The sequence below is a fragment of the Medicago sativa genome, chromosome 4, assembly GCF_051527215.1.
Source record: "Medicago sativa cultivar Bolivia chromosome 4, Bolivia_mono, whole genome shotgun sequence".
NCBI classification, from domain to species: Eukaryota; Viridiplantae; Streptophyta; class Magnoliopsida; order Fabales; family Fabaceae; genus Medicago; species Medicago sativa.
This window is the reverse complement of record NC_140752.1, coordinates 65339103-65400050: the sequence shown is the minus strand read 5'-3', so window position 1 is coordinate 65400050 and position 60948 is coordinate 65339103. Positions and strand designations below refer to the sequence as shown.

The 60948-nt window shown below is 32.6% G+C and overlaps 3 protein-coding genes, 2 long non-coding RNA genes and 1 pseudogene across 5 annotated transcripts; 3 read left to right on the top strand and 3 right to left on the bottom strand.

Annotated features, from left to right (window-relative positions):
* Positions 1–5663: 5663 nt before the first annotated feature.
* On the top strand, positions 5664–6249 carry LOC146930799 (protein AGENET DOMAIN (AGD)-CONTAINING P1-like). The gene has a single exon (XM_085708316.1). The coding sequence runs from the start codon at positions 5664–5666 to the stop codon at positions 6108–6110; it is 447 nt and encodes a 148-aa protein (XP_085564442.1). The 3' UTR covers positions 6111–6249.
* Positions 6250–11338: 5089 nt separating this feature from the next.
* Positions 11339–12577, top strand: LOC146930798 (protein AGENET DOMAIN (AGD)-CONTAINING P1-like; annotated as a pseudogene).
* Positions 12578–15539: 2962 nt separating this feature from the next.
* On the bottom strand, positions 15540–16749 carry LOC146930797 (uncharacterized). The gene is made up of 2 exons (XR_015006481.1): positions 15872–16749; positions 15540–15657 (listed from the first exon to the last, which is right to left on the bottom strand). It is a non-coding gene; the product is annotated as an uncharacterized LOC146930797 (long non-coding RNA).
* A 7717-nt stretch (positions 16750–24466) lies between these two features.
* FBH3 (basic helix-loop-helix (bHLH) DNA-binding superfamily protein) lies at positions 24467–28464 on the bottom strand. The gene is made up of 7 exons (XM_085702258.1): positions 28360–28464; positions 27285–27912; positions 26229–26563; positions 25797–25970; positions 25232–25297; positions 25066–25134; positions 24467–24775 (listed from the first exon to the last, which is right to left on the bottom strand). The coding sequence occupies exons 2-7, from the start codon at positions 27880–27882 to the stop codon at positions 24722–24724; spliced, it is 1296 nt and encodes a 431-aa protein (XP_085558384.1). The 5' UTR covers positions 27883–27912; positions 28360–28464; the 3' UTR covers positions 24467–24721.
* A 19169-nt stretch (positions 28465–47633) lies between these two features.
* On the top strand, positions 47634–48991 carry LOC146930795 (uncharacterized). Its single transcript, XM_085702256.1, has one exon. It carries the CDS (start codon positions 47642–47644, stop codon positions 48791–48793), a length of 1152 nt encoding a protein of 383 aa, XP_085558382.1. The 5' UTR covers positions 47634–47641; the 3' UTR covers positions 48794–48991.
* Positions 48992–57245: 8254 nt separating this feature from the next.
* On the bottom strand, positions 57246–59299 carry LOC146930794 (uncharacterized). Its single transcript, XR_015006480.1, has 3 exons — positions 59173–59299; positions 58978–59082; positions 57246–57430 (listed from the first exon to the last, which is right to left on the bottom strand). It is a non-coding gene; the product is annotated as an uncharacterized LOC146930794 (long non-coding RNA).
* Positions 59300–60948: the final 1649 nt, after the last annotated feature.

Sequence of the window (60948 nt, the reverse complement as noted above, 5' to 3'; positions counted from 1 at the left end):
AAAAAAGATTGGGTTTGGTGGAAAGAAATTTATAGTATTGAGAGAGGTGACGAGGTAGGTGAATATGGAGGGAGTTGGTTTGGGGATAATGTTACTTAGAAAATAAGGAATTGTAGTAAGACGCTATTTCTGCGCGAGTCGTGGTCCGATGGGGATGTGTTAAAGGAATGCTTTAGTAGGTTGTTTAATTTAGCATTGGTGAAAAATATTTAGGTGAGAGATATGGTGTTAGGAAGGGTTATCGAGGGAGGTTGTTGGAGTTGGAGAAGAAAATTATTTGTTTGGGAGATTTAGGGTGTGGAGGAGTGTAGATTGTTATTATTTGACATTATTTTGCAGGATAATACGAAGGACACTTGGATTTTGGATCCCAATCCCAAAGGTTTGTTTTCAATCGAAGAAGCTTATAAGTTATTCTCTAATTTTGAAGAAATAGAATATTCTTCTTTGTTTAATATTACTTGGAACATTTTAGTTCCAACGAAGATGTCATTGTTTGCTTGTAGGTTGTAACTTGATCATCTTCCAACCAAAGATGATTTAATTCGTAGTGAGATGCATAACTTACCATCACCTTTATGTGTAGCTGCTTGTAATTTTAAAGAATTCTGGTTGAAATTTTTCTCTTGGTTAGGTTTTAGTAGTGTAATGACAAGTAATTGTTTTTGTCATGTTGTTATGGAAAGAAAGTGAAGGAGTGCTTTCATGCAATTTGGATGACTTGTATTTGGTCAATTTGAAAGAAATGCAATTTTATGGTGTTTGGCCAACTTGATCGTTTAACAGGAACACCTTTTGACATGGTTAAATTGTTGGTGTGGACATGGATGAATTCCAAAGCTAAAAGATTCTCATATGAGTACTCGATCTCTTACATGTTTAGGAGTGACTCTACTTATAGTATAATTTTCAGTTTTCTTTTTGGGTGTCATTGTTTTATCACCTTTTGTCTTCTTGTTAAGTTGACAATCTGAAAACACAAAGTATGATTAAAACACAAGTATAATAGTTGGCATCATATGATACTTGTGTTTAATAATTTTCAGTTTTCTTTTCTGGTATAATTGTGTTTAATTTTATCTGAATCTTAGAAAGTATACAATCGATAAATAGTAACCATTGATTGAGAAGTTACTGAAGTCTAATCCCAACACAACTCTCTTTATATTTGTCAAACTGATATTTACAATTTTGTCAACAAACAACTTTTTTTTAACTTGATTTAGAATTTCTGCGAATTTAATAACGGTCTAAACTAAACGGAGTCTCTGTGGTTTGATACGATTATTTTTATAAACGGCACAATACTTACCACTGTGTGAGAGGATATTGAAAACCTCTCTTTATTAGTCTTGCAAAGGAGTAATAAACAGAGGATCATCGAGCGATTTGGGCACTTGATCTTGGTTCAAGATCATGGAAAGATGAAGAAAGTTCATCATCATCATCATCATAATCATCAGTATTGAAGTTTCAATCGGGTTTTATTTTTGGTGTATCTTTTCTTCTGAAATTGGGGGCAGGCGTACCTATACCAAGGACGGTTGGAGAACTACCTAAACAAATTCGTGTGTTCATCTTCTTCTCTCTACTTTACATTGTTATAATTTGTGCAGAAAATATTCTAGGTTGTGCTAAGTTTCGCAAACAGTCTTGTAAGTGATTTGAACAAGAAAGACTTAATCTTTAGGTGGTGAAATTTACATTGTACAAACTAAGTTACAAGTTGCTTTCGATAGGGTTCAGGATAGCTGCTGTCGATCCAGAAAGCCTTCGCCAAAAATTATTTTCAAAATCTCTAAATTTTGAACAAACAATTTATTCATCCTTTAGATCGAGCCCATACTTGTAACACTTGAAAGCTTCATTCATCATATCACCATAATCTTTAATCAAGGATCTTGTTCTTTTAGTTGAAAATTTTAAAAAATATGGATCTAAAAGATGGATTATATATTACATTTGTTACAATTTGTAGACATTGGCCCTTTTGTTTTATGTACTTTTTATCGGTAATCGACAATAACTTCCCTAAGTCTTTTTTGTTGTTAATTTTGTGTTTTCTCTTCACATTTCTCTCTCAGTGTGTAGCTCTTTTCTTCTTTTTATTCTCTCTTGTTCCTTAATTTAGTTTAATGTGGGTGGGTTATATATAATACGGTTAATTGATCAATCAATTAGAGTTGATCGCATCATTGTATTGTATGCATGTTATAGTTTCTTTTATCCTCTTGGTGGAGATAAAGAGGTTGATTCGTTACTATCACTACAAGAAAAATGCCATATACTAACCTATAGAGGTTTATAGTGACTGAAAAAAAAAACCGTAGGTATTCATAAGCTTTACCTACGGAAGTAGCCGTAGGTATAAATATCTAAAAAAATATCAAAATAATATAGAGAACACGCTTAATGAAATTCCTGAGCAAGGTAATAGTCATTTTGATCCTTGAATGTGTAACAAGTAGTCATAATGGTCCCTCAATGTATCTAAATTTCAAAATAGTCCCTTATTGTTATTTCATTAGTCAAAATAGTCTCTGACATTAAAATAATTCGTTAATATTGTCATATCAGTCCTTATTCAACAGAATCCTGATTGAATAAAAAAAATCATCGGAACTGTTGGATTTGGTGTCTATAGACCATGATAAGAATTTCTACCCCACTGAAACTTGGCTTTCACCGGAACTATTAAGACGTGCATTATCAAGATCCTCTCGGATGTTCTCGATGTCAACTTTAAGCTTGTTACAATGATCCTTACTTCAAGTGGACATCTCTTATGCGCATGCAGACATCTTAGGAATAAGAGGGGTCTTAGTCTACATCTGCCAGGAATGGGTAACAAAATCTTTGAAGCCAAGTTCAAGTTGCCAAGCATTTTCATACCTAAACTTGTGCATAGCTTGGTGAGGTCTGCGAACAGAACTGCGATTTAATAAAATTTGGTAGTGGTCGGAAGCAGGACCAACAAGGTTTTCTAGCACAACATCCAGAAAGAGATTGAACCATGCATTGTTAGCGAGCGCACGATCAAGCCTTTCCTCCACCACACGTGAGGTACCCAAGCTCTTAAACCATGTAAACGGGTACCCTTCCACCAGAACATAGAGAGACCAGAACCAAGGACAGCTTGCCTAAAGCCGTTAATTAGCCAGTTTGACCGAAACGTGCGACCTCTCTTTTCACTAGTGTCCATAATGTCATTGAAGTCACCAAAAACACACTAAGGTCCGACAAATTGACTAGAAAAATGACGAAGAAAGTCTCACGCGGCTTTCCTACGTCCCCCATTAGGGTACCTGTAGTAGCTGGTAAGTCTCCAAGTACCATGCACAAAATCAACAATTTTAATAGTAATATGGTTATTTGTATACCACCATAAAAATACCACCGCAATAGTCCCTCAAAGGATTGGAAGTGTGGTGATGCAAAGGGACACGCCTCATCGCACCACCGCTTTAAGGATCTATATCTGAAAAAATGAGGGTTGGATTTGAGGGAGGCGTTGTTTTGGGGTAGATATAGGTATCATGCAATGATTTAAAGTTCCCTTTGGGGTAGTTTGTAGGTTCTATTGTTAGAGATCAAGAAAAGTTAAGAGTAGTAACAAAAAAACAAAATCCAAAAACAATAACTTCAACTTATCTGAATAACGACATAGGTGAACTAGATATAGCAGCTCCGTACCCATAAAACGACTACAGGACAGAAAGTAGACCTGGTGCGGATTCAAAGCCTGCAAAATCATTAGAAAAAGACCACCGCAAAAGGTTGACGGAGGGCTGGAGGTGTGGTGATGCGGAGGGACACACCTCAGCTCACCACCGCCTTAAGGATTGACATCTAAAAAATTATAACCTGTAAATAGAAGGTCACTAGGGATAGGAACTATAATTTGTGATATTGAGGTCCAAGTTGTTGGTGCAAGGACTTGCAAAGTTTAAGTATTGGGGATTTGGAAAATAGCTTGAGATCGAAATGCTTCCCTAAAACATATTGGGGATTTGGCAAATAGTATTTTGGATGGTTAAAGTGTCGTCTCCAAGGTCCAGGAGTTAAGGGGTGCCTACTGATTTTTTTCTAGAGTCTGGTGGGCCGATCGCTTTTGATTGGAAATCGGGAGTCAGTTTCTTTACTCGAGTTTTTTTTTGGCATGTATTGGTGTCTTCTCCGACAGACTGAGAATTCATCGGTGGTGAAATCTGAATTAGTTCGGAAATGCATCTAAGTTGTGGTGATGAGGTGAGGTGTTGTTTGTGGTGATGAGAAGGCGAGGTGTTGTTTGTTTGGGATTTTCAACGGGTGTGTTGGTTTACTGGAGTGGCTTTGGTGTGAGTAGCAGACGATATGAGTTTGAATTTTGTTTTTGTGGCTATTCACGATGGAGGGTGAGCTTGACTCAACTTTTGGTTTATGTTAGTTTGTAGGGGTTACGCTTGGTTTTGGTGTTTGTTTTGGTTTTGGAGGTTTGTTTTTTTATTGGTGTTTAAGATGTACGGTGTGTGCATTTCATTTTGGGTGTTTTGCCTATATATGGTGCTCTTTACAGGTAAAAAAAACAAAAGAACCTAAATCCTAGAATTGAAGCAATGTTTGAATTTTGAAATAAAGTAAATGGATTATTCAAACTCATTTGAACAAATTTAGAACATCATTGTTACAAATTATTTGAAAGAAAAATCATTTTAGTAGTTTTAAATTATTTTGCTAGAGTTATATATGTGTGTGTGTGTGAGACAAATAAAATCTTATACTTCTTGAAGAAGAAAAAAATATTAGCGTGGTTGATGGGAGAGAAGATTTAAAACTTGATTTTCACTATTATAGACAAACACAAATCAACTTCTCATTTAAATTCTAGTAAAAAAAAACTTCTAATTTGAAAATATCTCTAAAATCAGTCTGTAAAATATTATATCAACTTCTTATATTTATTTTAGATTGTCCTCGTGAGCTTAACTCAGTTGGCAGGGACAATGCATACAAGGTCCAGATTCAAACCCTGGAGACCACAAAAAAAAAAAAAAAAAAATTAGATTATCATATTTATGGGGCAATTGACGATGGGGAAGTTTGAATTTTGTGGAAGATAGAGCTCAATTTCAATTTGGTTTTCCAAAAATGAAGAAAACAAAATTAAAGTTATAATTATCCTAAATTATTTGAATAAGGTAAATTGATTAATAATAATTATATTAAAATTATTGTAAAGAATATGCCCTTAGAAAAAAAACGAAATAAAGTATGTTTTTAATATTAATTAAGAAAGTAACTTAATTTTTATCCCAAAAGAATTTACAATTCAATGTAATAAAAATGACACATTATAATGATATACTAAAACTTGGCAAACAGGATATATGCTATACTTAAAAAAATAAATACAATTAATTATTTACTAAAATAGTTAACACGCCATTAATTTATATAACAAAAAGGCTGTTATTTAAAAAGTAAAATTAATAATACCTCAAAAAAAAGTAAAATTAATAATGATAAAAAAAATTATGATCTTGGACCGATCGTTTCCAATTGATCACTTCAATTATATATATATAACAGTGTTTTGTGTGTTGATATGTACACAAAACAACTTCCACATATCTCTCTCTCCCTCTCTATCCCCCTCTCTCTCATTTTCTTATTTTTGAGCAAGCATGAACCCATCAGTGATGAGAGTTGATTACAAGGAAGGGGACAAAGTCGAGGTGTCCATCAATGAAAGAGGGTTCAGAGGATCATACTTTCAAGGTACGATTGTTTCATCCCTTCAGAATGGACAATACAAGGTTCGTTATAAGAATCTTCTTGAAGATGATGAGTCAGGACCTCTCATTGAGGAAATTTCTCCAAGGCAGCTCCGACCATTACCTCCACGCGTCCGTAATCCTCCCGAGTTCCAACCCAACCAAAAGGTGGATGTTTTTGATAGGGACGGGTGGTGGTTAGGGGAAATCACCGGTCGGAAGATCCAATACGCCAAAAAAGATTCAAAAGATTATGAGGTGTATTTTAAATCTTACCGAGAAACAATTTACTACCATTGCCAAAGAATTAGGGTTCACCATGAGTGGTCTAATGGAGAGTGGATCTTGCAAGTTTGATTTATATGATCACCATAATCCTTAATTAAGGCTCTTTGTTCTTGTAGTTAAAAATTAAGAATTATATGAGTCTAAAATATGGGTTTTATTGTTATCCCTTCAAAAGTAAAATAAAAAATTACATTTGTTACAATTTGTAGCTATTGGCCCATTTGTTTTATGTAATTTTGATCGGTAATCAACAATATATTACCTACAGTTTTGATTTTTATGGGTGTTTCTTTGTGTGTGTATCATGTATAGCTCTTGATCCTTTTCTTTTTATGTACTCTCTCTTGTTCTTTAATTTATTTTACCGTGGGTGAGTTATATATAATATGGTCAGTAATTGTTCATACGAGGGGCTGACTGGGGTACGTTTCTTAAAATCTTGTAAGAAAAAAGATATACAAATTTATAATTATAGTTGATTGTATCATTGATATTTTTTGAGTACTGACGAGGCATTGTAAACATGGGTTCATTTGATGATATATTGACTCCATCAGTTTTTTTGGGTACAATGTAACTACAGCTTTTTTTCATAATGATAAAATAATGTAATCTTGTCCAAAAGATACAATCTTGTCTGGTTTTGATTAATTAGGTCAAAATAATTTATCACTGTAATTGCTTCAAAGATTTTTTTAAGAGAATGTTTAAAAGATAATAACAGTTAAAATGCATTATCTGATACTAGTGAATCTTATTTTTTATCATTGATCAATGAAGCTATATATGTATTACTTGTGCACTATATATATTCTATATACATTAGGTATATTGATCATCTCACGTATATGTTTCTTCACATCCACGCTTGCATCTAATGTGAAACTTTAAGTTACGATTGACACTTTAACATATCTTCATTAAGTGTGAGACTCTCTTCGTTTGATATCTGGTGACATAGCCAAAAAAATTATACAATGCAAAACATAATAAAACAGGTGGATTGATGGTGGTTTTATGAAGGGAGATTTATGTTTTCATATTTCATGAAAAGAGAGAAAGAAAATTAGAAAAATAAATAGTATGAAATATAAATTTGAACATAGAGAAATGATAAGGTTAAAAAGTTCTGTGTTTTGTCTGTGAATTTTTTTTTTCAGCAAAGAAAAATATATTAAATAAAAGAAGTACTAAAAGTTGGGGGACATCAATCTTACCCAACAACCACTTAATCAATCCATAGAAGGCATTACAACAAACATTAACAAAAGTGGTAAAGTAAAACATACTGGACAAAAGTCTAGTTTAGAGAAGCCAAATGTCTGAGACAAATACACAACCAACAACCCAGCAGACCCAACGCGGGGCACAAAACCGAATTGCAGAAGAAATATATATGTAATTGTTCCCAAACATTTCCAAAGTAACCGATAGACAAACTTGAACTCATCTCATTGAGGAACGACAAATGAAATTGACCGTCAGCACGGTAACAATTTCCCGAACCCACATATCGCATCAAAGAACAAGTAAATGGCATTTCTAGCAAGAATCTGTTATGAACCTCAACCAACAACAACCTTGCTAAAGGACGAGAAGTTGAACCTGCGGTGGCGTCACCCAACACTGTGTGTGACTGTAACAGATCATGGGGGAACAAATTTTTTTTTTTCACGTGAAAGATTCGGGTCAGATCCACATCCAGGACCCAATCCCATATTTGATTCAGCTAACTTGAAACACATATGGATACTACCACAAGTGGTGGCACACTTCCACCATCTTCATTAAGTGTGAGGATCTCAAACGTTTGTTGAAATCCGACAACAGGGACGTTCCTATAGTTATACAGGCCTTGGACATAATATGAGAAAAGGATCCCTTACATAATATATCATAATTTTTTTTTTGCTCATTGTTGTGTTTTTATTAGGTCTTTGTTTTGTTTTTTTTTTTTTTTTCGCTATTCACTACTAGATAATTTTTTTTTTTACGAAACATCTGAAAATAAATCAAATACTTCATAGACAACAAAATAAAATACTGTAGAAATAGAGAACAATAGCACTTGCAAAGTAGACTGAAATCTTAGCACCTAAGAATATTAACACCAGAAGAGTTGACATTACTAAATGCGTCCCATGATCCTAAATATGTCTCACATCGGTTTCATGATCCAAATTTTTTTTAGCGCCTCAGAACAATAGGGCCACATGATCCTAAATGTGTCTCACATCGGTTTCATGATCATGAATGCGTCTTACATGATTTTGCAATTATCAAATTCAATTTTGCAATCATTTTAATCAATTTAAGAAAGTTGACATCACTATAATGATATAATTTAATTTTTTTGAACCATTGAAAGACAAGATTAAAATTAATTTCTCTAGTAGGCCCATTTTTAACTAAAATATAATTTTTTTGTTATAAAATTATCCCAATTTCTCGGATAATAAATATCACTATTATTTTTATATTAGTGAGGCACATTATTAGAAACAAAGGGTCCAAAAAATATCACCAATTTCTTCGATAATTAATTTTTTGGCAAATTTTTTATAGGAGGTGTATATAGAAATCTTTGTGATATATGGGGGTATATATAGCAAATATACACCCCCAAAAATCAAATATTTCTATATGCACCCCCACCATAAGTTTTTTTTACGAACCCCTGCCGGCATGGGCCCTAGGTCGTCGCACCCCCGACCTATGCCTAGGGCCGGCCTTGTCCGACAACCAACATTTTTTACGATGTTGTGTCTTTGACCTTATTTTGCTATCTCGCCATATCACAAACACATAGAGTTCTACACTTAAAGGAAAGATGTTAATGTGTTATATGTGAGTTAAACTTCTATATTGGATGCAATAATCTATATTGAGCAACATATAAGTGAGATGATAATATGGTTAGTGTCTTAAGGTTTTGGATGAAAATATGGCGTCAATCTCACTTTATTGAAAATAGACTTAGTTAGTGATAATTTTATAAGTTAGTTGAAGGAGTTAGAGGTTTATGGGTAATTATTTTACCAAAAAATCAACTAAAAAAAACTCCACATCATTTTGAAATGTATAATAAAATGTACATTATCAGCTCAAAGACCAAAAGTGAAAATATTTGAAATATAGAGGTTGGATAAAAAAAAATTGAATGAAAGCAAACAACATCCCAAAACTTATATTTAATATAAGAAAATTAAGAAAATGACATTAAAAAACAATTCATCATGATGTTCATAGTTATAAGGGAGCTTAGAATGAATTGAATTATCGCATTTGACTAATAAAACCCCACAAGTGAGATTGACGTCGCATTTTCATCTAAAACCTAAAGACATTAGACATATTATCATCTCACTTATATGTTGCTCAATATATATTATTGCATCTAATTCAGAAGATTAACTCACATATAACACATTAACATCTCTCTTTTAAGTGTAAGACTCTCTGTGTATGTAATATGGTGAGATAGCAAAATAAGTTCAAAGACATAACATCGTAAAAAATGTTGGTTGGTGGCGGTTTCATTGAGGGGTGTTTTTGTTTGTTTCATTCACGCAAAGAGGGAAAGTAATTTCAAAAAAAAAAATGAAAAAGGAAGTTGAACATGAGAGAAATAATAAGGGACAAAACTAAGGAGTGTATGTTTTAGCCATAAGAGTATATATAATATAGTGAGTTGTGGGTAGTTTTTTGGATTGGTTGAAGGCGTTGAAGTTTACTAGGTAATTATACTATCGAAATATTAGACTCATTAAAAAATTCCTCAACAATTTAAATTGTCTAATAAGCGTGTATTTTGTGACCTAACACATCTACATTTTTCCATTGTGATCCCATCAAATACTAAAAGTGAAGTAATTGATAATAACAGAGATTGAATAAAAAAAATTACATGAAAGTGAATGACATCTAAAAACTAAAATTTAAGGTCGAAAATTCAACAATTGATAGCCAAAAACTAGCAAAACAAATCTTCATAATATTGGGTATTTTGTGGAAGCCTACAATGAGATGTTATATCACATTAGGCTAAGACCAATCATACAAGTGAAGTTAATATTGCATCTTCACTTGAAGTTTGTAAGACATTAGATATATAGGTCACCTTACTTATACGTTGCTCAACATCTACACTTGCATACACTGTGAAATTTTTACTCAGTTGACAAATTAACATTTCTCCATTAAGTGTCACAATCTCCGTATACGCGATCCACCACAAAGAACCGCTCCCCCAAAATGTTGAACCGGGATATGATATCATCATTGAACCTTCTAGGGGAGGCAACAATGATGTGGATCGATACATTGATGAAAGAACAACTGCACAAGTGAGAATGATACAACATCTTCATCCAAAATTTTAAGGCTTAAGTATGAGTTTTTTTTTCTTTTATTTATTGTTCAACCTCCACCATTTTATCCTATATTTAGCTTTAATTGGCACATGATACATCATAATATTTTATGACGAAATTCTAGCCCGTGCTTAGAACAGATGTCCGTACTCTAAAATCAGTGTGTAAAATATTTTATCAAATAACTACATATACTTTTAGTCTTATACTAAATAAACCTTGTTATATTTATTTTAGATCATCATAGTTATGGGGCAATCTAATGTGTTTAGAAACTTTTGCAAACAATATTATAAATTTATACTCCAGTTTTTTTTTTACAGAATAAATTTATACTCCAGTTCGAAAAGACATTTATTTCTTAAGCCCGATTAAATATTGATGATGGGGAAGTTTGAATTTTGTGGAAGATAGAGCTCAATTTCAATATGGTTTTCCGAAAATGAAGAAAAAAAAATTAAAGTTGTAATTATCCTAAAATAATTTTTTTTTGTTGAAAGAATTATCCAAAAATAATTGAATAAGGTAAATAAATTAATAATAATTATATTAAAAATTATTGTAAAGAATATGCCCTTAGAAAAAAACGAAATAAATTATGTTTTAAATATTAATTAAGAAAGTAACTTAATTTTTGTCCCAAAAGAATTTTCAATTCAATGTAATAAAAATGACACATTATAATGATATGCTATACTAAAAAAAATAAATACAATTAATTATTTACTAAAATAGTTAACACGCCATTAATTTATATAACAAAAAGGTTGTTATTTAAAAGTAAAATTAATAATCATAAAATAAAAAATATGATCTTGGACAAATCTTTGACCCCCGATTTCTTAGACCAATTGATCACTTCAATTATAAATAATAGTGTTATGTGTGTTTATTTGTACACAAAACAACTTTCACATCTCTCTCTCTCTCTCTCTCTCTCTCTCTCTCTCTCTCTCTCTCTCTCTCTCTCTCTCTCTCTCTCTCTCTCTCTCTTTCATTTTCTTATTCTTGAGCAAGCATGAACCCATCCGTGATGAGAGTTGATTACAAGGAAGGGGAAAAAGTCGAAGTGTCCATCAATGAAAAAGGGTTTAGAGGATCATACTTTGAAGGTGTGATTGTTTCATGCCTTCAGAATGGACAATACAAGGTTCGTTATAAGAATCTTCTTGAAGATGATGAATCTGGACCTCTCATTGAGGAAATTTGTTCAAGGGATCTTCGACCGTTACCTCCACGCGTCCGTGAACCTCCCGAGTTCCAACCCAACCAAAAAGTGGATGTTTTTGACAAGGATGGGTGGTGGTTAGGGGAAATCACCGGTAAAAAGATCAGGTATATATGCCAAAAAAGATTCAAAAGACTATTGTTATGAGGTGTATTTTGAATCTTACCAAGAAACAATTTACTACCATTGCAAAAGAATTAGGGTTCACCATGAGTGGTCTAATGGAGAGTGGATTTTGCAAGCTTGATTCATATGATCACATGAGCATTAATTAAGGCTCTTTGTTCTTGTAGTGGAAAATTAAGAATTATATGGGTCTAAAATATGGGTTTTATATATTATTACTTTGTTACCCCTTCAAAAGTAAAATAAAAAATTACATTTGTTATAATTTGTAGTTATTGGCCCTTTTGTTTTATGTAATTTTGATCGGTAATCAACAATATATTACTTTCAGTGTTTTTTTTTTTTTTATGTGTGGGTTTCTTTGTGTGAGTTATCATATGGTTAATTGCTCATACGAGGGGCTGACTGGGGTACGTTTCTTAAAATCTTGTAAGAAAAAAGATATACAATTTTATAATTAGAGTTGATTGTATCATTGATATATTTTGAGCACTGATGAGGCATTGTAAATGAGCCATGCAAACATGGGTTCATTAATGATAAAATAATGTAATCTTGTCCAAAAGATACAATCTCGACTGGTTTTGATTAATTAGGTCAAAATAATTTATCACTGTAATTGCTTCAAAGATTTTTCTTTAAGAGAATGTTTAAAAGATTGTAACAGTTTTTTTTGACAGAAAAAAAGATTTGTAACAGTTAAAATGCATTATCGTTTTTTTTATTTTGCCAAAGTTAAAATGCATTATCTGATGCCAATGAATCTTATTTTTTCCATTGATAAATGTATCTATATGTATTATTTTTTATTTTTTTTGGAGGAAGCTATATGTATTACTTGTGCATTATACATATTCTAAAAAAATTACATATAGAACCGATAATCTAATTTCTCGAATCTAAATTTGTTTCCAAGTACTCAATTTATTTAAACTAGACCATCGACCCGTGCGTTAGGTACAGGGGCGGACCTGAACAGGTCCTGGTGTGGCAAGTGCCACACCAAACCAAGCTGATTTTTTTTTTTAATATATGAAGACAATGAATTGAAACAATAAACTGAAACTAAATCCCTCAATCACAAGCAAAGTACTAGTGGAAAAGAAGAAGAAATCACTTGCAGAAACCATGGAACCTTCAAGTAAGAAAGGAAAAGGATGAAGAAATGTGTTGAAGAAGAAGCAGAAAGCAGCAAAACCACTCTGTTTGAAGAAAGCAGAAAGCAGAAAGAAGCAGAAAGCAGAAAGAAGCAGAAGCAGAAATGTGTTTGTTGTTATGGGCTTGGGCCTCATATTTGCACATGTTATTGAAAATTAATCTTCTCACTTTGAAAATTGCTCATTTACACCCAAAATTTACTCTAATAACTGTGATGCAAGTTATCTGCTGCTCGTTGCAAACGGTAGTTAACCCATGCTCGGTATTTAATTATTTGATAAAAAGTTGTGCCTCACCAATATTGGGAGTCCAGGTCCGCCCCTGGTTAGGTAACAAAATAGTTTAGATGAATGTCATGATTGTCATATAGTATTTCATAATATGAAGAAACATAGACGTTGGTACTGTACAAAAACATAATTTTTCATGACATCGTCCTTGATACAGTAATGTAACATTATAGGTTAAGTACAGGGACGGAGCTAGGTACTAATGAAAAGGGGCAGCCGCCACCCATGAAATATAGAGGACCTTTATAGGACTCATGTGCATATTAACCGTTCGCCGCCCATGCTTTCATATCCACTTGGTTCACTTATACTAAATTTTATTTTTTTAATTAGGGCAACAGTTAGCGTCCGGGTTAACCTTAATAAATAAGAGATAAGAGATCTCTCCGTTTGAAAATAAGATTTTGATTAAATTAACTAAATTAAATAGGTTGAATTAAACAGGGGTAATACAGTAAAAGTAAGCACATAATTTAGGTTAAAATTAGGGCAATAGTTAGCGTCCGGGTTAACTTTAATAAATAAGAGATAAGAGATCTCTCCGTTTGAAAATAAGATTTTGATTAAATTAACTAAATTAAATAGGTTTAATTAAACAGGGGTAATACAGTAAAAGTAAGCATAGAGATTTAGGTTAAAATTAGGGCAACAGTTAGCGTTCGGGTTAACTTTAATAAATAAGAGATAAGAGATCTCTCCGTTTGAAAATAAGATTTGAGTAAATTAACTAAATTAAATAGGTTTAATTAAACAAGGGTAATACAGTAAAAGTAAGCATAGAATGAAGGCTAAAATCAGAAGATATATATAAGAAGATATATAAGGAAGCAGATAAGGTAATCAAAATAAACATTAGGGTTAAAATCGTAAATCTAAGCAATAGGGTTTAGGTTAAAATTAGGATTAAAATAATCACTCGGGTTAACTTTTATATATAAGAAGATAAGAAGATATATAAGGAAGCAGACAAGGTTAAATCAGAAAAATAAGCATTAAGGTTAGATCAGAAAATAAGCATTAGGGTTAAAATAGTAAATCTAAGCAATAGGGTTTAGGTTAAAATTAGGGCTAAAATAATCACTAGGGTTAACTTTTATATATAAGAAGACTAGTCCTTGCACCCGTGCGGCATACAAATTGCATATGTGTAAATCCTTTTTGAACAAGGCATATGTGTAAATCCTAAAAGCAAATTTTAATAGTAAGTATCAAACCTTGAAAGTACATCTTAGTGATCACACCTCTCTCTGTTGTTATGGATAAAATATGAAAATAAAATTGTATTAGTCTAAGAAAATAATGTGTTCTCTATGTATAATCTTATATGCTATATGTGTGGGATATATGAACTTCTTTTTGAGAAAACATATCAACCAATTTACGGACCTTCCTTAAAAAAAAAAAAAACCAATTTATGGACCGAAAATGTATACCCAAACACAAAAAATAAGGAAAGGAAAGTAAAAGGAGAACCACATCACTTTAACAAAGCAGAAAAGCATAAATGATCATGGTAGTAGAGTTGGGCAATCATGCATATATAAGATAAGTTGGGGCAAGATTTTATTGAAAAAATTAAAACGTTCATTTTTAGAGTTTCCAATCTAATGAATGGAACTTTTTTTAGATATCATAATCATTTTAATCTTCTTATCATGTTAGGACTGACTTTTCCTAAATTTTCTGACAATTTGATTAGTGTATACGTCTTTTTATTTATTTTATGTGGACATATGAATTTAATTATTTAATAATTGTAGCATACATATTTTTCTTTGAGGTATATAGTACTAACTGTCAAGTAAGTCTTTGTTTTCTCCTTTCATTTTGTGTGACATGCAGAATGGGAAGTTCCTTTTTTTTTCAATAGTGGAGGAAACTATTCAATTTGATAATTAATTAATTCTTTAATTCTTCAAAGATAATTGGAAAGTCAAGTTGTTAATTAATAGTGTAAATTTTTTTTTAGATGTACAAATTCAAAGATATATAAATATATAGAAGATAGAGAGATAGATGTGTAACTTGGATCATATCCTTTAACCTTCTCTATATATTGTTTTTAGAGGCACTATTCTTTATTCATCTCAATTTTATCTATCTTTATCTTAATTACACATACACAATGTTTATCTCTATCATTATACTTGGAGTAATATGTTTATTATTATTTTTATACGAAAAAATGGTAGACACTTGTCTTCACCTTTATAAAAAAAACAGTATTATTTATAAATATACCCCTTATTTATATTACCAATTTGTATTAATTAATAGCCAAAAAATAAAGAGTAAAAAAGAGAAGAAAAACTATAACACCAAATTGAAGAGGAATCATCCAATAGTTTCATGGAGAAAGTGACGATAAACAACCATTTTTAATAAGCTTCTTCCTCACCATCAATGATGCAACAAAATAAAAAATAGAAGCATCATTTATCCTAATTCACAAAAAAAATCAAAAATCCACATACACATTAAGGAATCAATCTAAGAGTAACTTGACTCCCTATCAATTATCATATCATAGAAACCAGTTAATAATCAAGAGATAAGAGAAAAATTGCAGCTACAGTAATGAATAAATCGTCATATAATCAATACCAAGAAATATTGAAAAATGGATTCAAATCCAAATCCAACACCAAAACTCACTGGTTTCTAGCTTTCATCTTTTGCAGCGAATCAAGACTACTACCACCACATAGTATTATTAGAATTGTGAATATTGTTATTTCCTTTCATATTTGAAGCTCTATGTCTCCTCATGTAGCCACCTAAAGCTTGTCCTATTGCAAACTCCAATCCACAAATAGAACACTCTTGTTTTAGACTTTGATAATCAAAAGATGAAGAGTAAAAGTGAGTGGAAAAACAACAATACAAAATTGTAGATAAACTGTCCAATTGTTACTTGAAAGTGATGATGAACAAAACCCAAAATATGATGCACAAAATCACATATTTATACACAATGTTTTCAATGTAGAAACTAAAAATATTGAGATCATATTAGTGGTTGTATATATAATGAGTGAGTGTATGGTCATAATTAAAAAATGAGTTACGGAATAAAAAAAAAAAAAGCAGTTCAAAGGTTGTGATAGAAATGAATCCATCCATCCATAATCCATAATAAACATGTAAAGAATGTGTGAAGGAGTTATAACGTAAAATGAAACAAAAAGCATAACGTCAAATTAAAAGTTAATTGTGCCTTGTATTACTTGACCTTGTGTATTCTTTTTAATTGTTGATATCAACTGCTGTATTAATTCATTGTTGGTTTGTTCATGATATGCTATTCATTCATTTCAATCATAATGTATTAGTGGAAGCGATATTATAACACTAAAACAGCTACTGATCAAGTGGTTAAAGTGCTTGGATGGAGGTTATGGGTTGCGAGTTCAACTCCCTGCAGAGACTTTTTTCAGAAAGATTTTTTAAACCTCTCAAAAAAGGCAGGATTAGGTTTAGGTTTAGGGTTTCATAATGAGCATGCATTGTGAACCTTAGTATTATATATTAAGATATATAAGGAAGCAGATAAAGTTAAATCAGAAAATAAGCATTAGGGTTAAAATAGTAAATCTAAGCAATAGGGTTTAGGTTAAAATTAGGGCTAAAATAATCACTCGGATTAACTTTTATATATAAGAAGATATATAAGGAAGCAGATAAGGTTAAATCAGAAAATAAGCATTAAGGTTAAATCAGAAAATAAGCATTAGGATTAAAATAGTAAATCTAAGCAATATGGTTTATGTTAAAATTAGGGCTAAAATAATCACTCGGGTTAACTTTTATATATAAGAAGATATATAAGGAAGCGGATAAGGTTAAATCAGAAAATAAGCATTAAGGTTAAATCAGAAAATAAGCATTAGGGTTAAAATAGTAAATCTAAGCAACATGGTTTAGGTTAAAATTAGGGCTAAAATAATCACTCGGGTTAACTTTTATATATAAGAAGATTTTGACACTAACCAATTATCTTGTTTTCAGTATTCTAAATTCTCCAATCTAAAATTTTGTGTGATGTATAGTATATATTTTTTTAAGAGAATGTTTATGGCATTTCACTGAGTAGCTATTAGAATTCCAGTTTCTAATTTTTTGGGGATTAATTCGAGTTTAAAACCTTAGAAATGGACTTTTTTCTTAATATTTTGTGAAATTACCTTACACTCATCTATTCATCTGTTTTTATGATTTAGACTTTTCACTTTAGAAGCATGTTAATATGCAATTCTTTTTTGCTTTATGAAAATGCATGTTCTTTATTGAGCGTTAATATGCACAAAAATTGGCTGTGTTTATCTTCTTGATTAAGTGGTAATCTATTTTCTTGATTGATATGCAACTCTCTTTTTTGCTTTCAACCATATTAAAATAAGCTCATCCTTTTGTTTTTTATTTGATCAAAACATAAAACAGATTTTGCTACAAAGCGGGTTCAAAAAACAACAAAAATGAAGTTAATGTTGTATTAATATGTTTTGCTATTTCATGAAAACTCAAGTTCTTGATTGAGTGTCAATATGCACAAAAGTTGGTGATTTTGTTTTGCTGTTGTTGCAACTTGGGAAATTCAGCTCATTTCATTCTCTATTATTTTCTATGTTGCTTTATTTTGTTTGTGGCTGTTTGGCTGTTATGTCTTGTATTTCATTCTTTTGTTTTTGAAACAGGTATTTCATTCTTTTGTTAAAACAAAATAGGATTTGCTAAAAATATGGCATCCAATTATTCTTAGAATTTAAAATATATTCATCATAAGCATTAATTTATCACTCCCTAAAAAAATACTCTTTCAAAAAAATGTGAAAGATTTCTCAATTTTCCACAAAGCCTTAGGGAATTGGTGTTGGAGGGTAAGGAGGGAAAATGAAATGCTTTGGCATCAAGGGTTGTCTTGAAAATATGGGATTCTTAATGGGGTAGTGGTAGGAGGAGGAAACAAAGATTCGGTTTGGTGGAAAATTTTGTATAGTATTGGAAGAGGTGATGAGGTAGGTGATGGAGGGAGTTGGTTTGAGGATGAGTAATGATATTTGGACTTGGTTTGAGGATGAGTAATGATATTTGGACATCCATTTGATGACAACTTTGTTGACAACCTTGTTTTTCTCTCTTCTTATTGGTCAAAAACAATGGAGAGAGAATAAGAGCATCATGTGAGTATGAGAGAAAAAATTGTCCAAAAGTTGTAAAAAAATAGTTGTACAAATATCATTTCTCTTTGAGGATATGTTACTAAGAAAATAAGGAATAGTAGTAAGACATTACTTCGGCATGATTTGTGGGCCGGTGGAGATGTCTTAAAGGAATCCTTTAGTAGGTTGTTTAATTTAGCATCGGTGAAAAATAGTCCGGTGAGAGATATGGTGTTAGGAAGGGATATATAGGGAGGTTGGTGGGGAATAAAATTGTTTGTTTGGAAGATTTAGGGTGTGGAGGAGTGTAGAGTGTTCTAACATTATTTTGCAAGATATTATAGAGAGGACACTTGGATTTTGGATCCGAATCCCGATGATTTTTTTTTTTTATCAATTGACTATGATTATGAGTTAATCTTTAATTTTGAAGAAATAGAATATCCTCCTTTGTTTAATATTACTTGGAACATTTTAATTCCAATGAAGATATCGTTGTTTGCTTGTAAGTTGTAACTTTGTCATCTTCCAAGCAAAAATAATTTAATCCGGAGAGATATGGATAACATAGCATCACCTTTATGTGTATCTGGTTGTAATTTTAAAGAATTCTGGTTGAATGTTTTGTCTTTTAGGCTTTAGTAGTGTAACGACAAATAATTGTTTTTGTCATGTTGTTATGGTAAAAAAAGTGAAGGAGTGCTTTCATGCGGTTTAGATGGCATGTATTTGGTCAATTTTAAAGTAGTGTAATTTTGTGGTGCTCAGCCAACATGATCGTTTAACATGAACACCTTTGGACATGGTTAAATTGTTGGTGTGGTCAGGGATCAAGTCCAAAATTAAAGGATTTTCATATACTTTTCATCACTAGAGTACTCGACCTCTTACATGTTTAGGAGTCACTATATTTGTAGTATAATAGTTGGCATCATATATGATACTTGTGTTTAATAATCTTCAATTTTCCTTTCTGATATAATTGTGTTTAATTCTACCTGAATCTTAGAAAGTATACAATCGAAAAAGAGTAACCATTGATTGAGAAGTTACTAAATTCTAATCCCAACACAACTCTCTTTCTATTTGTCAATCGGTTATTTACAATTTAGTAAACAAACCATTTTTCTTAACTTGATTTAGAATTTATGCGAATTTAAGAACAGTCTAAACTAAGCGCGGTTAATTTTGTGATTTGATACGATTATTTTTTATAAACCGGCACAATACTTAAAATCTCTCTTTATTAGTCTTGCAAAGTAGTAGCGAACAGAGGATTGTCGAGCGGTTTGGGCACTTGATATTGATTGAAGATCAAGGGAAGAAGAAGAAAGTTCATCATCATCAAAGTATTGAAGTTTCAATTGGGTTTGATTTTTGGTGTATATTTTCTTATTGTTAACAATTTTGCAAAAGAAATCTATATCTCAATTTCATTTAAAATTGGGGGCAAACGTACCCATAGCAAGGACGGTCGGAGAACTGCTTGAACAAGTTTGTGTGTTCATCTTCTTTTCTCTATCTCTTACTTTCCACTGCTATGATTTGAACAAAGAAAGATTTAATCTTTACGTGGTGAAATTTCTCTACAGTTACTTTGTACGAACTAAGATACAAGGTTTATGAACTTGTAGAAAAGTTGAATCTTTAAAGGTTGAATCGCACTTGGTGCAAATTGCACACAAGGTTTTGAGAAATTGTCTGAACCATTTTGTTTGTCTGCTGTGTTAGAAATTGAAAACTAAAAACTTGTGCATATAAATCGTTAATAACTTTTTGAAAGAAACTAGATTCATCATATTAAAAGAGAATCAAATTAGCCCTAATTTGAATCATTTTTTACTATATTTTTTTAACTTTGTTCATAATCCATATAAATCTAAACATTTTGTCGCATACGGTGCTTTTGATAGGGCTCGAGATAGATGTTGTCCATCCACAAAGCTTCTGCTAAAAATTATTTTCAAAATATCTAAATTTTAAACAAACGATCTATTCAGCCCTTTAGACCGAGCCCATAACACTTGGAAGTTTCATTCATATGGTTACCATAATCTTTGATGTATTTGGTATCAATTTGTAGATAAATGCATTAGATGTGCATTATATATGTTCTTTTATGTATTCTTAACAGTATCTATTTTTTATCACAAACTCACTCAAAGTTTTGATTTTAAATAAACAAGTTTCACATTTTATATGATGAAATACTTCTATTTAAAAATTTCAAACCATTATATGGTATGCAAATGGGAGCTAGGATTTCTACTCCAATGATTTCTTAAAATCTGCACCTCTAGATTGGCCAACCCAGATGTGGAAAATCGTTGTTTTCTCTGGCACCGAACTAGGGAAATCCAAAAAACAATGGTATTTTTTTTTCATGTTAAATTGAGTCGAAAGCAAAATACGTGAGGGAATAAGTATATTAGACTTGGAGGTAGAGTCGTACTCCTTAACCCAGTGGTAAATTCAATTTCTATTTTTTATCTCTCCTTCTTGAAGATGACAATTTTAGTGTGGTGTAAGATAGTTAGAATCTAAAGGGAGTTTCTTTGGAGAGGTAGGAAGATTAGTTTGGTGAAGTGGAGATCGATTTGTCAACCAAATGGGGAATGGTGGTTTAGGGGTGAGAGATGTTAGGGTGACGAATGTTATTCTCTTGTCTAAGTGGAGACGGAGGTTGTTGGAAGGAGAAAATGCGTTACAGAGGGAGGTTCTATTGGAAAATTATAGGGTATAGGTGGTGTTTTGGAGGGGCGTGTGTGTGCGTGTGTGTATGCGGGTGTGTGTGTGTGTGGGGGGGGGGGGGGGGGGGGGGGGTTACTTAGGACCCATGCGATGACTTGGATGATGTAGGTAGAGGAGGATGTAGGTCTAAATTGGTTTAATTCGGAGGTAGTAAGGAGAGCGGGTAATGACTTGGATACTAGTTTTTGGAATGTGGTGTGGCAAGGGGATATGTCGATGCGTGCGAAATATCCTAGGTTTTACTCAGTATCAAACCAACAAGAAGTTTTAGTGGGAGAGATTGGCGAGGGTGGAGAGGGAAGGTTTTCTTGGAGATGTCGTTTCTCTCATTGGGATGAACAACTTCTAAATCTTTTGCAGGATGATTTGGAGGGTTTTGTGTGGTCACAAGAGAAGGATGTTTGCAGGTGGAGATCGGAGGAGGACGAAGTTTATCGGTTAAGTCATCATATGTTAAATTAGAAAATTTAATGTTAGACGAGAAGTGGTGAGAGGATGAGAAGGTGGTCTTTGATAAGTTGTGGAGGAGTCTAGCACCGTTGAAAGGGGTTACTTTATCTTCGAAGCTTTTTCTTGACCGCCTTCCAACTAGACAGAATTTGGGCATTATGAATGCTCTGTCGTCGGGAGTGTCTTCAATTGCGGATGCTATGCTAGGCGATTTTTGGTATCTTTAAGGTGTAGTTTTTGGTTCCCCTGTTGATCGCAATTTGATCCGTTTGGAAGGAGTTCTGAGGTGTTCTATGGGGTTCTGTCATTAGTAGCGGTCTTATGGTTTTTGAGTTTTAGGACTTTTGCTTTAGGGGTTCTCGTAGTATATACGGAACTTCAAATTCTCCTATTGGTGTTCCGCGTATATACAACACCTTGTATTGTTTTGCTTGGTCCGGTTTTGTGTTTCTTATACAGCCAGCTTAATAAAAATTTGATGTTTCAAAAAAAAAAAAAACTCACTTTGGGTTAAATTAAAAGTAATTAAAATTCAATTTGAAAAAAAAAACCAAAATTTCTTAGAAAGCAAAGTAGATCTAATTATCTATTCACAAAGCAATCTATTTTTTGACAAATTGTCATATAGCAATTCTAGTTACCCTTATTTTATTCAAGTGTGAATACTCCTTGCTCATGCTTAGTGTTTTTTTTTTGTTTTTGAAACAGGCTCATGCTTAGTGTTAAATGTTGACAATATAAGATTTCGGCTGATAGATTAGAAATCAAAATTTTCTTTCTCTAAATTGAATGATCCATATTATCCCTAAGCTTAATTGCCTCTTTAACTGCAACATCATATTGTATGTTGGGGATCTAATTTCGTTGACAACTATACCTACTTTACCTATAAATGTAGCTTGTTGGGTGTACCTTTCTAATATTCAGCACATTTTACTTAACGTTAAGGGAACCTTGTCCTTAGCTAAATATGACGTCATTCATGACATGGTCCTCACTTAAATGGACCAAGACCCACAATTGGCCCATTAGAGATAGTGACTTGTCCAGCTGTGAATGTTGCTCCCACATGAGTCCTGCTCTTTACCCAAACAGTATTGCTCAGTCCCAAAGTAAAATATCAAACTACCCCTACGCATGTTAACATGCGCAAGTACATAATGTACGTAACTTAAGTTACGTAGCGTGACTTAAGTTGCGCTAGTACAAAGTTTCACGTGACTTAAGTTACGCTACGTGTCTTTAGTCACGCTAGTGCAAGCCGAGCAAGCCCATGCCTAGGATATGTTGCGTGACTTAACACATGCTGATGCTAGTCACGCAACTTAACTCACGCAAGCACAAAGCCTATTCACGCAACTTAACTCACGCTAGTATTAACACTAGCGTGACTTAACTCACGCTGCTGCTGGTGCAATGCTGGCAGCAGAGCAGAACCAGAACAGCATGACAGTGGCCACTAGCTACTGTTGTGTTCCTTCATTCCCTGTTTACAGAACATGCATTCATTGATTCCACCAAAACTCTTAATTTAGAGAACATGCATTCATTAATAATCACTTACTTGATATTGTGGAAGAAATTCGGTTTGAATGGCGCAAGAATGGTGAAATTTGGATTTGGGGGTGAAATTTCCGTGTTTGTGAAAAGTTGGAAATGGAGGTTCTGTGTTGCTGTGTTGGTGAAAACCAACTTAAGTAACGTTGCGCAACTTAAGTTGCGTGACCGTTATAACTAACGCATGTTAACTTGCGTGGCGTGAGTTAACATGCGTAGGGGCGTTAAGGTAATTTACTTTGTGAATGAGCATTACTGTTTGGGTAAAGAGCAGGACTCTTCCCACATCAGCCTTTGCTATGAAACACCGATAAATTACACGTTTATCTCCATCAGCAGTTAACTGCAGCCGAATCTATGCCTAAAACAATGTCACTTCGACAGTTAACAGCCGAGGAACCATAAATTTTGGCAGTTAACTGCCATCGGATGAGTTTTTTAGCAATCCCAAAAGTGGGAACAGCAATCATCAGCCCTTTTTCTATCCAACGCAGATCAACTTCTAAAGGGCCAAAACCCATTCAACCTTATGTACACGTATACCCAACCACGTTATTTTCTTCATGATGTGAATAATAAATAATTGCAATAACAATGAAAGAAAAGGAATTTGTCAACAAAAAAAAAATTAAAGAAAAGGAAATAAGATAGCTCTGTTCGAGTAAAAACGACCAAAGACAAAATGCAAAAGAAAAGAGAGAGATCATGATAAATTAAGAAATTCTAACTGCTTCATACCTAAAAATAGTTTTAACTTTTATTATTGGTTATGCATATAATCACTCTCTTTGAAAAATAGATTATACTCCTTTTTGTCAATCATGTCTTTAGTTAAGAATAATACAGAAATATTTATACAATTTAGTCAACAAAGAGAGTTCAAAAAGATAATTATTTCAAGTTCAAGGAGAATTACCAACTTCAATTTGTGATGAAATTTACATAGACATGCCATGCCAAAAGAGAAATTCCAAATTTGTACTCAAATCCCAACTAATGGTAACAAAGGATTTAACCTTATGTTCTAACCTCATTAGCCACATAGATTAAGATTAAGATCCATGTTAAAAAAAATATTAAGATTAAGATCATGAAGATAAAAAAGGAAGGCAAAAACAAAAAATAAACCACACTAAACTAATAAGTAATTAAAAAAATTGTCGGTTTTGGTCCCCCCATGTTGCCACGTCATTTTTAATACTAAATCAAACCTACACATACCATCAATTTAATTTAGTGTTCCTTCATAACCAACAGTCCATATGAAAATGCAAAATCCTCCATTCCCTCAAAATGGGGGCCCTAGAGTGTAAAGGCAACATAATAAACTTGCTTCATCAAATTTTGTACACAATGCTTTTGCATATGTGACATAAATCATCATCAAAATATATGATCTTATAATAAAAGTCAACTTTTATGATCTCATTCCCCACCATTCCCAAACAACCATAGAAAAAGTGACAACATCATAAATATTATTATATCAGAAAATTAAGCTGCTCTAATTTCTAGACCATATTATTACAACAAAATCTGTACAAAAAACTCTGACTCTCTTTTATCATCATCCTTTAATTCTTTTCCCTTATTGCTGTTGCTTGTGTGAACACGTGCACTTAGCTCGATTGTCTGAAAGAGTCTATACATACAAAGTATATACTCCCTCTGGTCACATTTATAAACAATTTTTATTTTTTCAGATTCATTAAATAAGTGATGTATCTAGGTTATATTATGTTTCAGATACATCACTTATTTAATGAATCTAAAAAATCAAAAGTTGTTTATAAGTATGATCGGAGGAAGTATTTATAGAAAGGAGAAAATAATGAGTAACAGAATGTGTAATGATGTATGAATAATTATGGCATATATTGTTTGAAACTTGTAGAGAAGTGAGAATGAGATTGGTCAATTGTTTGTACATACCTCAACTTGGTTTTGTAGGTCTTTAATGTACTCAACAGCCAAGTCCAACATGTCTGATGTGTTTGTTTGCTGCAAAAAGTGAGAAACAATGTTTGGTTTGTTAAGGCAGCCATAATTCAAAGTAGTTATGTAGGTTGGTAAGTGTGCCACAAGTCAAAATCTTTACCTTATCCATGTTTGGCACGAGATCCTGTAGTTTCCTCATTCGCTCGCTAATTTTAGTTCTTCTAACCTGAAAATAAATTCACACAAAGGTGAGGAAGGAGATTTGGTGCAGTACGTCACGCAGTTTTCAATCTCAATTGTCCGACTTCAAATTAACTGTTGAAACTGTTAAAAATGTTTTATTGTGTTATCTGAATCGTTTGATCTCTTATTAACGACTTCTGCAACAAGGAATCTGGATCCGATAAAGTAACAATTGGATAAAAATCTCGGTTGTGGATGCCTATTATTTGTCAACTAGTCAAGTTTTCGTGCAAGATTGTAAAGATGTGGAGAAAAATAACAGAAAATAGAAGTGTGAAATTACACGACATTTCATAACAAAATGACTTTTCTGGCTCTTTGAATCGAAAAATTACTTAATCTCAACTGTGAGTTTTTGGATTCATTCCAAAGCATGAATAAGTGTTTGAGAAAAATCAGATATTCTATTATAGAATCAAGAAATTAAGTACAAGTGAAAGAAAAAAAAACAGAATAATTTATAATAGAATTAAAATGGATACCCTTTCTGCGATGCTTCTTGGGTGAGTGGCACAGCCTCGTTTAGCACGGATTTTGCACGGAACAGAATCTGAGAACTGCAAAAACTTCTCAATGGCTGCCAATTCGGCCGTAGTATTTGGCATACTCATCTGATGAGCCAAAGGAGCAGAAGTAGTCTGGCCTCCTGTTTCATTCTGATCAATGCAGCAAAATTATGTCAATAGTGATAAATTATACACCAAATGTAATCAGTGTTGTCAATTGCACATCACAGAAAGATAGTGTTTTTTATAAATTCTGCTACACTTCGGTGCTATTGTGCCGCACTAACAACACTGCACAAAATAGCGCATTGCAGAACATAGCTATAAATTCAATTTCTGCTACGTTATAGTAGAGCATTTGACAACACTGGTGTTAATAACCAAATTCTGATAGTACATTTCAACTACCTTAGTTTCAGCTGGATTTAAACCTGGAGGAAATGGTTTTACATCATCATCATCTCTGTATCTTTTTAGGCCAGTAATATTATCAGATATCATCGCAGTATCCTCCCATGTAGTACCTAAGGGGAAACCCGGGATAAAATCGTTACCCCGGGTTTCAGCAAAACCTTCAGGTTCAAGATTGTTTTGTGGAATGCTATTACTCCCGATTTCAGCTCCTAACGGTGAGGCATAGTTTGGAGCATTCTTTAACCGTACCGCAGAAGAAGAAAAATTTGCTTCTTTGCTAGCGCTATTAGCAGCTCCCATAGTTCCTATTCCTCTCATAGCAGCAAAACCTGCCAACCAAGCTAGCTAGCATCATTATAACAACCTATTTATGATCAAGAAAATGAAAACTGCAATAAATAGTAAACCTATTGGATTTCTAATTAACTTTTTTCTATCACACTTTCACGAAATCCCGTTTTTTTAGGTCAAGTAGCCTAGTGGCAGGCGTGGAGAAGTGGAGAATCCTAGATTTAAATCAAGTCCTCTGTATATCAATGTCCCTGCACCTACCAACTGAGTTGTACTTTCATGAAATTCTATTAAGACAACCATTATGTTCTCATTTTCCAGCTAATTGGATCGGCAGTCAGTTCGGCGAAATCATGACGTCATTGTGATTTTATTAAAGCTCTAAAGTGTAGTTCCTTACTAAAACTATGATGGATGGCATATCGTGACTCAGTCAAATTTACATTTTGTGCATATTTGGATCCACAACGAATTCAGCAAAATCACACTGATCCACCGTGATTTTGATAAAAACTACACTTTATAGCTTCAATACAATCATCGTGTCAATCTAATCCGGATTCCGGAGTTATTTAAAAAAGTCACTAATAGCAAAAAGTCTCTATTAATAACAAAGTAAAGCTACTTAGGCTACCATGTAAAACAAAGAAAAAGGGAATCACGCAATGGAAATAGGTATTGAAAAGGGAAGAAGAAAAAACACAAAATAAAGTGATGTTTTATTTTTTTCATGATAAGAAAAAGAGTATGGACACATACCAGTATCAATGTTAATGTTTGAAAACAATCCAGCAGGTGAACTACCATGTCTAATAAGACTAGACCGACCGGTCTTCATTTGATTTGGCAAAGGTGGTCTTCCTGAATTATGGTAAAAACTCTGAGGAGCAGCAGAAGAACCATAATTACTCAAATTATTACTTTGTTGTCTTTGAAGTTGTTGAAGTTCCACAGATTCATTGTTATTCATTGTTTGCATAGTTTGAGATTGTTGATCAACCTCTTCCTTAACTATAGGAAGCTGTTGCTGTTGAAAAGTTGATAGATTCTGAGTTAATGAATCAACTACTGAATCAGTTATAGGAGCTATAGAAGCTGTAACAGAAACACTTTCAGCACCACCACCACCACTACCACCACTTCCACTAAGACTATTCATAAACCTTGCAAAAACTCTTTCTGTTTCAGGACTTGAAGGTTTATTGAAAAGATGCTCATAAAACTCTTTATCAATGATATTTGAAAAATATGAACTTGGAGCAGATTTAAACCGTGTTAACCCTGAATTCATTTGTTGTTGATGATGATTTTGATGATCTAGAAACATAGTTGGATGCTGCTGAAGATCTGACTCCATTCTTTTCTTCTTCTTCTTCTTCAACAATTCCTGTAAAAATAAAAATTTGATCTTTACTCAAATTTTCAACACAAAAATTTCTAAGATCTAATAAAAATCAATAACAAAGAAAACCCACCAAGGAAATCAATTTATTTCACTAAAATTCTTCAAAAACTGAAAAAGATGAAAGGGGGTGTAAAAAGTAAAACAAAAAACAAAAAAAAGACAAGAAAAACATGAGCTGTTTTGTGTTATGATTTTTCCAAGTTTCTATCACTCAGCATCAAAACAAACGGCAAACAGTTTAGCTATGACAAGACATGACCAAAAACAACAAAGACAATAGTTTGGAAGAAACCAAGTTCGATTTCTGGTGTAACAATTTTTTTATCAGACGTTACTTATAGTTAAACAAAAACCATATACAAAGATATGAACTATGAAAAATATGAATACTATGAACTTAACAATAACATAAAACCAAAAAAAAAATACCTCTAGTGCAACACTTTTTTGTTGTTGTGTTGGGGGGATGTGGATTTAATGTAGCGTGTACTGAAAAGAGTGGTGGTGTAAAAATGAAAGTGAAGAAACCTCTATAGGAAGGTTCAAGAGAGAAAATGATTGAATATAAAATAGCATTGGATTTTGTTGCTGTGGAGGTGCAGCCAATAAGGAGTGAACAGAGTGATAATTCCAGCTTTCAGATTTGTTGTGTGTTTCACACAGTAACTGTTTTTACTAGAATACCCTTGAGAAAACCAAATATGAATGGAACGTGGCACAGAGAAAGTTTCTGAAGAGAGAAAGAAAGAACAAAGGTTAAGACTATATTTAGAAGTAAAGAGGTTTTGTTTTGATAAATTGGGAAGTATACTAGGTGAAATTACTTTTTTGTCTCAGTTTTTAGATAGTAATAACTGCTGTGCACGGTTTATCTTTTTGGTTCAGATCACGAGTTTGAGTGGTCTTCAATGCTGAATGCACTTACTGAAAAGACTTCAATTAATTGAGTTTTAAATCCAGAGAAAAGTTATTTATTCTATGTCTAGAATACGTGATTGGACAAAAACAATGGAGAGTGAAAGAAGAAGAGAGAGAATAGAAAAACACATGTGAGTATGAGAGAGAGTTGTTTAAAGAGTTGTCAAAAAGTAGTTGTACAAATATCATTTCTCTTACTTTTAGACAGATGTCTTGTGTTCGAATTCAATTTTGAGAATACAATAGTATCAAATTTTTTGAGATTGAACTTTGTCACTTATTATGGTTCTATCTGACTCGAGATACACGATTCACGCCAAAAGAATACAATTGATTTTAGTTTATAGTAGTATTTTTTTACTAAAAATAAACGGTATTCATTTATTTAAATTTAGATTTATAGCGTAGATTAATACAACATAAATTTAAAGTTGTTAAAAATAAAAGATGAATCTTCAAACAAACTCACAATATATATATAAGTTAATAGCATAAAATAGAAAGATACATAAGTCTATAAATATAACTATAATCAAGTGTTAGGAATATGCATGGCTACAAATATGTAATTGGTAACGGCGCTAAAATCGTTGATCGGGAAGAAAAAAACACTGTAATAAGACGCAAACCATCGAAATACTCATGTTTTTGGATCTGTAACGTTGACGACGCAAAAATCATTGGTTGAATATGCACTTGATCAAAGCTAATCTTTCAACCAAATCAAATAAACACCGCACTAAGTCTGAAAATCAAAACATGCCGCACAAAGACGGAAAATCAAAATAAACAAAGTCGTGCTAGACGACGAAATCACAGAACCAACGAAAGAAAGCTGAAAATATATGAAAAATCACTTATTTAACTAAAATATAAGGAAAACAATTCGGATGGGTGATTTCGGGTCAAAATTGATCCTAAATCACCTATATTTGGTAGATTAAGAAGAAAAATTGTGACCGCTAAAGTTTGAAAAAGAAGAAATTGAGAGAGGATACGCAACAATGTAGAAAGGAAAAGGAAAAACTTATTTAACTCTTAAATAATCGAGATTCTATAATTGAAAATAATTGAAGTCACATGCCTACTAAAGTTTGATATAGATAAAAACAATATATTCCATAGTTTTGTAGCAGTATCTTGTATTTAGAAAGCAACACAATTAAACAATGACAATCCTTTTCCTGGAACAAAAAGTGAAAAACCCTACCGAAAACAAGGAATTTTCAATAATGGACAATCCAAAAGTTGCTCATCAAAAGTGAACCGAAGGCTAATAGTTCTCTTAATAGTATTTCTTTTAACTGATTACACCAAAAAAAAAAAAAAATCTCCCTCGACTTTGGATTGCATTATCTCTCCAAAGAGTAGTATGACATAAAAAATTGATAACTAAAATGCTAGAAGAAAACAAAAGTAAAAGTTAGAAGCAGGAAAATGCTAATCTCTTCTTACTTGTGCAGAATACTTTCTCCGTTTCAAAACGTAAACAATAATAGGTCAATATAAGTTGATGTATTTAATACAAATTTTAAATCAAATGCGTTAACTTTTGTTGATAATTTTTATTTATAATTTAGGATAGGGGAATATGTATGTTGTCTGTGTAAGTGCACTCTACATTTTACACTACTCAATGTTATGTAGTTATTTATGTTACCTCTCACTTATGTACTTTCACGTCTTATTGATTATAGTCATGCCTGTTATTCCTAATTAGCTTAAAAATTGGAAGCAAACTCTTTTAGTTAGATTATCCTTTTTTTTTTTTGTTGCTTTAAACATTCATATACGACCTCTCTAAGACCCTTTGAAACGGATAAAGATACAATTAGATTAACTTCGGTTGATCTTGCTTTAATTAATTATACATTCGACTATCTAAGCTTTAACTCGTCCTTAATTCGACCGAAAGGTAGTGGATATGGTGAAACTTCGGTTGTATAAAAAGTAATAACTTCCATGTATGTAACTTCCATGATTTTTTCATTCATATAGTTTAACATACAAGGTTTTCAGGAGAAGTCTACGTAATTCTTTTTCTCAATCTATAACAATAGATTGTTTGCATTGTTTGCATTTTTCAATTTAAATCGGTATTGAGAGAAAAAATATCAATCCAAATCAACCAGGGATAAGCTTGTCTAGAAACAACCCTCTCACCCATCTCTATCGACTACAACATAAAACATGGTCACTTCCAACCAAATGGTAGGTACAAGAAATATCGAAACACTCATCTAAAAACCACTTCGAAGACGAGAGTTTCGCCATATCCACCATCTTCTCAAATTGACCATACAACACACTATTAAACTAAGGTCAAACCCGCCCTAAAATGACGCCATGAACCTAAAACCTAAAAGATAGCCACAATACTAACCAAATCCCCTTGAGCCACTAGAACCCAACCTAACTACATGAAAATAATATATATACCACAGAAAAAATAAGGGTCCCCCTAATATGGTCCTTTTCGTTAAGGGTCCACCCATGGACCTCTCCCATTTACCGGCTATAGCCTGTTCAATTTATTCAGCTTTTATTTATTTATTTTCTGCTTCCTGCCTTCTTCTCCATATAGTCTATCATCTCGATGAAATCTCAGGTCCAACCTGTACTACTTTTCTAGTTTTGATAAACATGTTTTTTTGTTTAATAACTATTAATTAATCAATATAAACTATCAATTCAGTTTTTTTTTTTTTTGCATTTTTTAAGTTCTATTAACAACTACTGAAAATTTGTAAATCAACTTGATAAAAACTCAAAAAGTGATTTAGTACCTTCCATTCTTAAATCAACATGCTAGATACTGTTTCAACCATGTCAAAAACAAAAACTTTAAACTTGAAAAAAAAATGTGGCAGAAATAGTGCTACAACCTACAAGTAGTACCAAGTAGTCGATAATCGATATACAAATCTTCACAAAAAATGATTCCTCGTAACAGTAATAATCAAAACTTGAATTCCCTAACTAAGCAATTAGGAATGTGTGGCTTGGAGAAAGGGATAGAGACAACAGTGAAAGGGATACAAGAAAATGGGGGATACCTTTTCTTTTTAATTTTAATTTATAAATAAATCAGCCGATTACATTACTTGTGTGTGTTTGGGAACACGTTTTCAAGGGCCAAACTGGCGTTTACTTTTTCAAACCACGTTTTCAGAGATTTCAGCTTGTTTAGGTGAATGAAAAGCACTTCCAAAAAACTCAATTTTGAGACCAAAACGCCGGTACAGCTAAAGCAGGAATCCCTAGCTTCTGAGTTTGTGAAACTCGGTTTTGATTTCAATGGCATATATAGTTACCAATATACCCATGTTTTCTTCTCCAATTTCCCTTAAAAAGAACATCTTCTTCTTCTTCATTTTGCACGATGGAGGAAAAAGAGCACAGAGTTGGTTTTCTTTTCCAAGCAGTGGGGGAAGCACTTGGGTGACATAATGTCACCGTGACATTAAATCTGGGTCACACAACACATACAACACAATAGAAGATGAGGATGACGGCTACTCTCCTGTTAAATATAAGCAACAAAATAATTAGGGTTAAGTATATGTATCTTCTTATGGGCCTGGGCCATGTAAATGTTACTTTTAGGTTGCTTGCATAAAAATATGTTTTATTTTGCAAGTATCTAAGAGGGGTGGAGAAACAAAAACGTGTTTTATTTTGCCTATATAAGTATGTTTTTGGAGCAATAAAAAACTCTTATAATATGAAATTATTTTTTAAAAAACTTTTATAATCTGAAATTATTTTTAAATAAATTTGTGAACCAATAAAAATCCATTTATGATTTTAGATAAGTTCAAATAATTATTTTAAGTAAGAATGAGATATTTAGTTTTAATTTAGAGGATAATTTAGTCATTACACGTTCAAAATCAATTTTGATTCAAACTATCCAAACAACATCAACTCATAAGAATGACTTCTATTAAAGTGTATCCAAACATAATCAATTCACATTCAACTCACTTTTAACCAAAATCAATTCTCTCAAACTCAATTCTATCAAAATCAATTCTTGCCACCGCCAAACGAAACACACACTAAGTAGTGTGGCAGGTAGAAATTAAAGGTTAATGGCTGGAACTTTTTCTAGAGGGTGCATATTAGGGGCTCCCAAAAAATAACGGAGCAAGAGACAAACATATGACAAGTAGATTCCTCTACCATGTCACATAAAGGACAAGACATAACATTGAAATAGATGAGAAATTTTCCAAAATAATATTCATTCCGTAATATGCAAATGTAATAGTATGAATATTATTCTTATAAAATTTTCAGATTAATTTGTAATTTTTAATAGAAAGAGCCTAATACAAAATCAACACAAATTTCAATAAAAAAGGATAAAGAAGCCGTATACTTGGAGAGTAAGGGTGATGATGGAAATAGAAAGGGAAATATTTCTCTGTTGTGGGCTGGGGGGGACCACCGGCAGTGACACGCGGAAGCTCGTGCACGAAGATGCGTTGAAACCATACCTATTAGATTTTTTATTACTTTCGTTTTTTGAAGGGAGATTTTTTTATTACATAACTAAAAACAATAATTGAACAACTTTTATTTAAAATATTATTGGAAGATAGGGTTGACCCAATTAAAATCCCCCAACTACTATTACATTACATCACTTCCCCTAAAAAAAATTACATTACATCACAGTACAGTTGTAATGTTAATGGCCTAACTTTTAAATTTTAAAATTACAGCATGAAATTTTGAAGAAAAAAAAAATAAGAATTTTTCCTGTTTTTAAGACAAGTATACAAATATTTTCGTGTACTCCTTAAATTTAAAAAAGGTGAGAAATTTAAAAAATACAACAACAACTAAATATTATCCTACTAAAAAAGTTGACTACATATATCAAATTACGTTGTAATGACATCATAAATCATATTTGAATTCATTTCATTACCTCTAAATCTTCATAATAGTTTCATTTATAGTTTTTCTAACTCCTATCTCTTTCGATTCGGCTCTCGTTTATGTGATTTGCTCTCCCTACTACATCTACTTGTCTTCTCTCTCTCTCTCTCTCTCTCTCTCTCTCTCTCTCTCTCTATATATATATATATATATATATATATATATATATATATATATATATATATATATATATATATATATATGTGAGTTTTGCTAGAAGCCGCCCATGAATGTGTCTTTTAGCAATCCACACCTCAAGATGTGATTTCCACTTTTTAGTTATAACTTTGCTAAAAGAGACCTTCATAAAAGGTGTCTTCTAGCAAAACCTTTTATATATATATATATATATAAGCCTATCTTCTATCATTTTTTTCTACTATATTTGTTACTCCAACTCTCTCAAATGACATAGTTCATAATTCTATCACGTCTACCACATTTTTTATTGGTAGTGTTATAATGTAATGAGGCAAAAAGAAAGAATAAAAGAGGGACAATAGAATTTAAGTTCCAAGCTTATCTATCAGGATGAGAGATTCCATGCCAGACGGAGGACAATTCCAGTGAGCAAAGCACCTTGCATGTGATCCTTCCTTGGCCATAAAATCTGCACATATTTTGTTCCCTAAGAACATGAACCAATGTTGTATTTCCATTTGCATGTAAAACATCTCTAATATGAAGGATGTCAGTAGCATAAGTGCAAGGTATGGTCACGACCAACAATAATCATGCCAACTGCTTCCAAACAATCACTTTCACAAATAATGTTGAGTTAACATTTTTTACTACAAAAATCAAGATCTATCTGTATAGCACGTAACTCAGCTAATAACGCACCACCTTCAACTTCATAGTGAGAAAAACCTGATATCTAATCTCCACCGTGGTTGTGAACAACACCACCAGCACCTAAACAACAAAAATCTTTTAGAAAGCTACCATTGATATTGAGTTTGGGTGTACCTTCCGGATGGGGGGGATCCAATGAGCTAAGAGGCGTGATGAGTGTGTGTCCAAACCAAGATTAAAATAGTAAGAAATACATTCATCATGTAACAAAAAGGTCTTTCGCACCACATCTTGAATACGCCACTATTGATCCTAAAAAATAGTATTGTTTCTCCAACACCAAGCATACCATACTCCTGTAACAAACAAAATAGAGGAAGTACCCTTTGTCATCTCATGAAGCCAAACCTTGACATCAAATTTAGAGAAAAAATAAATATAACACCCCATATTCAAGCAAAGCCAAAATTCTCTAAAATGCGGGCAATCATGTAAATAGTGAAGAATATCCTCCATGGGTGAAGAGCAACGGGTGCAGCTTGGAGAATCTCCCATGTTGCAATGATGCCGATGAGCATTAATAGGGAGAACATTATGAAAACAAAACCATAGAAAGTGTTGGAGTTTTGCTGGTACTTTAAGGCTCTAAAGCCAATTCATGTTACAATTTCCATTCTAATCTCTATTTTTGAAGAATCCAATGGACTCCACTCGAGCAAGTAAATCCACCTTTCTTTGCATGCCAAAAAGTTCATGCATCTTGAAGTCGTACATCCAAGTTATTAGGAGCTGGAAGCTGATGAATATAATGAACAATATCAGTTGGTATCATAGTGGCAAGACATTGCAAGTTGCACATACAATCCTCCCACACATCCTTCAAACACATAACTGAATCACTGATGTTAACAACAAATGAAACTGATTGACAAAGGGGACCGAGTTGTGTCCAGTCAATATTCTAAATCGATGAGTCTTTAAAGCCTACACGAAAACTATACTGATGAGTCATAAATTAGTGTTTTTTATATATTATTTGAGTCCGTTTTATTTAGATTTTATTTGATTTTATTTCCTTTTTAGAACTATTTAACTTCAAATGCAAGTTATTTAATTTCAGGAACAAATATTTGAAAGATTGCGGCTTGGAGCAAAAGAAAGGTGATTTGGAGCTAATTCGAGCAAAAAACATGAAGATTCAGTGCAAAAATACAGACACAGCCCGTGCCTTGAAGACACAACTCGTGCCTTGAAGACACAACCCGTGCCTTGAAGATACAGCCCATGCCTCCAGTAATTCAAAACCAATAAGCCACCAGAGAGCTTGGCATGACCAGTGCCTCAAGCCACCAGAGAGCTTGGCACGATCCGTGCCTCCAGCCACACGGTCGTGCCACCACTCCAGACTGCCTTTTGCTGCTTTTGCTTCTTCGACAAGCTGCCTATTTAGTTTACTTCTGACCTAAAACCCGTGGTTTCTTGTGGAACATTCTATTGATGTATTTCTTGGGGCTTAAGTAGTTGTAGACTATAAATAAAGTAGCTAGAAAACATATTCATTCATATCTTGTTCTTGAAAATAATAAGTGACAATTGTTTTCTTTGAATAAAAGTTCAACCTTTATTTTATTTTATTTTATGTTCTTTTTCTTCTTCTCTTCTATGTCTACAATGAACATGAGTGAGTAAACTCTTTTTGTCTTGGGATTATTGGATGAGTCTAATGACCTAATCCCTATCAAACCAAGCCTCAAACCCTAATTTTATGTAAATCTATTTTCTAATCCATTTCACCGTTTTTATAATGAATTAACAAGTATTAAATCAATAAACTGAAAGGCGAGGGTTGATAGTTGTTAATTCATAATCACAAATATCAAGCGAAGTATCGAAAGATGAAGTTTTGATATTGGAACAAGTGAAATTAGACAAGGATTGCGAAACATAAGAATAGTCTAGCAAACCTTGAGACAATAAAGTTTCGTGCTTCAAGGATTTCAATAGCAATCAACCATGAGAATAGGTGTGGTTGCTTGAGAAACACACTCACTGAAACCGAAAGGAGATGTGATAGGTAAAGAGAAACTTGTCTTTAGAAAATAGGTCCAACATAAAGTTCTAGGTTTAGGGTTTGGTTTGTGAAGGATTCGTCACCATGACGAACCAATAATCCTAAGGCGCTTTTTATTATTATTTTCAAACCGTTAAAAATCTCAACTTTTCAACTGAAACTCTCTTCTAATCATTCATAGAAGTTGATTAAATTCATAACTCTCTGTCGGAACGATACTCTTTATTACTACTTCGGTAAACCGTGCACTTGCGGATTTACCCCATCATATACCCTGCAACAAATTTTGTAATGACATGTTGAATACCGCGTCAAGTGATTGAGGGTTTATTATGTTTCTTATTCATCCATAAAGACGTGTTTTCCATGTATTTATGTGAAAGAACTTTCACCCACAATTTATCTTTATTATGAAGCATGTTCCACACTAACTTAGCAAACAAAGCTACATCAGCAAGTCTAACGTCACGAATACCTAGACCACCAAAATATTTAGGAGTTGTAATCATATTCCAATTAACATAATTCTAAGTTTGAGATAGTCCATCGTCCTCTAAAAGAAACTCCTATAGGTGCTACCCCACATTTTTTTAACGATGTCATATATCTTTAAGAATTTACCTGAAATTTTAGATACGTATTTATTTTCCCGACAGTTCCACATATATAGATAGGATTATTATTTTTATTTTTTTCCTAATACGAATCTTGTTAAAATAAACTACTTTAGTAGAAAAAAAGACTAACATATGGCACCAATTCTTAGAGTTAAGAGAATAATTATTGTTGTGAATTAGTTGAAAAATCACACCAATAAAATATTTGATGTGTGAGTAAAATAATCAAGAAAACAAAACAACGTGGGTGACAATTATAAACACAAGTAGAAAACAACGAAAGAAAGAGAGAGAGAGAACACACAAAAATTTGTTTACCCAATTCGGTCCAATACTGACATAGTCTGGGAGAGAGAGCAGCTATCCGTTCCACTATAATGATGGGTAACTTTACAAAGAAATATCAAAAAGAGTTACCAGAATTAGCCTTCAAACCTAATTCTACCCAAAGTCCCAATCTGTTCCTGTGACCAAGAAACTCAATCATAATAGTGTTTCTCTAAGGTGAATCAATCCCAACCCTTGTGTTTGTTGCCAAGAGAATTCTCTACAAACTCTAGTTTTGATGTTGGCTTCTAAACCATTGTTTTCTGCCCCCTCTCTCAAGGTTTACATATGATACAATATCTATATTTATTTATAGTAAAAGCATCCTCAAATAATTGGAACAAATCTCAGCCCCAAAATACGTTTCCTTTTTATTTGTTGATGGCAAAATCGGACGCCAAAAATTGCCGCTAGCAAAGACTGAAAAAACCAGTCAAAATCGGCCACCAATTTATCCAAATCGGGCCCCGATTTTTGGCACTCGAAAACTCCAATTTTGAGTATCATCACATAATATACTAATAAAGATCCCTTTGGAAAAATGACAAAAAAAAAAACTTAAGTATGTGTCTATCACAGGCTATCACGTTTTTCTCTCTAAATTTCTCACAGTTGTTTAATATTTTGAATTTTGAATAGTAGTAATACTTTTGCGTCTTCGTGTAGATAACATATGAAGTTAATTAACGGAGGAATGAAACTGATTGGTAAAGAAGAAATTCAGATATTACTGTGTTATTTCGAAAAATTCAAGAGATTATTGAATGGTGATTACTAACTTAGACACCAAACTAACTATGCACTCGAAAAACCCCTCCACACTACTGACCACACCACCAGTGTTTTGCAAAATATTATGCCATCATGCATTCATGCTTATGTTAAAAATAAAAATAATTAATCAATTGCAGCGGAAACGATGACCATCGTGAACTTATTTTTTCTCTTGGATCGTCTCACTAAGATAAATAATGGTTTGCAGTATTTTCCTTTAGATTAAGCTTTGCCTTTTGTTTTTAGCTAAGATAAATATTGCTTTGAATATTAATTAATCATAGCAATGGATGACAACAATGCCTCAGTATCATGATTCTCGTGGTCAAGCACACAAATTATAATAAGATAAATGACATTTTGATGTGAAATACGATATTTTTTTATTTTTATTTAATTTTTAAAGTACGTCTAAATATAGAACATTAGAAGCAAGAAAGAGGTGGAGAAAAATATATAAAGTAAAAGTACTGTTACAGATTAATAATATCTATACAGATTTTGATGTTGAAATGTACCAATTCTTAAAACAGTTAAACAGAAAATACAATGATGTTACCAACTAAAAAAAAAAAAAAAGTTAATAGTGTTTTATCCCTTGTAATATATGTAATTTCCGGGTTTACCCCAGGTAAATTTTTTTTTTTGATTTACCCTCTGTAAAATATATTTTTTTTCAGAATACCCCCTAATAGACCATACAAAAACGAGTTATTATTTTTTTTTACAAAAATTTTGGTTTTTGTATGGCCTATTAGGAGGTATTCTGAAAATAAAAACTTTTACAGGGGGTAAATCAATTTTTTTTTACAGGGGATAAACCTGGAAATGACCTATATTACAGGGGGTTAAACACCATTAACCCAAAAAAAAAAAAGACGCATATGTAACAAAAGAAGACTTAAAATTATATATTGTACTATATTAGGAGCCTATAAAATTGTAATATAAAACCTTTATAGTGGTGGACCAATGTACCAGATTCCTATATATATATATATATATATATATATATATATATATATATATATATATATATATATATATATATATATATATATATATATATAGGGGTTTGCTAGAACACACCCACTAATTTTTATGTGGGAGTGTTTTAGCAAAGCTACACCTTAGGGTGTAATTAACTACTTTTTAGTTATTTACTTGCTAAAACACTCCCACATAAAAACTAGTGGGTGTGTTCTAGCAAATGCCTATAGGATTTGCTAGAACACACCCACTTGTTATTGTTAGAAGGTGTGTTATAGCAACATACACCTTATGATGTATTTAACCACTTTTTAGTTATTTACTTGCTAAAACACTCCCACATAAAAACTAGTGGGTGTGTTCTAGCAAACCCCATATATATATATATATATATATATATATATATATATATATATATATATCAATAATAACTGCAAATCTACCCTTTCTTAAGGAAAAGAAAACTTCAAATCTACCCTTCGCCTGTCTAATATTCATTCACAAACCTCCTTCAACCACTCAAGATATGATCACCTTATAGTCATTGTGGTGTGCAATCCTAGAATTGTAAGTAAAGTGTTCAATGAACTAAAGACACTCTCTCTAATCAACAACATTTCTTACCACATGGTTAGTTAAGTTGTTAAGATAAAATGATCAACGCAACAGATTATTAACACAACTAATTAAAGTGTGATTAATGGCCTTATTGGAACTCTTCATGTACCACAAATCTCACAAGCAGAGAATTTCGTTAGAAATGAAGAAGGTGGCTAAATAAACTACTAGGATGCCCATTTTGTGGTGGATATAGAACGACGCTAAATGTAGGTGGGAAAATTTTGAATCTCAAAATTTACGGTGGATTTTAGTCCGACGCAAACAACACCAGCAAAAATTAAAAAGGGATCTTGCGGCGGTCCGGGTCCCATGCAAAATCTGGATGCTAAATTTGATTTTTGCGGCAGTCATTAGCGGACGCTAATTCACTAATTCAATTTTTTTCCTTGTGTATATATATTTCACTTCTTCCTCTTTCATTCATTCTTACACTACTACTTCTCTCTACAACTTCTCTATCTTCTCTCTGCATCTTCTATACTTTAACTTTTCTATCTATATTTCTCTACTTTCTCTCTACAACTTTTATACTCAACGTTTTGAATTTTGACTTGTTATTAATAAAATAGTAATGATATGTTTTATGGTTAATAATATGGCTTAATAATAATAAATGTGTTACAAAAAGTAAAATATGTATTATAACTAATTATTATTATTATTATTATTATTATTATTAAATTAATGTATATATATATGTGTGTGTGTGTGTGTGTGTATATATATTTAAAAAATATTTTTTTAACATATATGTATGTTTTTACTGTTGAAAAAGTCCCACGCAAAAGCACACATACATTTTTTTTAAAAACTCGGTGGCATTAGTGTGGGGTATTATCCCACGCAAAATCCATGTAGTTTGCTGCGGACAGCCTGTCCCACGCAAATGCCCTATCTTTGCCAGCCTTGTTTTTGCGGCAGACTGAGAGTCCCACACAAATGCCACTTTTAGCCTTTGAACAACATGGCATTTGCGGCGGCTGGAGTCCCACGAAATTGCCAATTGGCTTTTGCTGCGGCCAGTTTATGCCGCAACCTTTTGCGAGGGTGTTTTTTGCTAGGGCCATATTTTGCCGCAAAATGCTATTTACGTGGGTTTTTTACCCTTTGCCTGGGAATTTGCCCACGTAAAATCCGTAAATTTTGTAGTGGCCCACAACGATACTAACATGCAAATCATTTTCCAGACTTCGGTATCGGGTGAAAGATTAATCAAACTATCTAGTAGCTGGTTTCCTCTAAGGTTTCCCTTAGGATAGTTGGAGCATAAGGTGAGTTCTATCGTGCAAAGCCAATGATTAGAAGCGTTGGGTGTTACGCCCCCTTGACCTATTCTCAAACTTTAAATTGGTACGATGACGCGACTGCTCTGTTGAGCCATGCAATGGAATCGAGAGCTCCAAGTGGACCATTTTTTTACAAGCAGAACTAAAGATGCAGGATATGAACCAAAAGTTGGGTTATGATGCTCATCTGTGCATTAATATAAATCACACAAAGGGTGTTGGTAGATTAAGACGACAAGATGATGGTCATGGAAGTCAAAATCTGCTAATGAGTGTGTAACACTCACCTGCCGAATCAACTAGCCCAAAAAATGGATGACACTAAAGCTCTCGACCTATGTCTGGTCATTGGGGCAAGGTCCAAACCCCGATGAATAGTATCATTTGGCGGTCACTGTAAAATCTGGTGCTTGCTTCAGGATGGAAAAGTCGTCGACGCGAATCTTGTTGATAATAGCAAATATTAAAGTAGGGAATATAATATGAATTCAAGAATTGTGCAGTGGGTAGGGTTTTAAGGAGAGAGAATACATGTGAAAAAATGAGTTTCTCTCTTTTACTTATTTTGTTGCTTTAGACAACAATCACTGATGCTTTTCAATTCACATTTCACAAACTACTTACTCTGATGCCAATTTTCACATATTGAGTAAAATTCATCAAGATATAACATTATATAATTATATTTATCCTTTCAGTATCAAGTCCTTTAAGGTACCTTCCATATTACTCATTTAGTCGACTATTTAGAGAAACTATAATTATAGTCTTTCCATTTTCCATGTTCATTATCAAACCAAAATTTCTTTCATTTTTATTTTTGAAGAAGGCAAACCAGCCTACCAAAATTGGCATCGAGAGAATTGAACATGAGACATTGAGGGGGGCACACTCCAAGATTTTAAGTCACCATCAAACAAATTAAACGTAAGTGGGTTTCCTTGATTAGGACTAAACAACATCAAATCACGAATATCAAATTCACATTAGTGACAACAACCTTTAATTAAAAGGCATTCTGAAGAGACATTAAACACTTGTAACCTCATGGATATGAGAAGACAAAGTAGACTTTATCTAAGTCATGATATTTGCTGGAACCTCATCAGTGGCGCATGCATCCAGAAATTTTATAGAGTCTGGGAAAAAAAATTATCGCAAATTCACATGTGACATAATATATATAAATCAAAATAAAAGAGGTTCGTCATTTTTTCAACAAAAGTACAGTTTGAAATAAGAGAGATGAAATATAACCTGCCAATAGCGTGCTAAATAAAATTAGGCGGTGGTTCTTCTACTTTGGCTTCCGGTTGCACAACATTCACATTCTCAATACTTGTTCTATCAACCAAAAACCTCCTCATCTCTGAAAGTTTATACAGAAGATAACATTATCAAACATTATTTCAAGCATTGTCAAACATGTATACAAAGAAATCAAAGCTTACTAAAAATTTAAATCAAACGACAGAAACTATGTATGCATCTTTCAAACTATTGTCTCATCGTCGGACACTGAACATACATACCACTTCTAAAGGCTTTAGTACGATACAGAACCAAATAACTCAGCCAATTATGTGCCCATAACACTAAGAAATTATACAAATACTAGGGCCAATATACCATCTAAAATCAGAGGGAAGAAATCAACAATTCTCTTTGGACAAACAAGGAGAAGAATCAACAATTTTGAATTAGGGTTTGGGAAATCAAAATTGGGGATAATCAACATTTCAAAATTGCGGTTTGGAATTTGAATAAACAACTCATTCAACCATTAACAAATAACAAGCATTAACACCAAAATAGAACAAATAACAAAGAAAATAACATAGAACAAACCTGGAGGAGAGTAGAGAGGTGAAGGAATGAAAATGGAGGCAGACTGAGAGTTGAGAGAGGGAGAGGCGCTAGTTGAGAGAGAGAGAGAGAGAGAGAGAGAGGCAAATGAAAGTGAAACACTCTGAGACTGAGAGACTGAGAGAGGGAGAGCCGCGATTTTTGAGAGAAGGAGAAACATATACGCGCCTGTAAGTGAAACAATTTTGTCAATTTTTTTAAGTCGTAAATGGACTATTGGGTTACAGGTTTATCATCATGGAATCTGACTCTCAGATAGCTTTGGATCTTATTGTTGATACTAAATAAAAGGATTTTCATCCTCATGCAACTTTGCTTTCTCTCATTAGGAAGCTTTCTTCTCTTCCATGGGTGGTCTCATTTAGTCATACTTTGAGAGAAGAGAATGAATGTGCTGACTGGTTGGCTAAATTTGGAGCAACTCATACCGACTCCTTGAAGATGTGGACTTCTCCTTCTCCTCAATTGGACATCATCATGCTTGCGGATACCTCTGGGGTATTTAGACAGCGGATTGGCTAGTTTGTTTTTCTTGTCTTTTAATTTCCTCTTCATCAAAAAAATGGACTATTGGGTTGGGCTTGCTACAAAGAAAATAAGTGCCGTGCTCGGGCAAGTGCCCAAGCTAGTTGGGGTTGTATCCGCCCCTAAACCTCATCATGTTTGTTCAAGCTTATATGTTTAGTGGCAAATGACCTAAAGAATATTGATGCTTTATAAGGTTTTTAAATGGTGGCAAGATATACTTTAATATGTTGTTTATACTGGATAATGGATTAAGACCTTCAAGTTGGGAATGAAGAATCACTCGGGTAAGGGTGGGCTGAAATAGCTATCAATTGGATAGTGACCCAGTTTAAACATAGCATGCCATTCTCTCTCTCTCTCTCTCTCTCTATATATATATTCTTCTCTTTATTTCATGTTATGTTTATTGTACGGGACAAGTTTCTTATGGTTAACTTTACCCTTTCCTTTGTTTTAAGAGAAGTTAAATGATGGGATACATAACTTACTTTAACTTACTTTAGTCTAGAAAGCTTATTAAAAATTTAATCGAAAATAATTTAAGTGTTAAAGGTTGTAAAATGATATTTTTTTAATATGACAACACAATTCAATCCCCACTTTCTTGTGTTTCCTCCACCTTCAAGCTACCTTACTTATATTTTCCTAGCACTTATACTTCCATCATATGTAATCCGAGTCTTCTTACTCAAAATTGATACTCTCCACTAATTTATATGTAATGTTCAAGATGTTCTGTGTGAACGATAAGTTACTACCAAATCAAATATGTTGTTTTTGGATTTCCAAACTGTTGTATTTTGATTTTCCAAATTATATTTTGAAGAGAATATCTACCGAAGTTGTTACGAAGTTGAGTCACGACCAGGTCGCTCTCTTTAAGACGTTTCGTGGCACTGCCCAAAATTGTGCAAGATAGACTATCAACCACGCCGCCTCCAGGATAACACAAGCCCAGCTACAACTGTGCAGTTAACTACTGCACTGTAGAAAACCGTTCGAGAATTACACTTTCAATATGGTACTAAGACCACTCTTTTAATACTGAAACCAATATGGTACTGTAACCACTCTATTATGGTGTTGAGACCACTCAAATATGGTGTTACCACCATTCTAATTTTTAACATCTCCAAATATCAATATGGTATTTCAACCACTCAAATATGGTGCTACGACCATTCTAACAACTAACTTCTCTATGATTTGAAGAAGAATATATATGTTTATGATCATTCTTATTATACCGAAAGGGACTATGATCTTAAAATATTATTTATTCTAAAAAGACATAAATAGTTGAAAAGCTATGCTCTTAGGACCATTCTTGATTCCGAAGGGACAATATACCGAAAATGGATTATATGGTCTTAATTAAGAACATTCTTAATTCCGAAGGGACATAAAGGAGTAGAAAAAGGAGAAGGACTTGTCAACACAAGTCGAAGGAGGGAGAAGAGAGAAAAAACACAGGAAGCATCAACTATGAATTTCGGTGTGTAGAATGCACTGTGTGAGCTCTATATTTATAGAGAAAATTCACAACTAATAGGTGAGAAACTTTGAGAACAAGTAATACATTACTTTGTGATCAAGTAATTCACATATTAGATCTAGTACAAAAACTATGTCAATTGAGTACCAAAATATATTATATTGAGTACAAAAATATATTATATTATGTACCAAAATATATTTCAGATCAAGTCTAAAATATATTAGATTGCATACCCAAATATTTTAGATTGTGTTCCAAAATATTCTAGATTGCGTTCCAAAATATTTTAGCAAAACTTGGGGACTAAGAAATCACTTTCTAATAATGATTAAATTAATTATTCAATTTATCATTTTTAAATAATAAAATATATACCAAAAATATATACCAATATATATATTTTTTCTCTAGCGCTTACTTCGTTCACATAATTATGTACCCCTATTAGAGGTACACCCCCACTATATAAACACTACTAATGTGTGTTCCATCCGATGTGGGATTTCCACTTTTTTCAATTCACACAACACTAATTATACCCAACATGGGAGTTTGTGTTTAGTCTTTTTACTCAATCTCCACACATGTTCCAACAAAATATAAACAAGGTGTGCGTGAGAGGAATCAAACATTTTATATTGACGGTGATAGACTATGTAACCCAATAATGCAAAGTCGTAGGTTTTTTTTTTTTTTTTTTTGTGGTGGTCGGGGTGTGAACCCCGGACCTTGCATATATTATGCATTGTTCATACCAATTGAGCTAAACTCACGAGGACCGTAGGTTCTAGGTTTAAATATGAGTTCTGAATTTTTCAATTTATTATTATAAGTAACAATTTTATTAACGGGAAGTACAAGGTATATTAAAACCCAAAATAATTGACACCCTCTATTGTTCCCATTCTGCCCAATGAACCGTCCCCCAAAAAACTATTTGGATTTGAGACACCAAACTAGTTATTTTCATCAACTTACAGTTAAAGATTATCATTTGATCCTGACCAAAGACACCAAACTGTATATCCACCCACACTGGGAACTTAAACTTCTCGCATCTTTACCTCTTTCTAGTGCTCCATGTTGCAAGAATATGGGATTGCTTTCTTGATGTTGACCAAAACTAACTCCAATCGAATTACGAATTTGATTCCACACACTCACATTAAATGAGCAACGAAAAAAGAAGTGTTACATCGTTTCAAGTTCTAAGAAACTTTAAATATATAATTGCTATGCTAATAAACATGACATATAGTTAGTGAAGAGGGCATCTTCTGAACAAAACATGACGTATTTATCTAGGAAGACAAAAGATCTTATATTTTTAGTGGATTAATGAAGGAAATACTCTTTGAATAGAAGATTTTGGGTTTAATGAGAGGTGGAGGTAACAATCGATGGTGGGGTATATCTGCAAACACTCTAATGCTTAAGTCACTATAAGCTAGATGAGTGTAAGAGTTAAAATAGTGATATACCTTTATAGGTTAGAATGTGATGAATGTGGGTGGTATTAGGTTTGACCTATCCTGAAAGCCTAATCGAAAAGAAGGACCTATATCCATTTTGACATATTAGGATACTCTAAAAAAAAAAACTATATCTATATATAAAAAGGATAAATAGTTTTGGGGAGACTATATTTGTTTTATACTCCCTCCGATCTCAAATGTAAGAAACAAAAAAATAAAATTGGTGGTCTCAAATATAAGAAAAAGTATAGTAAAATGAACCTATTAAATGCCACAATTCCAAGTTTACTCTCATTAAACCCACCTCATTAATTGTTTTTATTACTCCAAGACAAGGGTAAAATTAAAAAAATATCACTTTTTATAATCACTTAAATGTAGTCAATCCACTTTCTTAATATGTGTGCATTTTTTTTACTTTCATTTAAACTATTTTTTATAAGACCAACCTTACTACAATATGAACGACATTGAACACTATAAAATACTTTTTAATTTTTTTTTCCTAAAATATACAATTAAGTGCGACAAAAAATAGATAGAACATGTTAATATCTGTCTTTCTGCTTAAAAGATGAAAATATAGAGAGAAAATAAAGTGAGATATGTAAAGAGGATGGAGGAGTTTGGATCATGTTCCTCTTATTTCCTCCTTCCTCTACGGCAAGAAAAACCAACGAGTTTGAATCGCCTCCCTTTCCTCTTTATTTTTTTTTAACTAATCATTTTTCAAATTTCCATGATACCTGTTCCCTTATGGTCAAAAAGAAAACCTTTTTCCCATGTTGGCATGTTCAGTATCCTATTTAGTTTTTGAAGCATCTTATTATAAAGTAATATTTTTGAGCATCTTAAAAAACTATGGTAGTTGACTTAAACAAAACTCAATATTTAATACTAAATAATTACTCATATGAACTATGAAAGGGGCATAGTGGTCCAAAAACCTCATAACTTAACATTATAAAACCACCATATGAGGAGCCCTAACTTTCATGCATGCACACACACATCTCAACATTTTCACTTTCCCTTCATATACCATGTTTTCACCACTAACGGCACTGTTACTCTTAGCCATTATCTCCACCGTTACCTCCACCGTTAACTCATGCCTTCCATCAGAACTCAAAGCCCTACAAGCCATCAAATCCTCACTCCGTGAACCTAACGACGGCATATTCAACTCATGGACCGGCACTGACTGCTGCCACAACTGGTTCGGCGTATCATGCGACGAGAATACTCGTCGCGTGGCCGAGATAAACCTCCGAGCCGGAACTCTCTACACCACCTTCGAAAAAGAACGTAAACCTGGCTACATGACCGGTCAAATCTCCCCGGAGATTTGTAAACTAACTCAACTTTCAAGCATTACAATCACTGATTGGAACGGTATCTCCGGCGAGATTCCCCGGTGCATTTCTTCACTATCTTTTCTCCGTATCATCGACCTTGCTGGAAACCGTTTCTCCGGTAATATCCCCTCCGATATCGGTAAACTCCGCCATCTCAACCGTCTCAGCATCGCCGACAACGTCATCACCGGTGGAATCCCCCGGTCCTTAACCAACCTGACTAGTTTGACTCATCTTGACATCCGTAATAATAGGATCTCAGGATATATCCCAATGGGCTTTGGCAGGCTTCAGTATTTAGGCCGGGCTTTATTAAGTGGTAATCAGTTACACGGGCCCATCCCGGGCTCAATATCTCGAATCAAACGTCTTTCAGATCTTGATCTATCTCGAAACCAATTATCCGGGCCCATCCCGGAATCATTGGGCTTAATGTGTGTCTTAGGAACCCTAAAGCTTGATACAAACAAGCTTTCAGGAATGATCCCAAAGTCTCTTTTTGGTTCAGGAATAAGTGATTTGAATTTAAGTCATAATTTGTTGGAGGGAAATATACCTGATGCATTTGGGGGTAGGTCTTATTTTACTTCATTGGATATTTCCTATAATAATCTCAAGGGTCCTATACCTAAATCTATATCTTCTGCTGCTTACATTGGTTACATGGATATGAGCCATAATCATTTGTGTGGTCCAATTCCTAAAGTTTTGGATCATCTTGATGCGTCTTCCTTTGAAGTCAATGATTGCCTTTGTGGAAAGCCACTTGAAGCTTGCAAAAAGAAGTAATGTTTGCCATCATCAATGTGTATCAATCAAGCTTTCTCTAATAATTGTCACATTTACACACAAGAGTTGTTTCAAACTGTGTTAATTTCAATTTTTAATGTAGTTTTAATTGATTTTTTTCTTCGATTATGATATCTAATCAATACTATGTGTATCATCCGTTATCATTTTCAAGATTGTATTTAGGAAAATGCTAGATATCAAGAATGGATTTTCTTGATGAATTCAAGAATGACATGACAAAATAATCACCCTTAGATTTTAATCTTATTTATTAAAGTTTCAAAAAAAAAAATACATAACACCCACCTCCCCATGATTTCCGGCCAGACTGAGATTTTATTGGCTAACATTAATTTCGGGACAATTTCTTGATAAAATCTTTCTTGATAAATAGCATTGCTCTTGTATTTATGATAATTATAATACAACAATGGTTATTGAGAATAATTTAGTAAAATCTTTATCCTTTTTTTTTTAATTATATTTTTTAATTTGTGTGAAATGACCGTGGACGAAAGAGTATTACATTCCTCTTTATCTTTTATGTATTTTGGTTTCGTAATTAAAATAAAATAGAACGAATTTCTTTTGTAATGCATACACGTGCATAGGGTTTAATTATACATAAATGTTCCATGGAAGGACACGTGATTTTCCATATGGTTAATTATATGTAAAACTCTGATCAATTGAGTTGAATTTAAATTAAGTTGATTATTGTGATGAAATTGGGCTAACCATGTAGTTGAATTAACCATAATTTTGATTATAAATTAAATTAATCATCTATCAAATCGAATTAATCACATTTTTTAAAATGATTAACCAGATTTCGTAGTATAGTTGGAGAAAAAATAGGTGTAAGTATGTATTAGTCTTAAGTTATTCGATGTAATCTCAAATAATTGAACCGTCATTTTCTTCAGTCGTCGACAATTTTGCGTTTTGTTGTTTTTTTATCTATGGTGTTCTGATTGTAATTAATGCATGCATGTTATCTCCGACAGATTATGTATGTATTTTCTGCACAATTAAACTAAAATAAATTGCTTCGATCAAGGTTGACCTCACTTGCTTCAAAATTGAAATTAGCATGTCTGACACATTCAATGATGTGGAGTGTTGGGAATTGAAAAAGTGGGTGTTGAAGGGTATTGAATTATTTTTCCCATTGTATATGGTCTAAGACTTAGTGCCCGTTTGGTTCAGCTTTGAATATAATTGATTCTGAGAGAATTGATTCTGATAGAATTGATTCTGACAGAATTGATTCTGGGAGAATTGATTTATGTTTGAATACAATTATGTAGAATTGATTAAACAAAATGATTTATGTTTGGATGCAATTATGTAGAATTGCTTTTGAATGTATAATTACTAAAATAGACATAGCTAAAGGAGAATTGATAAAGAATGAGAATTGATAAAGGGCAATAGAGTAAAATAACGTGTTGTAATAATAAAATATACAAACCTATACACGTTGTTCAAGGAGAATTGATTCTAGAAAAGCTAGAAGCTAGGATTTGTAGCTTCATGGAGAATTGCTTTTGGAGGACAAAAGCAATTCTGAAAAGCTGAACCAAACACGTTGTTTTTGGCTAGAATTGCTTTTGCCACTGTAGAGAATTGATTTTGGGCTAGAATTGCTTCTCAGAAGCCAAACCAAACAGGCCTTTAGAGAAACAATAAAATCTAAAAATTAATATTTGTTTCTTAAATAGTAATGTAATGACATGATGATCCCATTTTAATCAAGACTAGATAACAGAATATATGGTGGAGGAGATGAATGGAGAATAGATGGTAGACAATTGAACACAACACATGTGAAGTGGCAGTAAGAAAACGTTAAACAAGGTGTTGTTGCAGGTGCATTTATGGAGAATGAAAAGGGTCCATGAGGGTGATGCGGTTTTTCCTCCTCTTTGCTTGCTCTATCATGTGGAGAATTCTTTGATAATCATGAGAAAAGAAGATCCATTACCAGTGCTTATATTGTTGTCAATTGATGCAAGCAATATACTCCTTCCCTCCGTTTCAAAATACATGTCCAATTTTTACAATGTGCACTACTCACTTGACTTATATTGATGTAAGATGTTGTTTGATTTGTCTCGACGAATATTTTAAAAATATTAAATTTTTATAATTTTTTACTTTAGATAATTAAAGATATTAACGGTCAAAATTGTGCTTTGACATATGTGAAATGGTTGACTTGAACATGTATTTTGAAACGGAGGGAGTAATATATAGTATATATACTGAGAGAACAATCAACCGCAAATAATAATGTAGATAACCAATGACGGATTCAGAAATGTTGACTTGCGGGGGCAGAATTTTATATGATAAATATTTATAGAAATATTTTAGCAATGCAAAAATGATATAATAATAATAATAATAATAATAATAATATCATTATCATTGAGTAAAATACTTTATATTATAAAAACTATCCTATTATATATTAAAAAATTAAAGACTCATCAACATCTATAAATTAAAATTGTTCTTTACGTGTTTTTATATTTAAAAAGTATGGTGGAAATTATTCAAAATTTCATATCAAATGCATTTACACATTTGATTTTATAAAATTCATGAAAGAAACTTTTTTTATAGTATACATTTTTATTTAATGGGGGCAATCTATTATTTTAAGAGGGGTCAATCATTAAAATATCAAAGACTTAACAAATATATCCGAACAAGTAGTGGGGGCAGTTGCCCCCAATTCACTATGCATAGATCCGTGGATGTAGATAACTCTTAGATGAGATGACACGAATCTTTTTAGCATAACTAAGGTCTTGAGGATTTGCCATCTATTTGAGCTTGAGTGATTAATCTTCACAGTTGCGCCGTGAAAGAAACCCAATTTACATCCAAAAAATATTGTATATGCACAAATTGCAGTTTTGGTTTCGGTTGCAGCCACCGCAATTGCCGGCGTTGCAATACGAATTGTGGTTGGTGCCACGACGTGGATTTATTTTTAGGAAAATGCTACGACATTCATCAAGCATCTTAAATACTTATAATTTTATATGAAAATTTATGCAATCAATACATTGAAAATTAAAATATTTATCTTTTTAAATGAATAATTTCTTAATTTAAAATTCTTAAACAATGCCTTTATTAGTATTAGTAAGACCCTTATTTTTAGTATGCCATGATTTATTACTAACTTTCTAATTCACGCATCTCGTATTCTCCTTGTTATTAACTCCCTACCACTTTAAAATATCTCCAATACTTTAAAATAACCACTAAATAATATGGTTTTTTCTACATTATCCCTCAGTGATTTAGGGGTAATTTACCTTTATAAAAAAAATTTATTTTTTCCATCTTTTTTCTTACAACCAAATACCATTTTCATCTCCAGATCATCAAATTTCTTCATTTACTTGATTCAACATGTGATCTCCATCTCCTTCGTTCTACAAATGTCGTTGAGACCAAATGCAGTGCAATACAGCGGTTATGGCCACTATGTTGCAGTGGTTGCGACGAAATGCAGTGCAATACAACCACAATTCAAAACCATATATGTAAGTCAAAAAATAATTTGTGAAATAAAATCAGAGATGCTAGAAGACTAGCCTTAAGGTTTTCGTCGTCCGATATGTACGAATTTGATCCCTTGGAGTACAATAGCTTATAATTGTCCGTTTCATGTTAGAAGAAAATTAGACAGTGGGAATAATGGAATGTTTTTTGGGCGAAAAACAGGAACACGTTAAACATCAAGTTGTCATATCCCCAAAAGTTGAAAAGAGAAGACTTTACTACATTTACTGGAAGCTTTAAGACAATATTTCAAGGACGGTTACCTCTAAAGAAGAAGGACCCAAAAAGTTTCAATTTTATTGGGAAGTTGTCCATAAAAGAAGCTCGGTGTAGTCTAGGTGAAGGCATAAACTCGGTTCCAACATGGCTGATAGGAAAGCTTGAAAGAGTTCAAGTACAACCATCAACTGTCACTCTAACACTTGCAGATGGATCAATAAAAAATTCAGATGGAGTGATGAATGACGCAGTGGTACAAGAAGAGAAGATTTCATCAAAGTCTATAACATCAAAGACTAAAAAGAAGATTCACTAGCAGCAAGAGTCTCAATGTTCCTTGAGGAGGACTAACACATGTTCCAGAAGTTTACAGATAGGAGCAGGGGAACACTTACTTCTCCTTGTCAAATTCATGGAGTTCTTTCCGAACAGAGAAACAGATACAAGCCACCCTAATAGGATTGAGGCGTCGAGCTAATAGACGTTAAATGAAGCGCTGCATGGGAGACAACCCATGACAACCGTCAGGCTCAACACGTAAAAGAAGCGCTGAATGGGAGGCAACACATAAGTTTATTTCAGCAGTTTCTCTTTCAATAAGCTAAGCTGAGATTTCCTTTATGACCAATTTCATTTCTTTTTATGTTACTAATTCTGAAGTATTATCATATAAAATTTATTTTTTGCATTTACATAACCTTTCCTTGTAAGCTTTAATTTGTTTTAGTCTTAGAGAATTATTTCAGAACATTTACAGTGGAGGATAGTTTACCCTTACAATCAAGAGAACGATAATTATTGGGGCTTGCTAGTGAAGGTACTCATATAATCACCATCACTTTTCTAATAGCACAACCGGTCAGATTTTGAGCCAAATATTTCCAATCCATTCTATTAATATAATTCTTTTTATCATGAGTGTTGAATATGGATGCTATTTTTGCTTGAATTTGAGGCCGTTCTTTATGGACGATCAGTTAAGGTATATTACACACGGGCAATTTTTTCTTTGGTACCTTGAGCCTTTCAAGGCACCCTTTTATATACTTAATATCCTTTGTGAAACCACTTTGAGCATCCAAATGCAATTTCTTTCGTTATTACTAAGTGACAATTCATGTCACAATCCTGAACATTAAATGCAATCTTTTTAATTTCTCTTGGAGTTAGATAGATTATTATTATGACTTGGTATGGTTTGAAGTTATGTTTGGGGTTGCTCTTTGGAATTAGCAACATTTTAAGTTTGGGGTGGGGTACCAGTAGAACTTATTTATCAAAAAGAAAAAAAAGAAAAAAAAATGTAGATTACCATGGAGGAGTTTTGAAAAGAGACAGGGACAAGAGAGACTATATGAATGATAATTATATATTGGAGAGGCCTTGAGAAGCGTTGAGATCTAACTAGGACTCTTGTCAAAGGACAGGCTCAGCCTCTCCTAAGATGGAGAACTACTTATGACCAACCTAGTAAAGTTGCATGTTATAACTCAAAGTAGAATACCTTTCCTTCTTACAACCTTACAATTATCTTCGTAATAAGATAAAATATGTAATATTTTCTCAAGATCCAAGAAAATAAATCAATAACATATTATTAAACTCAACCCTGATGTCACAATATTAGAGCCTAAAACTCAATTTAAACATAAGCCATAATCCAAAAAAACTTTAAAGAACAACATAATATAGGTTAGAGTATAACTATCCACTTTATTCTCGCACACAAACACCTTGATACTATTCCTCAGTCTTGTGGTGAGGATACCCAACATATAATGAATAGAAAAGAAACACGTAGAAAATAGGGGGTAAGATATGTTATACGACACTTAAAGTGGTACAACATTAGCAATGCATAGAAACAAACACACGAATAGACGTTTATGATTGCAAACCATATGAGGTGTACATATAATTGAACAAGAGACTTATATATCAAATGAACCATTCCTACACGTCTACTACATGTATGTCGTATCAAAAACTCATACTTAAGAAATTATCATAGGGGGGCAAGGGAAGTAAAAGAAGAACACCACCAGTGAACCTCTCACTAGTGTTGGAATCTTAGATGACTAGTTAGAGTTTCTAGACTTTATAAATATGCCCTACCATCAAGTAATCATAAATAGTAGGCTTAAATGCACTTTTTACCCTCTAACTTTTAAAATGTAGTGATTTTGGCCCCTTTGTAAAAATTTTTGCCAAAGTCCTCCCTCATGTTTAGCCCCTTTGGCTAAGCCACATATTTATCAATTGATTTAAAAAATGAAAAAACAAAAGAAAGAAGGAAGGTGCACGTGAGAACACACACCACCACCTCTCTCTCCCTCAACTTCATCTCTCTCACTCTTCACTCTCGCACTCATCTTCATCCTTGTTCTTCAAGCTTTGTTATTCTTCTCATTTTTCCTCACTTCTATATTTCAATTTCTAAATTTCTAGAATCGAACACGGAGGGAGGCGAATCAAACGTGAATCGATTTTTTGATTTCGATTTCAATTTATGCATTTCCAGAATGAACACAGAGGGAGGCAAATCAATTTATGGATTTTGATTTCAAATGAACAATAAATTTTTGATTCAAGGAGGATGATGGTGGTACATGAAGAATAACAGTGGTGATGTTTTTTGGGTTCTGATGATGATGATTTCAATAAATTGTGAAGGAGGATGGGTCATATTATGATTTGATGCATATTTTGTTGGTTTGATTAGAAAGAGAACTAAGAAGAAAAGAAAGAAAATCAAGGATGATGATTGGGATGAATGGTGATGTTGAATCTGGAAAGGGCATGGGTGTTGGTGATGAAGGATAAGGATGAGTGTTGATTTTTATTTTGGTTATGCTGAATATAGACAGAGCTGCATGGTTCATAATGTTTTTTATTTTTATTTTTATTTTTTAAATTGATTTATGAAAAGAGAATAGAAAGTTGTTGGGTTTGATGGATTGTTGGTTTAAGAAGATGATGAATGAGAAGGAGATTGATAAAGAAAGAAGGGAGAGAAAGAATGGTTGGAGCTTCTCATGTGCCCCCTTCTTATTCTTTCTTTTTTTTATTATTTTAATTCATAAAATACACATGTGGATTTTCCTTTATTTTTTATTCAAAAAATATATAGCTGATTTTTTTGAAGTATGTGGCGTGCCACGTAGGATTGACTGAGTCAAAATTGGTGTTTTGCAAAAGGGGCTAAACATGAGGGAGGACTTTGTCATTATTTTTATAAGGGGGTCAAAATCGCTACATTTTAAAAGTTAAGGGGTGTGATAAATGTGTTTAAGCCTAAATTGTATTGTTAGGGAAACTATGAATATGATGAACGTTGACTATGAATATGAATATCGACTAAGGTTCTGGATATGAATGAATACCATAACATGACTAGATCATTCAAACTAAAATGACTAGTTCGTCATTTTATGGAACAAGTTACCATGACTTGTAGAGATTATTGTTGAGAATTCAATAAGGATTCATTGATGTTATGCCACTATATTGTGTATGGATGCACAAGGTTGATTATTTTTTGGTCCCATAATTTAGAAATGATACTATCATTATTTTGAACCTGGCTAGATGACAATATAATGGTATATTCTGGCCCAAATTATAGACTCTAATAGACTTATAGAATTTATAACCTACGAGAAGAAACATGGCCCTTTCACAGTGTTAGCAAGAGCCTTTTTGGCATCAAGAATTATCAGTTTCATTGTCAGAATTTAGTTTAGCATGCATCGAATAGCTAGGAATGATCTGAGAGGAACTTTACTTAGGATGTTTGATATGATTGAGTCGATATAAATGGTGGTTTATTTGTGTGTTTTACTTACTTCTATCTTATTATTATGATGTTCTAGAGTCTTAGTCCCAATTTAAAATGATTCTCCATTACGGGGCTTTGAATTTTATCGTATTGTTAGAGAACCCCTTGTAATATCTGTGAGCTAGATAATTTTATTTGTGAATATAAAAAAATATTATGAGTTAGATAGGAAAACCCAATGAGTGTATATAGATATATTTATATCTAAATTACCTTATCCACTTAGTACAAGTATAAGAGAAATATAGGAATCTCAACCCGTAGAAATGGGTGATACTTTATGAGGAGTTATACAAATTTTATAAGAAATAAGAAAACAATGCCTAAAGAGAGAAAAGATTAAAAATCTAAATTTAGGAAGAAATTCATTCTGTTGTAATAGTTAGGATTACACCTACCAGGAAACTATGGATGTCATAAAAGAAGTAGAAAAAATTATAAAAGAAAACCAACATTAAGGAAAACTTATCCAAAGAAAAAGGCATATAAAAATACTAAGAAAAAGGAAACAAACACCTAGAAAATATTGTCCAAAAAGAAAAAAGAAATGTGTGTTGGAGATGTAATATAGAAGGAAATTATGATAATGAATGTCAAAAGAAGAAATAAAAAGATTCAAAAGAAACTAAAGAAAAATCAAAATCAATAAAGAAACTATATAAATTATATAATTTAGAACCTTTAGAGGATGAACTAAGTGATAGTGATTATAACGTATATGAATATATATAGAAGATGATATACCTTTAGAAGAAATAGAAGATGAACTATATTCAGATGAATGAAAATAAAAATTTAAAGAGAAAATGAAGAAACCGAAGCTTATATAGATACAGGAGCGAGTATTTGTATAGCAACAAAAGCATTATTTAATAAATGGGAAAAATTAGAAAAACCATTAAAAATTCAAATAGCTGATGGATCTATACATCCATTAAATTGGGTAGCCACTAGAATTACCTTAAATATTCAAAATATATTGTGTATAGTACCTACAGTTTATCAACAAGAAACAAGGTTAGACATGATAATTGGAAATAATTTTAGAGGAAAACAATTAAAAGAATTAAAATAAATTAAAAGAATTCAAATAGGAAATAATTTATATACACCTTTTTGCCAATACTTAGAGTATATATCAATTAAATCCCCATATATTAGAGGAAAACAATTAAAAGATATTATTGATATTTCTGTTATTAATTCCTCATAAACAATTTATTCCAAAAAAAAAATCAAAGTTACATAAGCTAAAACGTGGTGAAATTATAGGATTAGTTCGTAGAAAAATACACCATGTATTAGTAAATTTGGAACCCGGAAGAAAAATCCCAGCACATATTGAAGAATTACTAAAAAAAGGTTTGTAGTGAAGACCCACTAGATACAAAAATTAATAATAAAAATATGGAATTAGTTGAATTAAAATTAAAAGATCCAACAAGAGAGATTAAATGTAAACCCATGATATATACAAAACAAGATAGAGATGAATTTGCTGAAGATATTAAGCAAATGAGTGAAAAATGATTAATAAGACCATAAAAAAGTAAGCACTATGCGCCAACATTTTAAGTTGAAAATCATAATGACATAAAAAGAGGGAAAAGAAGGATGGTAATTAGTTATAAACAAATAAGTGATGTGATGGAAGAAGATTCCTATTTTCTCCCAAGAAAATAATTAATTATTGCAAGATTTAGAAATATGAATTGGTTTAGTACTTTTGATTGTAAGTCGAGATTTTATTAAATAAGATTAACCGAAGAATCTAAGGCCCTAACAACATTTAGTTGTGCTCAAGGTCAATATGAATGGAACGTACTTCCAATGGGTATGAATCAATCACCAGGTATTTTACAACGTAGAATGGATACAATACTTAAGGAATATAAGAATATTTTGTCTAATTTATATTGATGGTATACTAGTCTTTTCAAATAGAGACATAGACGATCATTTTAAAAAGGTAGAATTAGTACTTACTGGATTCTTGAGCATGGAGTGGTATTAAGCAAAGCGAAGGCCATTATTGCCCAAAATAAAATTTATTATTTAGGACTAGAAATTGAAAGAGGAAATTTTTTAATCAAAAGCATGTGTTAGAAAAACTTCAGAATTTTCCAAATAAAAAAGTGGAGGAATAGTGTTATGATAAAGATGTATGATATGATTGAGTCAAGATGAATAGTCTGAAAGGAACTTTATTGAGGATGTATCATATGATTGAGTCGAGATGAATTGTGATATATTTGCATGTTTTACTTACTTCGATCTCATTATTGTGATGTTTCTAGAGTTTTAGTCCCTATTTAAATGATTCTCTTTTATGGGGATTTGAATTTTATTGTATTGTTAGAGTACCCTTTGTACTCCTTTTTCAATTATATATATATATATAACATAGTTCTAATGCAATCAAAAAAATTGAAAAAGTCAGAGAATTACGTGAAAGTTTAGGACAAATTATAAGAGTAACAATATTATAATGAGAAAATAAAATAAAAAGGCTTAGCCGAATGGAGAAATATTTTTTTACCCGGATTTCTGGGAAGGCACACGCAATAACCGTGAATACACTTCAAAAGATGTTCATAAGGACCAGGATATTTCTTCTGACAATCAGCGTCAGTATCACACGCTTCTGGAATTTAAAATATGCATAAAGTAATATTACTAAATATGAGTGAAATATTGTGTCTAAGATAAAAAAAAAAAAGAGAAATGAGCTTACTAATATGACCCTCAATTACAACAAGAAACAATGAAACATAAATGATCACAATATAACATATACTGCGGATTCCAAACATATTTTTATTTATGTTTTAACTTTGCATATAACAAATGGTGAATTGTTTTCTCACTTTATATAGTAAAAACGTCATCCAATATTTAAATCAAGTAAATGGTTTTTAACAATTCTTCCGTTGCATGAAATTCCTCAATAAATTAGAATAATTTATGTATCATCCTTGTCCCTTTAACCCATATAATAGATCTTACATAAAAATGTTGCTTGTAATTATAGTTAAAACCTAGTTACCAATTTTAAATCATTTTTTCATTACTAATCTAGCATTCCGGAACACACACACACACACAGAGAGAGAGAGAGAGAGAGAGAGAGAGAGAGAGAGAGAGAGAGAGAGAGAGAGAGAGAGAGAGAGAGAGAGAGAGAGAGAGAGAGAGAGAGAGAGAGAGAGAGAGAGAGAGAGAGAGAGAGAGAGAGAGAGAGAGAGAGAGAGAGAGAGAGAGAGAGAGAGAGAGAGAGAGAGAGAGAGAGAGAGAGAGAGAGAGAGAGAGAGAGAGGTGATGGCGGAAACCAATGTATCATTTTTGAATCTTATGGTTAAATAAAATGTATTTAGAAGGGGAGACCTTAGTAAAGGTGACCATTTAGATTCAATGGTTCATATTAGTCGGTGATAGCCAATGATTACTCTGCACCTATAAATTGTGAAGACAAAGGGAGAGAAAAATAATAAAAGATAGTTAATATTCTAGAATGGTGACATAATTATTTGTAGGAATAATACCCCAATGAGATAATATATTTTTATATTAATTTAAAGTACTGATAATTCTTCATGGTATGTATTTTTTACAATTTTTTCTTTAACCATGCCAGTGTTGTTTGGTCATTAGTTAATTTTAGGATATTTGATATATTTCATTGATTTTGAAATCATGAATTTAATAATCCGTTTATGTTTTCATATCCTTAATGAACTACAAATTTTTAGTAATATATTTTTCATTGTTTTGATGCAGTGTTGAGATTGTTGACAAATCAATATTGCCTATATGTGGTATTTTAATCATATTTTTTTTTTGGAAAAGAAGGTATGTTGAGCTTAGCTTGCATGGATATATGGAACAGCTTGCGGTGCAATGAATTTTTGTTTTAGACAGTATATAAGTAGTTTTACACTTTTTTAGGGTTTTAATGTCAAATGAGTTAGAGAAAAATAGCGCAAACACTTGAAAAACTATGAAATTAGAATTAATATCGTTATCTCTACAATATTTATGTCGAATCCTACGAATAGCTAAACTCTTTTGTCTAATGTTAAGATGGACATCTTTTGATATAATTTTAATTGAATTCTCATATTACATTTGCCCATTTAACCCATTGCATAGATCTTAATTAAAAATGTTGCTTGTAATTATAGTTCAAACATGTTTACAAATATTTCATTATTTTTTATTTTGTTTATAGTTGTTTAGAATAGAGAGAGAGAGGGAGAGAGAGGACATCATTTTAGTATGTTGGTATTGATGTGCGGATTAGGCAAGTGTACCTAATTGTTTACCAAGTAATAAAGTGATAAGTAGAGTATCGTATCCACATGGGTTGTTGTTTCGTCCAAACAATTCGCGTTACTTATTTTAAGTAGACGATATAAAATTAAAAATTTGAAGGGTTAGAAATTGCAATATTTATTTGTTGGATATTAAATAACAGTCATGTCGCATTTATCTATCTTAAGTAGACGTGGTGAGG

Bases quoted from the DNA above. Each gene is read 5' to 3' on its own strand.
- LOC146930799 (XM_085708316.1), top strand. From the start codon at position 5,664: ATGAACCCATCAGTGATGAGAGTTGATTACAAGGAAGGGGACAAAGTC.
- LOC146930795 (XM_085702256.1), top strand. From the start codon at position 47,642: ATGCATGCACACACACATCTCAACATTTTCACTTTCCCTTCATATACC.
- FBH3 (XM_085702258.1), bottom strand. From the start codon at position 27,882: ATGGAGTCAGATCTTCAGCAGCATCCAACTATGTTTCTAGATCATCAA. The intron at 26,564-27,284 runs GTATGTGTCCAT...CTTGGTTGGCAG, and splicing joins AAACATTAACATTGATACTG to GTTTTGCTGCTATGAGAGGA. The intron at 25,298-25,796 runs GTATCCATTTTA...ATTTATTTTCAG, and splicing joins CAAGAAGCATCGCAGAAAGG to GTTAGAAGAACTAAAATTAG.